Below are 72089 nucleotides of genomic sequence, written 5' to 3'. Positions count from 1 at the left end.
GAAAGGAAAAACACAAACCTTGTCATGTAGCCCATCTATATGAAGGGTTATAGTCTTAAACCTGCCCGCGTTCAGAAAGGGTTTGTTGAAAGACTTGGTGCTCTTCAAACTGCTCGTAGTGCTGCAAGAGAAAACTAATGAAGAGATTACGGTTGAAGTGTAAATGACCTTGACATTGCCTAGAGGTGCCCGATTGGTGGGTGTGTAGGTTAGTCCTTTTAAAACAGTCATGTAAACTGTCCTTTTTGTTAATTATACAGTTTACACAATTTTTTAACATTTTATTACGAAGCTTGGTTAGAAATTGTTCTCCAACCGAGGTATTCATATTTTAGCTATTTATAACCAGTTTTTATCAGTCAGCATGCTGTCACTGACACTGCCGAGAGCTGTAATTGATGGGGTTAAATCTTTACTTGCAGCAATCTTTGCTGCAAGTAAAGATTCTTTGCTTGCAGCAAAGCATCTTTGCTAATGAAAAGGATGAATTATTAGCTAAAACATCACTCTGTATGAATCTTTCCTGTCAAATGTCTAACCTTTTACTTGCTAGTAGTACTAGAATGAGCCGCTCATAAACTTACTGGTAACATAGCAAGTTACCTGAACCGGGGGAAGGGCAGCAGGTTTCCCCCAAATATAAAGATAACATATAAGATAAAACCTGATAATATTGGCAAGTGAAACACAGTTACTGAGGCTTGAACTTGAAAGAAAAGAAACAAAACTAAGAATTTAGCTTATAAATAACATACAATTAACACATTTACTTACATCATAGCTGTGCGATTTATCGGCATGTAGATGTTAATGATGATGATGAACTCTTTATTGATAAAATGCCATATCAACATGGCCATGTAAATAAATGCTAGGTTTATATCGATGTGGTGTAGTACAAGTTCATTTAAAATATGCCGCTTTTCCTGGCACCTCCCATACGGCGACCTTTCATTCAACTCGAACATTAAAGCTAATTGATAGGTCAGCATTACAACAAACCCACAAACACGCATCTGCTGCCTGGCAAGTCTGCTGCCTGGCAAGTCTGCTGCCTGGCAAGTCTGCTGCCTGGCAAGTCTGCTGCCTGGCAAGTCTGCTGATTTGCATGTCTCAACTGCTTGGTTTGCAACAACCAACCACACAAAAATAGACATAATGTGATAGAAAACAAGACTACTTCCTTTGTAAAAAACCTAAAACTTAAATTAAAATCCGAACGAACCATAAGCTATCGAGAGACATCTTTCCTCAATATCATCACACTGTGATGCATTGAACAACACAAACAGAATGTACCAAGAAACAGAAGATATAACCAATACAACTAACGACTAGCGTTTCCTGATATGCCAGCTAACCCGAGCAAATGGTTATGAATGGTCATGAACTCCATAAGATTTTCAAGAGAAATATCATTAAAATAGGAATGGTAACATATCTCCTGGGAGAAAAAATGACGTACGTATAGCGTTGTACCTATTATAAATACAACTTCCATGACATATTAGTTCGCCGTGATATATTGTCAGATGTGCCAACTAAACAGAGAATAGGTTGCTGAGCATTTGTTCATAAATAGTTAAAACCGATCAAATGGCGCGGGTGCTATAGCGTCGGTCTACCAATCTGAATGTCACGAGCTGGAGTATCATCGAAAGTTATCTTTCAAATCCTAACCTTGACCCCTGTGTACAGATAGACGATGAACAGGTAGAGACAGCTCTTTTTAAAGTAAAAATATATTTTTGTTTTGCTTTATTGTAGAATAGTTTTACTTTGCAGAATAGACTTTGCTGTCTAAAAAACATACAAATTATTGTACATGGACGTCAAAGATGTTTACTCCCATCAACTTGTTGTAAAATTACTGCAATCATGGTCTATAAAACCGGTGAGATTGATCAGCAAAAAGGAGAGAAGTTGTTGATGCAAGCTATAATTCTGCAGTTACGGTACAGCCCACAAATTAAAAAGGTTATGTCAAGTTAATCCTTTTTGTATGCCAAAGTGGCGAGTTTGGAAAGATCTTGGAACGGAATAGGCAATTTACTTGTATTTTACAGTTCTTATAATATACAACGTTCTTGGAACGGATTATTTATGTTGTAGAAGCGCCTACTGTATACATACAAAAGTCAACTCTCATTGGCAATGGGATTTATCTCTCTTGCCGGCTCTGAGCTGCACTGATCAGGCTTCATTAGCCGAAACAGTCTTGTCTGTAGCATATATATATATATATATTTGAAAAAATATTAAGAAGAAAGTGAACTTTTAGTAATTGCGCTATAAATTTGTTTCGTGCGATGCACTCATCAGACGCGGTTGTACTAAAATCTTTTAGTACAACAGATTTTAGTAGTACGGATTTTAGTACAACCGCGTCTGATGAGTGCATCACACGAAACAAATTCCACTGTGACGTTCCACTTATACATATTTTATAATTTAGCTCTGATTTATCATTGAGCACTCTGTAACGAATTGTGCAGCATTTACTTCATGTATGTATATATATGTATATATATACAGTAATACTTCAACTTACGAGTGCTCCAACGTACGAGAAACTTGAGATATGAGCCAGCTTTTAAGCAAGTTTTAGCACTAACATACGAGCCATGTTTGAGATACGAGCACTTGAGTCAGTTGCCAAGTATGCCGGAGGTTTTATGAGAACAGCATCACTCTGTATTTTTTAACTGCTCAGGTTATATTTTTGTACCGTGTTTTTTTTGTGCGCGATTTTCAGTGCAGAATTATGTGAATTAAAAGTACTGTGCGTAGACCGAAAGTTTGCCAGTAAAATGAAAGATAATGCAAAGAAAAGGCAAATGATAACAATTGATATTAAACGGAAAATTATTGAAAAATATGCGAAATGTGTGTGCGTGATTGAGCTAGCTCAGTAATATGACCGAAATACATCCACAATTATCAAACAAGGATTATATTCAGGGCAATGAGTTCGCAAAAGGACTAACCATAGTTTCTAAATGGCGCAGCGATCTTCATGACCGCTGATGGAGAGACAGCTCAGGCATTGGATAAAAGATAAACAATTGGCCGGTAACAGCGTAACTGAAACGATGCTATGCGAAAAGGCCGGTGCTATCTATCAAAACTATAAAAATAGACATTCGGACAAGTTGGCTAGTGGTCGTGCATTAACCCTTTGTGACGACACCTGTGTTCGTCCTAATCGCAACATGTTGAAAGGGCGACAGAGGCAAACGTCCTTAGAAAGGTTTATCTTAAAACGGCCGGCTAGTCGTGAAAGCGAAACAAAGGAAAAATTAGCTAACCGACGAGAAACTTCAAACTATGAACGCCGAAGAAATTTTAATTACGAAAAAAATGAAAATGAAAATAAAAATGAAAGTTTGCTTTTAGGTTTGCTTCTAAGTTTGTCTTTTAAGACTTTGATAAAATCCCAATTTATCAAAGTCAACTGTTGTAATGAAGGATAACTTATATCTCCCTCTCTGGCAAATGCTAGCGTTAGCTGCTATTGTATGTATTTAATTTTACATTTAAATTAATCACATTTCCTTGCATTATTTTTTATTTGTTGCTTTTTGAAAGCATGTGGTAAGTTAGGACAATAACCAACATGTTCTTTCTATTCCAATATCTTGTTTTGAGTGTTTTATTTGCATTTTTAGAGTATGGAAACCAATCAATATATATTTAATTGTTCTATATATAAATAAATTGCACCAACATGCGAGTAAATTGACATACGAGCTCAGTCTCGGAACGCATTAAGCTCGTAAGTCGAAGTATGACTGTATATGTATATATATATATATATGTATGTATATATATGTATATATATACATTATGTATATATATATATATATGTACAGGATTTGTATATATATACAGCACTTATATATATATACAGTATAAATATACAGTGTATATACAGTCAAACATGGATAACTCGCCCACGGATAGCTCGAACACATGGTTAATTCGAACGGTTTCTTTGGTCCGTTCCCACGTAATGATAAATTGCTATATATAACTCGAACTCAACACTGTTAATTCGAACTGTTTTTTGCCCAACGGCTACCGAAACGGTTGTTATCGCTTTAGAAAATCACTTTATTCAAAGCCATAGAGCTAAACCTCATCTTTTCGTAATTCATAATCGTCGTTATTACCACCATCGGCAAAATATTTTTGTCAACGACTTTTCTAAAGGTTTGGTGAAATTTGGTTTATACTGCTATACGATGAATAGCACGGGCTAGCGGGGTCACGCGTGCAAGGATTTTCGCCACGCACATACAAAACAATAATCGCATGTTGTTTTTGTTTTGTATGTGCGTGGCGAAAATCCTTGAGTGCGTGGCGTAACCCAGCTAGCCCGTGATGAATAGTTTTCCGACGTTGATTCCATGTTGAATCAACGTTGGAATATTGAATGTTTAAAACGTCTTAAAAATTGTTGTAATTAAACGTATACGTTGTCTTAGCTACAAAACACTATTCATCGTTTGACCTAAACACAGAATACGTGTGTACATTCAATAAGTATCTATTAAAAAAGCGTGAGTGATATAGAATGAACGTAAAACCTCGTAAAACTTCTAATTGAACTGCCTCGGAGTGTTGCTCTTAACGAATCCCAGGTAAAGTAAGGTAATCTTTGCATAAACTTCAAGAAAAAACGGCAAAATTGATCGTGGGTAAACCCCCAAAAGAAAAAAATGTCTTTTCTTTTGAGCATTTCAACAACGATCAAGTTTTGCCAATGTCAATCTGAAAAACGTCCTGGCAATAACATCACCTCAAACAATGAACCAATCTCAAGTGATAGAAAAATCTCTATAATTTTTGATAAAAACGTTTTAAACTTTACATTAGAAGCATTTAATTCGAAACAAGCCATTTGTGCTTTTGATTTATATTATAGTTTGTATATGTACATGTATCTACTAATAAATAAGTAAATACATGGACTTGTGACAGTGCTCTGATAACTTGAACGCTCTGATAATTCGAACACTTTTGCTCGGTCCCATGAAGTTCGAGTTATCCATGTTTGACTGTATATACATAGTCAACAGAAACTTTCAAGTTATTGACACTTTTCAATTATCAGTCAATCTTACTTGGAGTTGTAGTTCCTTGTCTTCAACTGCTGCGCATGTTGTACAGGTTCCTCAGAATGGAGGCGAGAGATGAGCTGAGAAGACAACTCCCTAATGTGATCTAGTGGGTTGGAACTACAACAGCAAACAAATAAGCCAACACATCACGCTTGTTAGAGACGAATGACCGCAGTTCATCCCTGTATGGCTCTGATCATACACAATATCATTTACAATAACATATATTGTACCAGAGATGGATTGCTAGGTAGAAATGGGCATAAAGACATTTCCATCTAACTATTTCTCATTCATGCCGTCATCATAGATAGGATCATGAATACAGAAGTGGTACTCATATGTCAAGAACCAACCTTCCTAGAGGCAATCTAAACAATTTATAGAAGCCACAATTTTGTATGCTGTGTGATAAAAGAGAATGCCTGCAGAAGACAAACACCATGATACAAATATGGCAAAAACTGATTAATCTGAAAGAGTAGTAACCAAAAATGTTTGAAATAGTATTTTTATTATACTAGTATTAACATAGTAATATTCACAATAATAATAGCCATTTTAACATATCAGTTATTCAACTAGGTTTTAGCATGGTTTAATATAACCAAGTTGAACCTACGTAAATAAATACATTCAATTTCGAAATATTCATTTTGCTTAAAATGAAATGATCTATTTTTGAAGTATTTGATTAAAAACAGCGATGAAGCTTGATTATAGATAAAATAAAGAAATGAGAAGAAAAACAATAATTTTGAATTACAATTATGTTTGTTTGCTTTCGCTATAAATTTGAGACAAACCATATTACATAAAACTTTACCCACAAAAATATATATGAAAGCCAACCATACTTTATAATAAATATGAACTCATGCAATATGTGAGAAGTTGAATAGTAAAAAACAATATTATTTTTATTCAGCTGAAAAAAAGGGATTTTAGTATTAAAAAGCTGAAAAGAAACCAGGTGACACTCTTATTTGACATTCATTAATACTTGATGTTTATTCAGAGTTAATCAACTGTCGACAACTCCTAATTTAACACACTGACAGAATAATCAAACTTCAACAATAGGAAGTAGCTCATCAAAAATTTGACGGAATTTGGGAAGTTATAAACTAGAATTAAAAAAACCACCAACAGGACTGATTTTACACCTGCTGCACCAGGACATAATGAGAGTCGCTACAAATTCATGCAACTATATAATAGAACTAAGAGGAATAAGTAACACAAGTTCATGTCTGAAGAAACTCTATAAGGTAGACACGTCTACAATGTACAAGTAGTCTGCTCCGTGAATACTCTGTTCACATTATAGGGATTTTACGTTATAAAGTATTACATGTAAATTAACTAATTCATTTTAAAGTCTATGACCTTATAATGAATCAAGTAATTTACCATACTCACCTCTTTGGCCTTTTAAAATAGGAAAAAACTAATCATGCCAATTTACATCAATTTTTCTAAACAGGAAAAAATTTTTTTTTTTTCTGCAAAGTAAAAAGAATAAAAAATATTTTTTTTCTAATATAAAAACAAAAAAATATCTTGTGAGAATAAAAGCGATGTCTTTATATCCGCCATCTATCCGCCAGCTAGGTTAGAGGTTATGATAAAAGATAGCTCTCAACGAGACTCCAACTCATGACATTCAGCTTGGTATATCGACACTCTAACACCTGCACCAATAGATAGCCTTCAAGTATTTCTGGATAACTGCGCAGTCACTTATTTTTTGTGCTTTGTCGACACAGCTGACCATCTCTCAGACTACTCAGAACTAGACAGCCATGGCACTAGTTTATATATACTCCTATATGTCATTTACTCTCCCAAGTTCGGCAAGAAATGCTATTTTTAAGGCTACCTACAAGATGCTCGTTATTCAAATAATATTTGAGAACTTGCACCGACTTGACACTATGTTATATGAGACTTCTTACATAGTTCAAAGTGTATATTTTATATAAATTATTTACGTTATGTGGAATTCTTTTATGAAGTACGAAGCGGAAACATTGCATAAATTCTCTATGCAATGCAGAAATTACGTTATAGGAGTGTCTACTGTATACCTAAACTACTACATGTGTGATAGTTTACAGGAAGTGATGTCATGACTCTTTTAAAATAGTGTAAATAACTTACTCTTTGGCAAGAATATGAAGCTGGTCAAGCATACCTAGCGATTCCCTCAAGAATTGTCTGTTCTCTACGGGAGCTGACAATGACATGAGTAGTTGGAGGGCCTCAATAACAACCTTCATGTCAGTGTTGGATAAGATGAGTACGAGGCCTCCTATTATTGTCTCATCCTGTCCAAGAATCCAAGGAAGGTGTTACAGGGCAAGAAAAACTTTACGCATTTAAAAAACGGTTCGTTGAACAAAATTTAGTTGATGTACTCACAGTATTTATTGAGGTTTTTCGCCAGCTTGTAGACCAAGAAATATACACAGATTTGGCTAGATATACATTTTACAGGATTAATGCTGTACACGTACGATTAACGCTGTACACATACTTTTAACGCTGTACACGTACTATTAACGCTGTACACGTACTATTAACACTATGCACGTACGATTAACGCTGTATACGTACTTTTAACGCCGTTAACGTACTATTAACGCTGTACGCGTACTATTAACGCCGTACACGTACTATTAACGCTGTATACGTACTATTAACGCCGTACGTGTACTATTAACGCTGTACATGTACTATTAACCCCTGTGTGGGTCTGTATATTATTGATTTCACTAACACGAATTGCTATACAAAATAAATGAAACTAAGTCCTTCATATATGGAGACAAATATTCTCTCAAGTTTACATCAAATGTCAAAAGATTTGCATGCTATAGTGATTGAAAGTTAAGGTCTAACTGTGCTACCCCCTTCCCCATTCCATAAAATGCCATATCAATACTTCAGCCAACCTTAGCTATGAGCTTCTTTTTCACTGGATCCTTGATAGCTCTGCGCAGCTGGTCCAGTCCATCGGCTGAGAGCATATTTCCTCACTCAGGCATATAAACTGCACAACTAAAATTGATAAACCGCACAGAAATGGCTGCAAGGCTTAAAACATGTCTAATTGTATCGCTTGTGCTCCCAGCTTTACTATAATAAGAGTCGCGTTCATCCGTCTATTGACTCTATTCAAAGCCAAAGTTGGATGTCGGGTCAAAACGATTACATCATACAATATTCAAACTCGTGACATTGAGCGTAGCTACTGGACCAACACTGAACCAATAGGCTGCCTTAACGGATTTTGGAATAATTGTGCAAACAATTATTACACCTGATCATCTCTCGTGGCCAAAAAAGAATAGTAGAAAATGCACCGCTTTCAGTTTTTCTCAATATTTAACAAATTGCAAATCTATCTATCTATCTATCTCTGTAAAATATTTCAAGTGGCCGCTAGGCCTGTAGAAATAAAATGGTGCATTAGGCATAAAAATAAGATCACAAATAAGCATAGACTTATTTATCTAAGTCTGAAGGATAAAAGTATAAGATCGCTTGGTCTAGATATAAGAGAATCAGATGTTAAAATTTCATCGCACGGTTAAAAAAAGAGTGTTTCATTGCACTTGTATTGATTGTGTGTCTGATATTGGAGCCTCGAGTAAAATAGGATGAGTTCTTAATTACAAATCTATTAAAATCGACCATTAGGTCCTGGCTTAAAATTTTTTGCAGTGTGCTTTCGTCCTTGATGCGTCTTCTCTCTGCAAGTGTTTGCCATCCCATTTTCACCATTTCTGATGATATACTATCAAATTTTCTTAAATTGTTGGCCCACCTAAAAGCTTTTCGGTTAATGGATTCTAAATCTTGTATACTATAATCAAAATGTGGACTCCAGATTTCCGAAGCGTACTCTAGCAGTGGACGACACACACTATAGTATGCTGTCCTTTTGACATTAGGAGATGTTTTCTTAAGGGTCCGCATAAGCATAAAAAGAGTGCCGTTAGCCTTACGTATGATGCGATTTATGTGTTCATTAAAATTGAGGGTGCTAGAAACAAGTATACCCAAGTATAAAAAGGATTGCGAGGATATAAGAGATGTACCGCAATAGTTGTATATATGTGAAAATCTAACTGGTTCCACAGATGTAGATGTGCATTTATTAGCATTAAATCTCAACTGCCACGACTCAGCCCATGCAGCCACTCTGCACAGTTGGTCCTGTAGCAGAAGGCTGTCGGACGCACATTCTATTGGTCTAAAAAGTATGGCATCATCCGCAAATAAACGTATGGATGTCTTTGGACAGTTCAGAGACTCTGGAAGGTCATTGATATATAAAAGAAAAAGCAAGGGTCCAAGCACCGACCCCTGGGGCACACCTGATGTTACCTGGGTAGGTGGAGATGTTTTACCGTTAACTATGACACAGAATGTGCGGTCCAGGAGCCAGTGCTGGATCCAAGTCACTACATTTGCATTTAGGCCATAACTTCCAAGTTTGTGGATCAATTTGTCATGCGAAACTGTATCAAACGCTTTACTAAAATCCAAAACAAGTACATCCACTTGAGTGTTAAGATTATTAAAATTTGCCAAGTCTGATATGGTGTGTATAAGTTGAGATTCACAGCTGTGCTTTTTTCTAAAACCATGCTGTGTTTCACTTAGGATGTTATTCTGATCGAGATAATCTCTTATGTTATGAGCAATAATATGTTCTATTACCTTAGATGATACGCTAGTGAGTGATATTGGCCTATAGTTAAGTGGGGCCTTCTTGTCACCTTTCTTGAATACAGGGACTACATTGGCATGTTTCCAATCAAGTGGCACACACCCTGTGTTGAGGGAGTGTTTAAAAATCAGCGTTAAAATGGGAGCAATGTCAACAGCCAAAAACTTGAGCAAGGCAGGACTAAGGTTGTCTGGGCCCATACCCTTACGATGGTTAAGATTATTAAGAAGGGCCAAAACTCCCTCTTCACTGACAGCAATGTCCATTTGGGGTACATGTTCTGCACTAGATTGAGTGAATGATACTTGTGGGACGTGTCCATCGTCTACAGTAAATACGGACTTAAAATTGTTAGCAAAACTTATGGCCATATCGTTGTCATTCACACAGTTATGTAATTGCATAATGTTTGAACAGTTTCCCCCTTTTGAAGATTTAGATATAAGCTGGAAAAGAGGTTTGGAATCGCCATTCTTAAGGCTTTCAGTAATATGGGACTCTAAAAATTTATTATAATCTCTTTTAATAAGGCGTTTAGATAGATTACCAATGGACTTTAGTTGTTCTAAATTGTGGCTAGTAGGGTAAGCTTTATAGGTATGAAAAAACCTTCTCTTTTTTCGGCAAACTGTTTTGGCTTCCCTTGACAACCAGAATTTTTTACCTTTGGGTTTACGTACTGGGATGCATGAGTTAGCTATGTTTAAAATAGTGTACTTGAATGTGTTCCATAAAAAATCTGTCGTATTTGAAGCTTCAATAAACTGGAGATGTTTGTAAAGGTGGGCTGTCTGTTCGCTTATGTCAGACATCCGAGCCTTACCAAAGTCAAAAAGAGTTTTAGTAGTGCGAGAAACTGGGGGATCAACCTGTGGAAAAAAACTAAAAAATTCAAAGCACAGTGCTGTGTGATCCGACATTCCAACATCAGCGTTTTTAAAAATAGGGCAGGGATCAAAATTTGTAAAAATAAGATCAAGTGTGTTGCCTTTAGAGTGGGTAGGGAAGTTTACACGCTGCGAAAAGTTATTTTTCAAAACAAAAGATAAAAAGCTCTTAGCAAGTCCACGACCCCCTGGAGAGACGGCCGGCGTGTCAAGGGTCCACTGGATTTCAGGAAAGTTAAAATCTCCAAGTAAGACAAAATTGCTGACCAGGCTGTCCTCAAAAAAATCAAAAAGTGCACTCATCTTAGCTGAGCTCGGAGGACGGTAGTAAGTTACTACACAAACGCAAATGTTACTCTTTCTTTTGAAAACAGATGTGATTTAGATAGTTTGTTACAAGAAATGTCTCTATATAACAGAGCTGCTTGTTATACTGTCTGTCTGCTTTCTCAAAGATCCTGACTAGGTTTACTGGCTCACTAGATATACTAGTGTTGTTTGTAGAAGAAAACTTCACAGCAATTTTATGTTCTAGGAATTTGAGGGTTTCTCTTACATTAACCTAAAGGTATCTGAACCTAAAACAAATGATAGTCTATGCTACCACCTGAAGTTTTATGATCGTAATTAAACTACGTATTTCTACTAAACATTTATATGCTTTTGACACTTTGCTAACACTGAAAGCTTTTTACACCGTATGGAGACTCTGCACCTACTGCGATGTAAAAATTGAATGAATAAAAAATGTCTTATTTACGATAACTGTTTTTAAAAACCTGATAATAAAAATGCATCTCATTTATTTTTTGAACACGAATGCAATGATTTTTATTCTATTTTACGGTATTATATAATAAAAGTAGCCAAAAACGTCTAAGACAGTGGTTGGAGAGGTAGTTTGACTAGGCCGCCATTGTATTTTAATATATGCCTTTTCATTGGTTGAAAACATCTTACAAATGCTGTAATTGGATCGATTTTCATATTTTGTGTAGCGAGATTTAAATTACGCTACAGTTGGAAAACACATTTTATACGTGTATATTTATTTAATGGGCGACTTCACATGATTGTGTTATGTTTTTTAATACGACATAGGAACAATTTACGTCGCGCCTAAATTGCAATTATAGGCTAGTGTTAAAATTATCTGTGAAAAAAGGTTTTCCGATACCAAGCTAGCTTTTCACTGGCTACCCTCCCAACTGGAAGTATGCTCAAGCAGTATATTTTGAGTGCTTTCTTAAGCTGACATCATTGGTTCATTTTAATTATTACAGCTGTAGACCTAGTGACGACCCACTGAGTGTAATAACCCTATTTGCGAGTTCAATCTCTATATATAAAAATTGAAGATGATTGATTTCTGTTTTACTGCTTATTAAGAAAACTGATTCATACAAAGGCAATCATGAGTTGATATGTGATAGCAGTAAGTAAAATGCTACAAACTCTGTGACAGTGCAAGCGAAATGCTGCAAACTGTCTATAGCATTTCAAAGCCACGACATCGATTACTTCTTACGTAATTGGCGTAGGCTACCCCTTGCCACAAGCTAAAAAACAAGAAAAGTATTTCCATTATATAGTACTGTTTAAAAGAGCTCAGTTGCTTAAGACGATTAAGCTGAAGTTCATTTAGTCCAATGCGATTCCCTGTGTCAACAATTACCACATCATTTGCCGTTTTGAGCTGTAGTCAAAAATCAATCTAAACTGACTTCTTTTAGGAAGCCTGCATGTGATTTCAAAAAAGTTGGAGTTTTACACTTGCATCATGTGTACAGTAACTTTCAGATATTGTTCAACAGTCTTTTAAGCTGCCCTAAGGGGCTGAATCAACTCTTTAATCCTATCGCTAACACAGCTTTTGTCAAGTAAGGTAACTTGTTAGTTACGTGTATTGTAGTCATCAGGATTAGGAGATACTAATGGTGCCTTGGGGCTATGCTGCTTTACTGTGGACGCTAATTTTTTGGTTTGGATTACCTTTCTGATGTTCACTTATGCAGTCAGTACCAGGGCAGTATCCACCTGTTTGAAAATGGTACTGCAGGGAAAGTCCAAGAGGGGTACCGAGCGCCCTATTAGGGGGGGAGGGGGGAAGGGGGTTCTCTCCCGGGAAAATTTTTAGTATAACTAGTCAACATGGTGGAAATCTAGCACACTTGGCTTCTGATGGGGCACATGTTCTAACAGCAAATTTGACATAATCCAGTTTTCTAAATATAAAACTGTTTATTGAGATTGTCTTTAACAACGCTTATTAAAAATATAATGTGAATGAGAGCTGCTAAAGGGGTTGGCCACAGCTAGCATTAGGTAGAATTATCACTGGGTACAATGCTGAATGGTGTAGGAGACAAGTAGTCATACCTGCCAACTCTCACGCATTGGGCGTGAGACTCACGCAATCACCCCAAAGAAAAAATCGAAATGCGTGAGATTTTTGCCCCACTTTCCACAATTTTATATATACTATCATTGATACATCAATTGCCCCAAAACCAAATCTCACGCATTGCCCCACTCTTGGGTTGGCAGGTCTGCGAGTAGTCTCCTTAGAAATAATTTAATTAAATAATATTATGGAGTTAAAAAGGAAAAATTAATTGAGCACCATGTTAAAAATAATGCACTTATACTATAGTCTATAATACTGAGCAAGTAGTAGTAGATTTAAGTTTGAGCTATGCATGTTACATGCATAGCTCAAACTTAAATTTATTTCTATGAACAAAATCTTTTGTGCATAAGCATTCATTTACATATCTACTACTACACAAAAATACAACCATGTACAATTGTCTCTGTATGAAATGCTTAGAAGCATTCCTTTCGGTAGAGACCAACGCAATAATGTTGCCGTGCGAGCTAGCATAACGATCGTTTTTCTCTGTATATCCCAAGTATAATAAAAGTCTAAAGAGTTCACATCACTTCTATCATTTGAATTACTGTTATTCTAATCACACCAAAAATTACTTACGATCGGAGGATCAAATAATATTTTATTTTACCGCTTTGAAAGTCGAGTCGCTGTTGACTGGTATTTCCAGCTTTTATTCTTTCCAAGGAGGTGTGAATTCTTTAGCACAAAGCAACGCCTTTCGGATAATCGTTTCATATCTTAATTTATCGACTAATATCTTGTTGATGATATTTAAAACTTACTAGCATTCATATCTTTTGTTTAACGTTACTAGACGGCAGCTTTATAAACGTCTACCGAAAGTGACATAAATGCTGTTTCCCCACGCAACCGATAAACGACATTTTGGTCATTTCCCCAGCCAAATCAAGCAAAAATGATGTGAATTCCGGGATTTTGAGCCTCAAAAAATGGTACTGCCATGGCAGTAGCTTCAGTATGGGAGGATACGGCCCTGGTCACTACACAAGTTGTTGCTTGCTATATATATTGTATATATATATTTATGATGCAATAATAGGCCTTTTAACAGAAATATTGATACACAAATTGCTTTGCGCCAATGAGTAGATTTTTTATGGTTTCTTTCTTCTCCTTAATGCTCAGAAAGTAGAGCAATTTGATTTCAACAAACTGTTCTATTTAATATACATTTTTAAGCTAATAATTCAACCAAACTTATTTGTCTCAGTTATAGTTTTTGGTTTTTATAGTTTATATTGTTTTGGGTGAAGAACTTTTCTCCGCTTCAGCTAGATGAAGTATTCATGGTTGCAGGTTGTCTAGAATTCCCCAAGCACTAAAAAGGAGGCGATGGACTGGCGACAGTTAATTAGAGCCTTACAGAATCTTCTAGACTATCTTGGCTTTGATCTTTTTCAGCTAGTAAGTTTTCACCGCTGATTTGTCTCTGATGCTGACTTTATGTACTATTTTGCATGTCTGTTGTAACTGCAATTACACAGTCTATGCTCACTGACCTAGTATTTATATGTTACTAGGTCAAGTCTTATTATTGAATTTTCAAACTGCAGCAAAGATAAGCAATGACTTAAATATGAACTTACACAAAATTTTAGTACATTTCATCAGAAAGTATCAGTATTTAGATATCATTTGAGATTGTTTATGATGTTTGAGGGCATCTGACTACCAGGATGTTTTAAGATTAAAGCAACAAAACTGAATCACCGTTGAAATGCTTAGATCAAGCAAAAGCGTGATTATGACGGCTATAGTTGCAAAGAGACTGACAGAATAGAGACACGTAAGGTTAAACTTAATGCAGTAGCCGGTATCAACTATGGCAATGATAACAACTGTTGACATTATTTCGCTTGTATGTCTTTCTTATAGTTCTAAACTGTGATCAAGTTTTATCAAATTGAATCTTGAAACATCCTGGCAATCAGATCACCTCAATTATCAGAAAAAATCGCAAATGATAGAAAAATACTGACACTTTCTGATGCAATTTACGAAAATTTTGGTCAAGTGCATCTTTAATCACAAAATAATGTCTGCATTGATCTTTCGATACAAGTACTATGAAAACTGTTGCAGACTTCATCATGGCTTCACTTTGCCTTGTTCAATTATGTGGCAGTAGCCGCTAGCCAGTAGGGCTTCCTGTTTAGTAATCCTCATTTTTTACTTGAATGCAACTCATGTTTTTACTGCTTTCATCTGTCCTGCACATTGATCAATACCTTTCAGTTTTATAAATTATCAGATCTGATAGCTATTGCACCTTTGAAAACTGAATCCTGCAGATTTCTTGCTGGTTTATGTTGTATTGTAGTTGTTGTATTGTATTATCACAATAAGTCTTGTATCACAGAAAACACAGCTAACAGGTAAGAAGCACATAAAGGAACTGACTTAGTTAGCAAGCCCATAGCTATGGGTTATTAGACAATTATGCGATTATAGCACAGCTAAAAGAAAGCTGACTGCACAGCTAATATGTAACACATCTCCCTCACTATTCTGAGTTTATGGTTAGTCATGACCTTGTTAGAACTTAGAACTGTCATAGTAATCAGGTCGTCTTCTATTACGAGTAGGATATCTGGGACTTTGTACTGGCCTCTCATCAGGTACAGATTGGGCAGGTTGGATGTTAAGATCATTTGAAGCTGTGATGATATTGTCATTGGTCGATGTATCATTAACTTGAAGTCTAGCTTGTAGCTGATTGGCATGTCGTCTCCATACACCACGGTCTGTTCGCACAGCATACAGTATGTTACCCAGCTTGTTAATTATCGTTCCAGGTATCCACTTAGGTCCAGAGCTATAGTTCCTTGCATAAACCAAAGAGTCTACTTCATACCGTGATGATGTAGAAGATGCTTGACCTGGTGAAAGAGTTTTCTTGTTCTGAATTGGTTTCAGCAAGGTCAGAGTATTTCTCGGCTGTCGTCCATGTAGAACTTCAGCAGGTGATTTCCAGTTCAAAGAGGGATGAGGTAAACATCTGTAAGTGGTTAAAAACAGTTGTAGGGCAGTCTTGATTTTCTCCCCTCCTGCACAATTCTTCTCTACAGATTGCTTAAGAGTCTGGACTAATCTCTCCGCTTCTCCATTCGATGCAGGATGGAATGCGGGAGATGTTATATGTTTAATGCCATGCATGGTGCAGAACTGGTCAAATTCATTTGACACGAATTGTGGGCCGTTGTCTGTAACAATAGTCCGAGGAAGACCTTCATGTACAAAGATCTGTCGTAGCACGCCAATTGTGTCCTTAGAAGTAGTTTTTCCTACATCTAGCATAGCAACGTACGGATACCGGGAATGTGCATCTACACAAACCAACCACATCTGACCTTTAAAAGGTCCTGCATAATCCAAATGAATTCGTTCCCATGGTAGTTGGGTGGACGGCCAACTTTGGTAAGTCTTGGCTGGGTCATTAGCACAGATTCGGCAAGGTTCACAAGCTTTGATTAGCTGTTCTATGTCTGCATTGATGCTAGGCCACCATGCGTATCGACGAGCAAGCTGTTTTACTCTTTCTACACCCCAGTGTGATGTATGCAGCAAGTCTAACACTTTACTCTTCAGAGCCTGTGGAATGACAACTCTAGTAGTGCCATCACGTTGCAAAAGCACAGCCTCCCCATGAACAAAAAGAGACTCCCTCATATTCCAATATGGCCGCAAATGTTCATAGCTAGCTGTAAGCTTACTGGGCCAAAGGCCATTCAGTATCCACTCTTTCACTATCTGTAGTGATGTGTCTTTCATGGTTTCTTGTTTAACAGCCTCATCGTCAAGGGGACCATGATCGAGCTCCTCTTGTATAGTGTGTGAGACCTCAATGCTCTCCTTCTCTTCATCATGGTCAAACTTCGGGTCTGCCCCTATAGGTAACCTGGACAAGCCATCTGCATTGCCGTGCTGTGCTGTAGGTTTGTACCTGATGTCATACTGATAAGCCATCAGTGTGAGGGCCCATCTCTGCAGTCGCTGAGCTGTTAAAACGGGGATATTCTTTTCTGGTGAAAACATGGCAACCAGGGGTTTATGATCAGTAATGAGCGTGAAACGTCTCCCATATAGATACTGTCTAAACTTAGTCACTCCATAGATGATAGAAAGCGCTTCTTTCTCTATCTGTGAGTAATTCTTTTGGTGCACGCTCAATGTCTTTGATGCATGTGCTAGTGGTCTTTCAGCTCCATTTTCCTCTTGTAGGAGTACTGCCCCAATTCCATAGTTAGATGCGTCTGTTGCTAGAACCAGCGGTTTACTCTGGTCAAAATGGGTAAGTTTGGTAGCCTTGATGACACTTTCTTTAAGAACCTGGAAGGCCTTGTCACACTCGTCAGTCCAGTCAAACTCGACATTTTCACGAAGAAACTTGTAGAGGGGGGCTGCTTTGCTAGACAGGTCAGCAATGTATGAGCCATAATAGTTGATCTTGCCCAAAAACGCCTGTAGCTGTTGTAAGTTCTGTGGTCGTGGAAGCTGTTCAATAGCCTCTATTGCAGAATTCGAGGGAGTCTTGCCGTTCTTGTCTATTATGTGACCTAGGTATTCAACAGCATTCTTAAAGAACTCGCATTTCTCTCTTTGTATGCGGAGCCCATACTCCTGTAGTCTAGCTAAGAGTTTGTCGAGGTTAGACCAGTGCTCACTCTCACTGCTACCAGTGACAATCAGATCATCCAAGTATGCTGCAACTCCAGGTAAGTCAGCAATCATTGAGTCCATGCATCGCTGAAACTGTGCAGGGCTTGATGCCAATCCAAAACACATCCTGTTGTAGCGAAACAAACCACATTGAGTGTTGATGACACACAACTTCTTTGCATTATCATCTAACTCTAGTTGCAAGTAGGCATCTGCCAGGTCTATCTTGGAAAAGTGTACCCCGCCTCTCAACTTCTCTAGCAACTCTTCAAGGCTTGGTAATGGGTGTTGATCAATTGATATTTGTTGGTTCAACATCTTGAAATCACCACATATACGCACTCTTCCATTTGGTTTGGAAACTGCTACTATTGGAGCAGCATAATCACTAAAGTCCACATGTTCCAAAACACCAGCTTTAACTAATCGATCTAGCTCTTCTTTTACAGCTTGGCGTCTAGAGAATGGCACTACACGAGGTTTAGAAAAGCTTGGTGTGCTTCCTGGTTTCAAGCGTACTGGTACTTTTACCTTTTTACATCGGCCAAGACCTGTCTTGAAGACATCAGAGTACTTAGAGGAGAGTGCAGCGATTTTGTCCCTAAATCCAATAGGGTTACTTCCTGTGACAGTACAGGTAACATCACAACTACCCTGTGTCAATATAGCTAGCCCCTGCTGAGAGAGACCGAATTTGTCACTCCAATCTAGACCAAAAAGGTTTGAGCCTTGTGTTGTGTTTACAACAAGAAGTTTGAGATTTTGTTTTTCCACATCTCCTACCTTCACACTAACTGAACATTGTCCTTTAATCTGTAACTCACTCTGCCCATATGCTTTAAGATGGGTACTGACAGGTAAGAGGGGGGGTGATCCAAGACTTTGGTAGCCTTGCAAATCAACTATAGAGCAAGTAGCCCCTGTGTCCCATTGAAACATTGCATCATGACCATTGACAACAGTTTTGATCCAAACCTTTCTATTGACTCGTTGGAAAAGATTATCTGAAACTGCATGTACTGAATGATAAGGTTCACTTGCATCAGTGAGCACACTTAACACAGAGTTTTCAACTGTCCTAGCAGACTGTTCTGTCTGACTTTGTGCTGCTGTCTTAGCCATACAGACAGCCTCAATGTGACCTTTGACCTCACATTTCCTGCAGACAAATGCTCTGCAGGGACAATTTTTTCTGCCATGTTTAATGTAACAGCTAGGGCAAGACTTCAACATACCTGTGTTCTGTGCATTAGCTTGTTGCTTTCCAATGGTTTGTTGACCTCGGCGTGATCTTTGCTTGTACTGACCTGACATTTTGTTTACTGTGTCTTCGATAGCTGGAGAAGTTGTCTCCCCCTTGAGAATTTTATCGGTCTCCGTTGTCTTGATGAATGCTGTAGCCTTCTTCTGCATAGCATCGATCAAAGCTTTTATGTTAGGATCCATAGCAAGACAATAGAAAAATGCTGGCTGTGAGTCCACAATGTTCGTTCCTGACACCAGTTGTTGTATTGTAGTTGTTGTATTGTATTATCACAATAAGTCTTGTATCACAGAAAACACAGCTAACAGGTAAGAAGCACATAAAGGAACTGACTTAGTTAGCAAGCCCATAGCTATGGGTTATTAGACAATTATGCGATTATAGCACAGCTAAAAGAAAGCTGACTGCACAGCTAATATGTAACAGTTTACACAAGGCAGATGCATGTAGTTCTTGATACATAGATAAAGATAATTTATATAATATCAAGAAAAGCACTAGCTTTGTTTATCTCATGTGTTGCATTGCAAAGAACAGAAAACTTTCGATGCTTTGTTAGATGGATGACTACTAACTCTAGACATACAGTTTTTTCATCAGAAAATTTAGCTTGCGTAAAAGAAGTATCGTGCTGTGCTGTGAGCGGTGCACATACTGGTTATACTGGGTGTAATCAGTATGTGCACAATCATTCCATGATGCTGCAAGGTGCTCCAGTGAGGCAGTTGCAACTTTGATTGTACGGAATTATGAGATGCTTTTTGTGTAAACATATTTCTAGGTGCTTCCATGCTCATTCCGTTTCAAAGATTGTTTTAAACTTTTCAAAAAAACTAGTTGAAACCTTAAACACTATGCATTAGACTCTCAGAATTTCTGCCATTTGCTGTGAAAGCATTATTTTTTATTAGTAGAGGTTGTTGTGAACTCGATGGGGGCTTGGATATGAGCTGGTGTCAGCAGTCTTTCTTCCTTTTTATTCTGTTCTAATGTTACCTGTAAATGTTTATAGTTGCTTAAAAAACTTAGCTGAAGGCTTAGAGGTGTGTTTTTTATTTTATAATATACTTCCCGAGTGTTGGAATTCCAGGCAGTTATAATTTCCTCTTGTTCCTTTTATTTATGTGCACCCTATAGTGTTTTACGCTCTTATAATATTTGATGCAGCTCTCAATAATCGTCGAAACTAAAGGTTGATCAATTATTGCAAATAAGCAAATATGTTTAGATGTGTAACAGTACCACTATTCAGTAATAGATTGCACAAAAGTTTTAGACTCTAAAAAACGTAGTTCAATTGTATTGGTACAAAATAATTCGGATATCTTTTGAGCGTTTTCAAATAATTGCCTCGTGCATTATGTCAGATCTCATATATTACCTAATATACTCTCTCTTCTGATACAGCCTGTACCGGCCAGTCAAGGGATGTTGCTCTGCCCCCGAAGCAGATACACTCACAGAAAAAGTATACTTAGAAAGATCGGCTCAGTTTGCAAGTTCATTGAAGTCAGGCAAATGCATCTACAGGTATTTCGTTAGAGGTTGACTTGCAACAAAATTCACATTACAGTTATTTGATATCAAAAGATTCATAATGTCTTACTCTGCTGTGTTGTAGGTGCAAAATATGTGGGAATGTGATTACAAGCTCTTAAAAGCTCAAAAACGAACAGTTAATCGCAGCCACACGAGACCGCCGTAGTTTGGATTCTCTTTCCAAAACGGCTCAAATGTGACGTAGTTGTGGAAAATGGTTTCTGTTTACACTTTCATGCAACCTTATTCGTCGAAATATTTTCACAAATATACTTCGCGCATTCAATAAACTATGTCTATTGTTCTTACGCGTCAGTTTTATCGTCATCGTAATGCTGTCACTTATAGCAGTGATATCTTATAACTTACCGTAAAAATTCATTAAACATTTTAACCTTATCTCGAAGGAGTACATATCATTGTCTGATAATCATGACGAGCCTGTTGGTCACCTGTGATAATCGAAAAGTGCTGCAGAAATTATTGCGAAGTATTGGGTCACATGATCAGATTACGACTTGCCAATTAGACCAAGCCGAAACAAAACTGTAAAGTAGCGAGCATATATATTTGACTAGCTGCATTACCCGTCTACAGGAGCAGATTCACGGGCAGCATAAGGTTTATTGAGAGTTGGCTTTCATACCGTAAAACAACTCCAAATATGCAGTTACATCTCCCTCTCTCCATCTCTCCCTCTTTCCTCTCTCTCCCTCTTTCTCTCTCTCCCTCCCTCTTCTCCCTCTTTTTCTCCCTCTCTCTCCCTCTCTCCTCCTCGCTCTCCCTCTCTCTCTCCTTCTCTCCCTCTTTCCCCTCTCTCCGTCTCTCCCCTCTCTCTCCTCTCCCTCTCTCTCTCTCCCTTTTTCTCTCCCTCTCTCTCCCCCCCCCTCTCCCTCTCTCTCTCCCTCTTTCCCCTCTCTCCCTCTCTCCGTCTCTCCCCTCTCTCTCCCTCCCTCTTCCCCCTCTCTCTCCCTCCCTCTTTCTCTCCCTCTCTCTCTCCTTCTCCCCTTCTCTCCCTCTTTCCCTTTTCTCCGTCTCTCCCCTCTCTCTCCCTCCCTCTTCCCCCTCTCCCTCTATCTCCCCTTCTCTCCCCCTCTCTCTCCCTCCCTCTTCCCCCTTTCTCTCTCTCCCTCTTTCTCTCCCTCTCTCTCTCTCCCCTCTCCTCCTCGCTCTCCCTCTCTCTCCCCTTCTCTCCCTCTCTCTCTCCCTTTCTCCCCTCTCTCTCCCTTTCTCCCCTCTCTCTTCTCCCTCTTTCTCTCCCTTTCTATCCCTCTCTCTCTCCCCCCTCTCCTCCTAGCTCCCTCTTTCCCCTCTCTCCCTCCCTCTTCCCCCTCTCTCTCCCTCTCTCTCCCCCCCCCTCTCGCTCTCCCTCTCTCTCCCCCTTCTCTCCCTCTCTCTCCCCCCCTCTCCTCCTCGCTCTCTCTCTCTCCCTTTCTCTCTCTCTCTCCCTCTCTCTCTCCCTTAGTTCAATGCAACACATGCGGATAGACAACATTTTTGGTTTTTCTGTCGGGCGTATGAAGAAACAGTTTTCGGCGTGTGCCTACTTTTGAGCAGGCGACGTATAGCTGGTCATGGCTGATGCAGGGTGACAGTAAGTCGATAGCAGCTGCTCTCTTTCTTTTCACAATTGCGTATCGCAACCCTCGGAGTACTCGTGAAAGTTCTGTAATAGTAAGTTACAGTAGGCCTACTCGTAACTGGAAAAAAATTAGTAACTCTGCTGCTGAAGGAAATGAACATGACCCACTATCACGAACAGCGGCAAATCCAACGTTATTAAGTAGTGGAGATATCAATCAATTTATCTTTGTATAAGCTATCCTGCATTACTTATTAGAAGTCATCCTCTCATGTAAATTTTCTTTTAACTTTTACACAAATAATCTCAAACTAAATATGAATTGTTCACTACTATCTTGCATTCAGGATTCTTCTACAGTTTCCGTTTTATTGGATAATATGCCTGCAAATAGAGGCTTTTTGTTATTTTGTTATCAGCAAAATAAAAGATTACTAACTAACGATCGAATCGAAAAAAAAGACCGCCATATAATTTATTTATACTGCTCATATTTGGGAGTTATCGGTGACTCAATATATCGAGAAGACAACTCATACTATTAGCATATCAGTATTTATCGTCCATCCCTACGATGAATAGCGGGTTACGTATTATAATAGAGGCGTGTACTAACCGGAGATTCCCGTTAATGCGCCCTAGCGGTGAAAAAAACACAGAATAGACACGCCCTTATATAAAAGTAGCGGCTAATAGTCGGAAAAGTACGGTACTCTATAAAGCGGACAGATACACAGATAGACAGACAACGATTGCCGTTTATATAGTAGATACTGGGTCTTCAGTAAAACCCGTAATGTTTGTCATAAACTAGTACAACGATAAGTTTTATATTGAGCTTTGTATTGGCCTTTCAATTCACGTGAGAACATACGTGACAAGATGATAACCAAATTTCGTGGTTACGTCATCGAAATAAAGAGATTCTAATCTACGGTGGCTTTTCGTTTTTGATCTTTTAAGAGCTTGTAATCACTTTTCCACATATTTTGCACTTACAACACAACAGAGTAAGACATGGTGAATCTTTTGATACCAAATAACTGTAATGTGAATTTTGTTGCAAGTCAACCTTTAAACTCTAAAAATAATTCATTCACCAATAAGACGCTAGGAATAATTCAGTTCTCGTAGTCACGTAATAAGGTCACTAGTCGGGGTCACTAGTCGGGGTCACTGTCATGCGACATCGCGAGCGCTTGATTTCATTCGTCGGGTTGATTTATGTTGATGCCAAAACTGCAGCAATATTTTGGTTGGTAGTTTCCAAGGCTACATTCACAACATCAATTTAAATTCGTCGTCATGTTTTGGCCTTCTCGATGTTTGGCCTTGTTGATGACGCGGGTTGCAAAATGCGCTTGCTTGATGGTCTGGTACTTGTTCACTGTGGTTTGCTGAAGGCGTAACACTTTCTCCCCAAATGTGGGAGCACTCATTGATTGATTGCCGCCACCTCACCAACTAACCCGTGCGTGTGATGACAGACAGAGATGGTAAACTTGGTGAATGACTCATGCGGATAAATGGTTAAATTAATCGTGTTAAATGAATGAAAAAATGGTAGGTGCAGCACTGTATACACTCATACACACTGTATACCTGTAACTCAATAAAACAACCTTCAAAGTTTGGGGTATGGCCTATACATGGTGGTTGCTTATACGAGGTCTGATCCAAAAGTTTCCAGAATGGAGTTGTATACTCGTGCATATTTGCATGATGGAAAAACCCATTGCAGGGTTGGCTGGAAAACACCTCTGGAGTGTTGTCACAAAATTTCAAGCTGCTATGACAACGCGTTCTCACGTGAGCCAATGATATGTCAAGGTCTGTCAGGTTCCTCTGTCGCTTTTAAATTTTTTTTTTTATCGTCATGTCTAATAAACCAGAACAGCGCATTTGCATTAAATTTTGTGTGAAATTAGGAAAAACAAGGATATTACAACCTTCAAAATAAAGTTTTGATCATTCCTGAAAGCTTCCTTAAAATCGTTGCAAGCGTGCATCCTGAGCTCGTTTTGATCATCAGTTAGCAAGCTTGATATGAACTTTGCTGCGACTCGTTTAAATTGTTAAAAAATCGTTTAAATTGTCAGTTAAAACTTTTTGAACAGTTCCAAAACTAAGTCCAGTCTCTCCAGATATCTCTAATGGCTAAATGTCGATCTGGCATGACTAGTGACCTCATACTGTCAATTTACGAGCAGGTTCTTGCCGACGCTGGTCTGCCAGACCTCGCGTCATCTTCAGTGCTGTCTCTACCTTCATAAAAACGTTTGTATCACTCAAAAATTTGTGTTTTCTTTAGACCAGCATCTTCAAAAGCAATAGTTAACATTTCAACTGTCTGAGTACTTGTTTTCCCTAATTTCGCACAAAATTTAATGCAAATACGCTGTTCCGATTGATTAGACATGACGATAAATTTGTTAAAAAAAACGATGGAAGATCCGGACAGACCTTGACATATCGTTAGCTCACATGAGAACGCACTGTCATAGCAACCTGAAATTTTGTGACAACACTCCAGAGGTGTTTCCCAGCCAACCCTGCAATGGGTTTGTCCATCATGCAAATATGCATGAGTATACAACTCCATTTCGGGAACTTTTGGATCAGACCTCGTACATGAGGATTATGGTAGTTTGTATTGTAGTACTGGATTTTAATGCTTGTAAATTTTAATCATAAAATTCTTACTATAAGAAATAATGCTGTTTTAATATTAAGTTGTTAGCCAGTGCAAAAGAAGTAATACCATCTAGTGATATATTTAAATGTACATGTATCTACAATGTGTTGTCTTCTGGTCATTGTTTGAAGAGTAGAGACAATCTGGTCAGTATCGACTCATGGGTTTCAATAAGTACGGGGAAGTAACTTCTTCATCATTTTCACACCAATCTTCATCTCTCTTCAATTTCATCATTGTTACTACTCTTGCCTTTACTATTAGCATGGTTTTAGTGAATAATTCGGTTGTTTGTCTTTTTCAGCCGCATTTGATCGGAGGTTATGATAGCTTCAACTGCACCCGCAACTACGCTAACAACTGTCCAAATATGGGCGATATTCGTTGGGTCATGGAGGATCAACAACTGAGCTTCATCAGACTGAGGTAAACCTATTCATATAGAGTAAACCTGCACTTAGGTGACCTTTCTATACATATCTGAGCGAGTATCTTGCTCTACACCCAAAGTAATTTCCTGTAAATTTATAATATGTTATTGTAGGTTTTTGGATGTGGAAAAAATTAATGAGTTATACTGTATTATTTTGGAATATTTGATCCAACCCATGATGGTTTTAACATCTGTCTTGTGACCAGTACAAAAAAGTCATAACTTCGCATTGAAAAGTACTCTCTGCCACCCAGGTGGAAACTCTATTGCACTTGCAGTTAGCTTTTGTGTTTTAGTTGCAGTAAGTTGACTTTTTCACAACCGCTACACAGTGAGATGTGGATGCTGCTCGACCTTGAGTATGAGTAGGCAAACAAATTGATCACAATTAGCTGAATAACCAAATAACTGTAATGTGCAAGTTTTGTTGCAAGTCAAACTTCAATAAAAATACAATACAAAACCTCAAAAGGTTTACTTGCAACAAAATTCACATTACAGTTATTTGCTATCAAATTGGTCACCATGTTTTACTCTGCTGTGTTGTAGGTGCAAAACATGTGGAAATGTGATTAAAAGCTCTTAAAAGCTAAAAAACGAGCAGTTTTTGCAGCCATCACGAAAACGCCGTAGTTTGGAATATCGTTATTTCGATGACGTTATCAAACATTGTGGTTATTGTTTTGGCACGTGGTGTTATTGAATTGAAAGTTCAATTAAAGGCTCAATATAAAACGTCTCGTAGCACTAGTTTATGACAAACACTTTAGGTTCTACCGAAAAGTCTGTATCAAATATGTAGATGCTCGCTACTTTACAGTTTTGTTTCGGCTTGGTCCAATCATCTAGTCGTAATCTGATCATGTGACCCATACTTCCTGCCAAACAGCGCGAATATTTTTGCAGCTTTTTTCGACTATCACAGGTGACCAACAGGCTGGTCATGTTTATCAGAGGGTGATATGCACTCCGAGCTAAGGTTAAAAAACTAAATATATTTTTATGGTAGGTTTTGAGATAAAAGTGCTCAAAGTGACAGCATTACAATGATGATGAAATTAACTGTTCGTTTTTTAGCTTTTAAGAGCTTGTAATCACATTTCCACATGTTTTGCACCTACAACACAGCAGAGTAAGACATGGTGAATCTTTTGATACCAAATAACTGTAATGTGAATTTTGTTGCTAGTCAACCTTTAATTTCCTCGGTCGGAATATTTATAATGCGAGACTCTCTTTTCTCAAATGGTATGTGAAATTGAGCACAAGTAAATTAGCTTGCTAAACATTGCATCTGACAAGTTTTTCCAATGCAGTACCGATGTTTGAGAAGTCAACAGCGTCAGTTGATTCACAGCATCAACTTTATACTAATTTGTAGTGGCAGTACACATACAGTGTAAAGTTTTGAAGAATGCACACTCCCAGTATGCGTGAATTGCTCGGTTTTAGGTAATGCGACATGGAAGTAAATGTGTTGTAGTTCACTGTAGGCAATCTGCAGTAGGAGCTCAGTTGCAGTAACAGTAAATGTCTACAGCACACTAGAAATCAGTAATGCACTACAGATTTACTGTGTACTGCACTGTAATGATGCAGAGCAGTTTTAATTCATCGCAACCCAAGTTAACATACCAATCAGGCCCTGGAACAGATCAGGCTTTAGCTGGCGCTTTTGAGAGATATTTGATATGGTGTACTGATTTGCATTAGTGAAGTGAACATTTCTTTGGAAAGGCGCTACTACTCTCCCTCTATATTAATTAGTTAGTCTTTAAATCTTAGTTCCTATGCTTGTAAAGATAGGAATTCATTAAAGAAATTCATCTATTTTTTCAGTTTTTTTTAGTTGCCAACATTGCATCAAGATAAAACCTAGATGCTTTTAAAAGGCTACTAATCAATATTGTCTTACGCCTAGGGTTACATATTATATTAGTAGTTATCTCTTCACGGATCATGTGCATACAATTCCCAATGTAAGCGTAATAGTGTTTTACGATGTTGCACGCAGGTCAGATTTTCTGAGGTTGAAGGAAGCGAAGCCCTTGGATAGCACATTCAGCAGACACTGTACGAGGGACAATATTTTTGCAGACCTTGAAGACTTTTCTTGCAGTACCCCTGACCTCACCACAAACAGGTGAAGATTTCTATATATTTTACATGCACAGAGAACAAGAAGTATTATATGAACGTTAGATGGCTTATAATAGCTGCTACGAGAAACAGTACTAGCATACTATCTCTAACAAATGTCAGTGACACTTGAGAAATGCTTAACCTCTGTTACGTATATGTGTGGAGTTGTCATCTCCCAAAAAAAATGCTATCATTTTTCTGCTTGTTTTTATTACTAAAAAACTTTCTTGTTGTACTTTTACGCAGCTATAATTTTATGAATCCGAGGCATAGCAAAATCAGCTAGCAGAATAAACACAGTATCTGGCATATCTAGCTATATGATACAGTATCTGGCCATATGACACAGTATCTGGCTTGTCTACCATATGACACCGTTTTTGGTGTATGTGGCATATGACACAGTATCTGGCTTGTCTGACCATATAACACAGCATCTGGCTTTCTTACCATATGACACAGTATCTGGCGTTTCTGACCATATGACACAGTATCCGGTGTGTCTGGCCATATAACACAGCATCTGGCTTGTCTTACCATATGACACAGTATCTGGCGTTTCTGACCATATGACGCAGTATCCGGTGTGTCTGGCCATATAACACAGCATCTGGCTTGTCTTACCATATGACACAGTATCTGGCGTTTCTGACCATATGACACAGTATCTGGTGTGTCTGACCATATGACACAGTATCTGGTGTGTCTGGCCATATGTGACTTGTACTATTGCAGTTTTCTTTTATTTAGCAAAAGATTTCAGCTAATCAACTGTGTTCGAACCGGAGTAATAAGGGCAGATCAATTTAATCTTTGGTTGCTATTTGATAAAATTCTCCATGAGGCAAAAAGTTTGAAGGTTTATGCACTTGTGCTCATTAAAGTTCACCAGATCAAAGTTGTGAACCCAAACAGTAGTAATCTATACTGGTTGCCCAAATAGTCCTCTAGTGATTGATATATCTCCTCGCATATATCCATACCTCCCTCGATTTTGTGGCTATGCCTTTTATCAACTCCTAGCCCACATCAAGCAGCTCTTCGGGTATTTTAAGGTCCGATCTGAACTCAGTAAAGATATCTTATCTCTTACATCAAACGCTTCTTCATTACGTAATTGATTTAGTTTCTTCTTAGAGGGTTTGGCCGAGTTCAGCAGTTCAGCAGGGTGATGAATGCTTTCATAAATGGGTTGCGCAAGTCATCTCTGAAAATTTGGAGGTCAAGTTATCTCCCATGATGGAATTAGAAAGTTGTATAATGACCCACTGACCTCATCAGATCTCTTCACATTTCGGAACATTATCACTTTTGAAGCGTGAAAAGTAATTTATGGGATCAAAACTGGAGGTTATATGATGCAATTGAAAATTCTTTGAATGATTAATAGTTTTTATTAATTAAAAAGGGCCGAAATTTTTGCATTGTAAATTTTAAAACTGCACACCAGGGTAGAATTTCTTTGTTCCTTGGTTGCCATTCCGGATTATAAAATCCTTCAAAACTTGATATTACTTTCAAGGCAAATGACTATTAGCTTATAGCAAAAAGGAGGCCTCACCTTGACCTCTCTTGCGCTAGTGAAACTGCTAGACAATGCAAATACTTGTAGAATATTTTTTCAAGAGCGTTATCATGTTTGTTAAGGTAAATAGGTATAAACAGTTTGATGACATTTATTTGATGCGAAACACACTCCCTTGAAATTACATTTCAATCCCAAAACCCCCTGAGCATCTTGGTAAATCCATCATGCAACGTTTACAATACTTGAGATGAAATGGCTTTCAATATCTGGTTAAGTCATGGAGAGTTGAACCTACAGGTCACTGGGTGCACCTGGAAACGTGTCAGCGATGGACAAGATCAGCGCCTTGGAGGAAGAACTAGGGAAACTGCGGGAGATGTTGGCAAACATAGCTAGTAAGCCGTTTATTTAGTTCATTAGATGTTTTATTTTTTGATTGTGGTTTTTCATGTGTCAAAATAACGGACTCACTGATGTAGAGCAAAATAATCAAATAGCTTACTTTCTTATAATTATGATGGCTTGAAGCTATTTGGACGATTGCCAGGTCACTGAATGACCATCGGTGTTGTTTGACCGCTGCATACTCGTCGATTGATGGATTAGAGGAATAATCCTGAGCTATTACTTTTTTATATCGGATTCGGAGATAACGCGAGCATTCTTTGATGATCCGCCCTTTCTTATTTACATATTATCAAAGTTCACTAGGAGTTTGTTCCGGCGATTTTTGATAGACTAGTTTACAAATAAAAATTATATCACGCAATCGTGTTTATCAGTGTCATTGTTGTTTAATAGGGATGACGATTAGGGATGCATTCGCATCGATATTTGCTGCTAGTTTATAAAATGCTGAACAAATATTCAGCATAATTTTTGTTGCTGTGCAAATCTGTTCAAATGGGAAGACAAGTTATACAAAATTCTGAATCTCATGAGCTATTATCAATGTTCCAAGCCCGTATCTACTTGCAGACTTTTCACTGCAACTTTTTTATGTAATAAATTTACTGTTTCAAGTACATGTCCAAATATATTCGTTCATGTTCAGCTGTTGGAAGACCGCCAGATGTGATACCTCATATACCAACCGTGGCACCATCAGCACCTCCAGGATTAGCACCCCTGCCTCCTCCACCACCGCCGCCTCCACCACCTCCACCACCACCACCACAAACTAAGGCCTCTTCAAGTTCTGTAGCCGACATCATTAGTGAGGTAAAGTCAAGTCGTAAATTTACGATTAGACTCTGCAGCAGGCATTAGTCTTCCTTTAATCTTGAATAAAGATGCTGAGTTTTTCTTTCTTGGCAGTTGAATCCCTAGTCATAGGTTTAATGGCAGTTTAGTAACCTTGACTGGTTAGAGAGTTGATGTCTTGGTTTGGTTCGTGAGATATTCCTGTTATCTATAACAGAAGGCTTCAAAGGTAGACCACGGCCCGTGTGTGTCCCTATACTGTGAATCCTGGCTAATGCAAGTTTGTTTCGACTTGGATCGGATATGCCAATATACATTGTAAACTTGTGGCCCGATGTATGCATCAAAATTACGATATTAACTGAATTTATCCATTTTCTAAAAGAATAAGGGCTGTTCTCTGGTATGACTGCTAAAACCATTACTTGGGATTGCTTTTACTTAGCTTCATATAAGATAGTAAGCAGAGGCTAGGACAAGGTAAAATACAAGCTTTCCGTCACACTTAACTACAGTGAGTATCAAATGAACGTCTGCTGGCATTTGGCAGGAGTCGACATGTTGTTGTACAGTTTACACATACACGTGTAAATTTTATTTTTACCAACCGTACTGATACGAAGGCTTTCCCAAAAGGTTAAAGCAGTATCTGTCGATGTAATCTAGTAGTCATAAAACTTTTTCAACGCTGAATTTAATTGCATTTTTTTAAATTTATGTTCTAAGCACTCCCGCTGAAGTTGTCGTAGTCTTGCAAACAACATCCGGCACAGTTACGATAGTATTTTCAAATAGACTGCAAAATCGTCAAAAGTTATTAAGCTTTCAGGAAACGCTTAACGGTGCAAACCATAAAGTTGCCTAACAATACTGCTTTTGTGACGTTACAACTCATTTTATTAGAAAGTTGAGTGGGACTTGACTGGCCAGAGGATCATGTCATTCAACTTTAATGTCCATCTCCATATTTATTTCCATGTCTATTTCCGGTTTACAGTAGACACCCATATAACGTAAACCTTTTATGTAAATTCCACTGAACATTGCGAATTTATGTAGTTTTTTATCATTTTGCGTAAGTGCAAGTCAGTGCAAGTTCTCAAATTTAATTTGAATAACGAAAGTCCATTGGTTAGCCTTGAAAGTATCATTTTCTCTCTCGCTGCGCTTGGGAGAGAAAACCAATATTTTATTTAAACCTTTAACCCTGGTCTCAGACGGAGAGACTGACACCGTGCTTATTATTGTCTCTTGTCTTTTACCTTTATACATATGAGTGTCTGTCGTTCGTATCTCCAGTTATAGTGACACAGCTTTAGGTACAAAAAATCTGCTTAGCAGTGGATTTGAACCCAGAACTTCCAGGTCTATAGGCAGACTTTCTATGCACTACACTACATTACCCTTCCACACCATGGAATAATTGTGCACATACTAATGCAGTGCATGAGAAAATACTAGGATAACTGATGTGTAATGACAGGACGCGTTGTAACGTCGAGCTGGTTCACGGCTCTTACTATAGTAAATACTCAGACTAGCTTAAGTTACTAGCTTAAGTTACTCAAATTCATTGGGTAATTATATTACTACTTGCGCTTACGCGGTGCATTCAGAAAGTAAAGATATATTTTTCGTTTACTTTATTTTAGACATAGACAATATTATTTCTTTCTTTGCAGCATAGACCTTGCTGTGGCAAGAAAAAGTAAATAAGACTCCTTTTAAATGGAAATTGAAGTAGTATGCTTCCCTCAACTTAACATAAAATTATTGTAGTCCTGAATCCTATACCGAGCGGAAGTAGAGAGAAGTTAGAGAGAAGCAGCAAGATAAAAGTTGTCGATACAAACCAATATTATCACAGTCATTAAATTAATAAGTTGAGTTTAGTTTTTCCATTTTGAAGGGTGAGTTTGGGAAGATCTTGAAATGGATTAGGCTATGTATTTTCCTTAACTTGAAATCTCTATAACATAAGTTTTCTCAAAGCGGATTATTTAAGTCGCGTGTGTGTCTACAGTATTACGTGTTCCCCTCTTGCCTCTAGCTCTTGCCTCTAGCTGCCTCTCAAGTTAGAGGCAGCTAGTACGCAAGTTGATTGCATAAGTACTGATCACATGATCTCTCCTCATGAGTGGCTTTTCAAACTATTTGCCTCCATGTAAATAGTTTGACACTACGAAATTATTAGTATAAACCTTTGAAAAGTTTGCTCTCTGCGCCGAGGTATGAGCTTCAGATGTGGGGTGCATCCGGCTGCCGTTGTCGCTACCAATGCTGAGTTGTTGGATTTTAAAATTAATCAGTGGTCTCCATCGGTCAGCATATTTGGTTTTTACATGTTAACATCAAAATATGTGTCAGTGTTTAACCTGGTCTTGTGCAACATTTTTCCTGACTATGATGAAATAGGATATTTTTTGCTAATCCCACTCCGCTATATTGGATAATCCACATAGGTAGCAGATAATCCATGTTGGAAAGACTAATTAATTATCATGTACTAAGGGTGGGTCCTAGTCAAAAATTGTCATATATCTCACTAACATCTATATATAAATATACACTTATTTCTATGCTTTTGGCGCAATATTTATTTGTGGAAAACAAATAGGTATGCCTGGGAATTAATACTGCCATACCTTACTCAGTATAACCATATATGGAATCGCAGACAAAGTTTACACAGGAATAATGCGTTGCTTAGAGTCCCTGCATATAGTCATCTAGGTTAAGCTTCAACATTTGCTCATAGCCTAACCCCTGGCCAGCAGTATTCCTGCTCTCGCATACCTTGAAGATGGTTGGAAAGCAACCTTTCGGTGACGATTTTCTACTACCTTTATGTTGAAATCTCAAGGTGTGTCTGATTGACCTTTTGTAAAACCCTGTGTCCAGTTTTAGCAATGAAAATCTAGCGATGAAAAATCTGTAAGGCACTGTATTTGATCTGGGGACCTCTAGATCTAGAGGCAGCAAGCTTAAACATTAAACTAGTTAGATTAGCTTAATGATTAAGCTAATGGTTAAGCATGCACTGGATTCATTGGGCAGATAGTCATTACATTGGTTAAGATACTGGAGCTTCAAGCTTGCTCGGGTTAATAACTAGCACTATTGACCATTACTGTGTAATAATTGTTAAAGGTTGACTTGCAACAAAATTCACATTACCGTTATTTGATCTGAAAAGATTCACCATGTTTTACTCTGTTGTGTTGTAGCTGCAAAATATGTGGAAAGGTGATTACAAGCTCTTAAAAGCTCAAAAACGAACAGAAAATCGCAGCCACACGAGACCGCCATAGTTTAGATTCCCTTTCCAAAACGGCTCAAATGTGATGTAGTTGTGAGAGATGGTTTCTGTTTACACTTTCATGCAACTTTATTCGTCGAAATATTTTCACAAATATACTTCACCCATTCAATAAAACCATGTCTATTGTTCTTACGCGTCTGTTTTATCGTCATTGTAATGCTGTCACTTTTAGCACTGATATCTTATAACTTACCGTAAAAAACCGTTAAACTTTTTAAGCTTAGCTCGAAGGAGTACATTTCATTGTCTGATAATCATGACGAGCTTGTTGGTCACCTGTGATAATCGAAAAGTGCTGCAAAAATTATTTGCGAAGTGTTGGGTCACATGATCAGAGAACAACTTGACGATTGAATCATGCCGAAACAAAACTGTAAAGTAGCGAGCATCTATATTTGATACGGGGTCTTCGGTGAAACCCAAAGTGTTTGTCATAAACTAGTACTACGATAAGTTTTATATTGAGCTTTGTATTGGCCTTTCAATTCAGAGAGAACATACGTGACAAGACGATAACCAATTTTCGTGGTTACGTCATCGAAATGAAGAGATTCCAATCTACGGCAGCTTTTCGTTTTTGAGCTTTTAAGAGCTTGTAATCACATTTTCACATATTTGGCACCTACAACACAACAGAGTAAGACATGGTGAATATTTTGATACCAAATAACTGTAATGTGAATTTTGTTTCAAGTCAACCTTTAAGGCTGCCCAAAATGCAGGTATTGTTTGAGTAAAGATTTTAGTAAAGGTCCAGCTTTCTATGTAAGTTGTACTCAAATTCATCGGGTAATTATTATATTTCCAGTGCGACGCCGGGCATTCACTAGTTATTAATTAAAAGAATTTCCTTTAGTTTCTGTCTGCTTGCCTTGGATTATTTTAAAAGTGACATCTAAATGCACCCTTTAAAGCGTTTCAGATAGTACCTCAAAGTATACGCAACATTTTAAATGTATGTGTTAGATCTGGATATATACGATGGTGGCTACTTGCGCCCAAGTTTGGCACTCAAACTCTTGAAGACTGGCAAACCTCTACTCACGATCACAACTTACAATTTTTCTGTGACACGATGTAAAAGTTGATCAAATAGGCTACTTGACTTCACAATCAGATCAATTTTTAGCATGTGATCTATGAAATTGTTCGTAAAATTGCAGCTTTGTAAGTCAGTACATATGTGAAGCATTGTCATTTTTTGGTTGGTTATATCTATTAACTATACTTAATAGATAATAGGCCTCTGGGTTATACGCTGTTTGAATTGTATAAACGATCATACATGTAGATCCTCAGAAGCCTTGTGCGAGTGCTTGTAGTGGTGATAAGATAATGAAGGTAACACACTCTGAACAATTAAAACTCGCATAGTAGATAAACGTGAGCCACCTTATTTGGGTCAATTCTTTGAAAATCTCCAAAGCTATCGAGCGGTTATCGGGGAGAAAGAGTGGATGTGATGCGACAAAAGACCTGAAGTGAATGATTTTGGAGAGGCTGGAGGTATAATTAGAGATAAATGTCACAAAACAAAACAGTACAAAAAGTGAATTTGCTTTAAAAATCATGTAATATAACTTAGATTAGCTTAGTATCTCTATGGCCTTTCCTACCTACACATCATCCATTGCCGGTGTCACCGAGGCTACGCCTCTGTTCACCTGCCTCTAAGTTGAAGGCAGAGTAGCAATAAAGTTATCTTGGTCCTAGTTATTACCCTATCAGTTTAGTATCTTGCATATAACATAGTCTTGTTATTTTGCTACATAGCTTTACATAATATACTTTAATGTTGCTTAATTCTCTAAAGTATTCCATTCGCTAAATAAACGTGATATAATGTATTCTTATTGGGATATTCGCTCCATCATATTACAGTTTTGATATATGAAATAAATTTAGGGAAAATTGCTTGCCGTATGTACAGGTATTTGTGCTCATGGGTGGCTATTCGTGTTTTTGTCGGAGTAATGCCATCTTGCATGTTTATGCACAGTATGACTAGCTGTATGCTAGTGCCGAGACCCTAATAACCTGTCAATCTAATTCCCACGTGGTGCGTATGCACTATAGTTGTTCACAGGATGCTTAGCTGTTTCTATCAAGTTGCCATCTCATCCTCATCGTTTGTTTCCCAGCAAAAATGGTTCGATGAGGTTCACACCTGTTGTTTTTCTCTTTGCATCCTTTGCACGCTTGTGTTCATGTCCATCAATTTCCAGCGGAGAAAAAGAAATGATGAGTCAAGACCTGGCAGAAACCCAAACAGTGCAACGGTTGGCAAAGCTCCAAGTATGACAGATGTCTTGAAAGGGCTCGGCTCAATAAAGCTGAAATCGATAAGCAGGTGAGTTAAGCCACTATCATAACAAAACATTGGGAGGGGCTGTTGGTCTGGTAATTTCTCTTCAAGTTGGCTAGTATTTTCAGCTGTTGCAGCTCAGAAAGACATCATGAATTATTTTTCCGTAACCTAATGGCTAGGTTAGATATTTTATGCTTGGTAAAGATACAACTTGAAGATTTTAGTTAAAATGGTGCATTAGAGAAAACCTAAAGCACGTCAGCAAAAAAGGACAATTTCTCGTTAATAAGATTGTTGAAAAACAAGGTAAGCTTCGTATGCGCTAGTCAATAATCAGGCAGATTTTGCCAACATCTTCGTTGGCCGATAAATTTTGAAGAAGTTTAGTTTCGACAGACTAAAAATGTTTTGAATGACCTGCAGTTTTAACTTGCTCAATTTGCAAAGGATCGTTCAATGTCCACAAACAATAACAGCGGACATAGAGTGTAGTTTCATATTTCACAAGAAACAAGCTTGGGTACGACGACAATCACCAATAAAAATAATGATCCAATGAGAATAATAAAAAATAAAAATGAATATATATGCATACGTAATACCAATCAGCAGTGTAGAAACAGTTTCGCTGTAAGGCACTCTATGATTATACATTAGGAGCCTTACAATTATAGTTGTACGTATACAATTATAAGCAGCAGCTGATGATGATGTTAGAGTCTGTTCAAGGCAACACTACTAATATGATATACCATCATACTAGTATTATCGGTTCATGAACAAAAACACCATTGCCCTCTTATTAATGCGTAAAGAATCTGTGACCTAGCAGCGGGATGGGCTTGCTCTATGGACCTTAGTGAGTACTGTGAATAAACTCTGCTGTGCTGTTGGCCACTCTCGCTCTTGAGCTGGCTTCATGCCTTTCTCTCTAATCCATAGGAAATGATCTTTACCTAAAGTTAAATATGTTTAACGGAATTGCTGCAGTTCTAGCGCAAGACTGAATATTAAAAATGTGATCTTATCGATTGCTAAGAACCTGGAAATCTGTTTGGCTCTCTCACCTTATAAATTAGCATTCAAAATGCGACTGACATGTTCGCTCACACCTCATTACAGGTCACCCGGCGGTACTCCATTACCTAAACAATCACAGCGGCCTTTGCCTGTCAAGTCTATGGTTGACCCACAGGCTATTATAGCCGCTGCTCTAAAGAAAAAGTTTGCCCACCTCGATCAATGCTCCAGCCCTGATGCGAAAAATGATCTGAACAGGTGCAGTCTAGTGCTAATAGAGTAGAAGGTTGGGAGGCGGAAGCAGGTGGTGTGGTCTCTCAACAATATTTTTAAAAGGGATTATGCTTTATGTTTGTCTGAGTAGTGTGGATAGTTTCTCTTCCGAATGGTATCGACGATAAATGGTGTTTGATGAGTAGGACTGTGCCGGTCACCGCTTGGTAGTCAACGAACAGGATGGGGGACAATGCAGGGAAAAGGTTTGCTAATAACATGAATTGAAATCAGGTTTTAAAGTCCTACTAAAAGCTGGGTTATTGTTGTGATACAATACTATGAGATAAGCTAGCAATATACAGTATGATGTGACGAGACTAAACATCACGTAGGCTTACATATTTGTTTGTGTTTGTGATTCAGCCTGTCATCTTCTAGTACATCAGAAACCACAGGTTTTCTGGGAAAGAGAAATGGTGCGAGAATACCATTTGGAGATTACGAGCTAGTCTGCTGCGTTATTCACGGCTCGTTTGCTATCGTCTTCTTAGTAAACAATTTTTTTCATTGGTTTCTATCGGTTTACGAAATTTATAATCGTATTATTTATCGATTGTGTCGGCCATGTTTTCCTCTCTGCGGCTTAAAACACCCAATTTAGAGTAATTAGTGAGTCCATTAATAAGCTTGGCTGAAGAGTGAAGTGCCTTGTCAACAGTCTAAGCTGCCAGCGGTCACATGTACCACATGTACGTAAATTAGAATAAGGAAGGCATTGGCTTTTATTTCAAAATTTGTATCTTGGATAATATTGCATTTTGTGGTTTGAGTGTGTTTAGCTCACCAACCACACGCATAGTTTTAACTCTTCTTGCTTTTGATTTACGGGGCACGTTGCCAAATCGTTCCTACTTTCCACAGGACTTCGCAGATGTTAGCAATTTTGAGTTATGGGCTCATTGGCATTTCTTGTATTATATATTTGATTTTTTTGCTGATGCTATGTGATAGCAGCGTTATCTATGACGTTGATATTCCCACTGCTATACATAGCTGTGAGTCACTGTTTTTTAATATTTTATCTCTATTTTATAATAATCACTTACCAAACTTCCCTTTTTCGCTTAAACATTATGCGAAATCAACAATTCTGTCTTTGGATTGTTAGTCGTTAAATTAAGACTTGTTTTTCCCTATATTTCCATGACACGGTTAATCGACAAGTTGTTATCATCCTCAAAATGGAAATGGTGGAAACCGCAAGTAAGCAAAATATGGAAATGGTACTTCTGACTGCACCGCTATGTGATCTGGTGTAAAAATCCTTATCGTTTTTTGCAAATCGCCCTCGTTAATCTGGAACATGCGAATTCCTATTGAAACTCTTCTTGCAAGGTAACTCAATGCGTACAAATCCGTAACATTTATGTGATGGAAGCATGGTGTTTGAGTGACAACACAGAGTATAATGTCAGGGTGTAGACGCAAGTTTGCTCACTTGGATTAAATATGCGTAATGGTTTCGATCCTGGATTGGTTACACCCCTTTTCTAGAATTCACTTTGTATTCACTGATTTCTGCAGGTGTAACACAGATGATAAGGAAAACAGCTTTCAGAGCTCATGTGAGAACTCGCCAGCTGTAGCCGAGGTATCTATTTTCATTTTACCTTTTTAAGATTTTGTTATATGGAACGAACGACTTTATATTAATGTAATAAAAACAATAGGCATAGAATTTACCAAGTGTAACTGAAAAAACCTCATAGTCTCAGATTTTGATGATTTTTTAATATGTTGTTGCTCATGTTGAAAGACGCTCAAATCCCAAATTTTGATCAAGGGTCATCGGTTTAGGTGCTATGAGGATTTGAACTTTGACCATTTGTCACCCGAGTTTGAGGGCATAGCACATCTAGCTGACTTTAAACTCATATAAATTCAAGAATATACAAGTTAGATGTCTACATTTTTTTGTGTCCACACATAATTTTCATATTTACACAAACAAATAGGTTTGAAATTTTTCGGATGAATAATGTGGGAGATAACTCCAACTAAAAATGACCGAACATGCTATTTTAGCGATTATTCAAAAGCAATTATCACCCCTAACATATAATTTGCCGTTGTTTCTGTTGATATTTCTGAATTCCTCCAGGCCTCAGCTATCCAAAACTAATCTCATCTTCTTTGTAGATGCATCGGGTCAGCGTCTAAAAGCCATACAAGATTAACGTCTTTGCCGAAATACTGCAAAAGTAGTGATCAAAGTCAACCTGCGGTTTCAACAATTTCACACATTTTCCTCATGTTTTACACCAATTAACATATGCAGATTTCATTAAAACCATCAAAGGTTTGTGTTTCAGAATGTAAAATGCTTAAAATTGAGTTCCAAATGCCCTCCAAACACCTTTGTAAATCGCCTTAATTAAATGAGATTATCCCCTTTGTCAAGCTTTAACTTGGCTGATTATTAACTTATCAAGTTCAAATTTGCTGTGTGCTTGTGGTTTGTGATTGTGATAGTAATGAGCCTTAAAATATTTTCTTAACTTACATTCCTCAATGTTATCCATTGTTGTAGCTTCAAATGCATATGTTTTGCTTGAGTTGGTGGTAGATGGCAGCGCCATAGCTAATAAAACATGCTCTTGTGGTACCCAGCGGATGTCATCTCGCTTTGGCCATGGAAAGTGTTTGTTGAACCTTTGTGCATGAATCTCACATTAACATCCTTGTTCTCTTGATCATAGCCAACTGCCCTCCCAAATATAACAACGACCATCATATATACAAGCCAGATATTGTCCAGGTTGAGGTGTTAAGGTATTGCGGGTAACATGTGAGTCATCAGTCTTCCCAACTTCGTATCCTTGTAGCATAAATTTTTCATCAACCAGTGGTGAAAGTTTGCAAGCTTCAATGGCTGTTCTACCGAGTGGCTTGAACCAGTGCTGGTCCCGACAACCAATGACTCGTTGTGCTGCTTTGAACCTTGGTTACAAAATCGCTGCTTGTTCTGCGACTTCTTCAGTAGGTACAGAAAACACCTCCACTCCAGCAATGTTTTCTCTAGCATACTTGTACAGTTGCTCAGCACTGAGCAGTCTTTCTTTCCCTGACTTAACTAACTGCTTGGAGTCACGGGTGGCCAGTCTCTTGACTACCCCGCCAATCCCATCGCACGGACCTTTTCCATGTGAGGTGGCAAAGAAACTCCAAGATGCTGTAAGATTGAAATCAAGCTCATGGTGACATAAGTTGACAAATTTCTTGTATTGAGCACCAGATCCATCACTGAAATAATTCACATGAGTCACTTGAGGTAGGTTTTCTTTGATGAATCTGATGAGTGTTCTCTAGAATGTATACATACATTCCAGAGAACGCTCATCAGAGTCATCAAAGAAAACCTACCTCAAGTGTCTCATGTGAATTATTTCAGTGATGGATCTGGTGCCCAATACAAGAATTACAAGAACTTTGTGTACTTATGTCACCATGAGCTTGATTTCAATCTTACAGCGTCTTGGAGCTTCTTTTCCACCTCTTATGGAAAAAGTCTGTGCGATGGTATTGGCGGGGTAGTCAAGAGACTGGCCACCCGTGACTCCAAGCAGTTAGTTAAGTCAGGGAAAGAAAGACTGCTCAGTGCTGAGCAACTGTACAAGTATGCTAGGGAAAACATTGCTGGAGTGGAGGTGTTTTCTGTACCTACTGAAAAAGTCGCAGAACAAGCAGCGATTTTGTAACCAAGGTTCAAAGCAGCACAACGAGTCATTGGTTGTCGGGACCAGCACTGGTTCAAGCCACTCGGTAGAACAGCCATTGAAGCTTGCAAAATTTCACCACTGGTTGATACAAAATGTATGCTACAAGAATACGAAGTTGGGAAGACTGATGACTCACATGTTACCCGCAATACCTTAACACCTCAACCTGGACAATATCTGGCTTGTATATATGATGGTCGTTGTTATATTTGGGAGGGCAATTGGCCATGATCAAGAGAACAAGGATGTTAATGTGAGATTCATGCACAAAGGTTCAACAAACAGTTTCACATGGCCAAAGCGAGATGACATCCGCTGGGTGCCACAAGAGCATGTTTTATTAGCTGTGGCGCTGCCATCTACCACCAACTCAAGCAAAACATGCATTTTAAGCTACAACAATGGATAACATTGAGGAATGTAAGTTAAGAAAATATTTTAAGGCTCATTACTATCACAATCACAAACCACAAGCACACAGCAAATTTGAACTTGATAAGTTAATAATCAGCCAAGTTAAAGCTTGACAAAGAGGATAATCTCATTTAATTAAGGCGATTTATAAAGGTGTTTGGAGGGCATTTGGAACTCAATTTTAAGCATTTTACAGTATGAAACACAAACTTTTGATGGTTTTAATGAAATCTGCATATGTTAATTGGTGTAAAACATGAGAAAAATGTGTGAATTTGTTGAAACCACAGGTTGACCTTGACCTCTACTTTTGCAGTATTTCGACAAAAACGTTAATCTTGTATGGCTTTTAGACGCTGATCCAATGCATCTACAGAGAATATCAGACTAGTTTTGGACGGCTGAGGTCCGGAAGGATTCAGAAATATCAACAGAAACAATGGCAAATTATATGTTAGGGGTGATAATTGCTTTTGAATAGTCGCTAAAATAGCATGTTCGGTCATTTTTAGTTGGAGTTATCTCCCACATTATTCATCCGACAAATTTCAAACCTATTTGTTTGTATGAATATGGAAATTATGTGTGGACAAAAAAAATCTAGACCTCTAACCTGTATATTCTTGAATTTATATGAGTCTAAAGTCAGCTAGATGTGCTATGCTCTCAAACTCGGGCGACAAATGGTCAAAGTTCAAATCCTCATAGCACCTGAACCGATGACCCTAGAAGATCAAAATTTTGGATTTAAGCGTTTTTCAACATGGGCAACAACATATTAAAAAATCATCAAAATGTGAGATTATGAGGTTTTTTTCAGTTACACTTGGTAAATTCTATGCCAATACTGTAAGCATTGCTGTGTGCCATTTTATTGTCACTAGTATACTTGCCAGTCCCGTGCACTGTGAGAGATCGTCATGAGTAATCACTATATGGAGGATTATCCCATGAAGTGGTAAGGAGACTGAGTAGTGTAGTGGTAGTCCGCTTGCCTTTGAGCTTGACACCCTGGGTTTGATTACCATGTGAGGTAAACTTTTTTCTTATTTCTCTCAAGCGTGCCGGACAGATGGGCGAACAGGGCTCTTATTATAGTAAAAACTAGGCTGAATGCGCGGTGCTGCACGGGTTTTAAAAAACAGCTTAAACGGTGGCCAGTAATGTAGTTGCCTGCCATTAGCCGAGCACATTGCGGGTGACTAATTTGAGTAAGTTAGTATTCTTATTGCTAAACTTACTAATAAGAGCATAATTGTGTAATGCAGAGTGCTATGCTTATTTTATTCCTGATAATGACTCATATCGCCATTTGATCATTACATCTCGTGTAGCTTAATTGGTTAAGTTATTGCCTGGTGAATGGGAAGTCCCGAGATCAAATCCAGTATGAAGAACATCTTTTATTCCTAGATTTCAATAGCTATAGCTAGACACACCGAATGACAGACTTTAAACCATAACTGTCACGAACAACTTTTATTGTATTTACTAGGTAAATCAGACACGCTGATTCCGACTTTGTACTCAAAATAAAGATTAGTCCACTAACCTTCAAAGTCATTTAGGCTTTTTTAAAGCGTTTCAATATCCGTTTCAAAAACAACACAATCGGCATTACAAGCTCCGCCCATAAATATGTGACGAAACCTAGCTTTTTCAGAAACGGAAGTTAGGAAAGTTTAGTCCGATTTAGAATAATAGAGATGGGTGTCTTAAAACCCATTATTATCTAAATCCAGCCTGTAAAATAATTTCAGTTTTTTATGAAAGGGATATAAACTATTTAAAATTGCTCGCAGCTTGTTACGTGACGTTTAAATGGGCTGGACACCGAGAAAAATGAGCTCAAAAATCGCGGTTTTATCACGAGCTAGCGTTGTTATCGCGCTTTTTAAATATGCAATGCTAAATAGCTTATCTACCTTTCAGAAAAGACTGATATTATTGTGCTGGATTAAAGCTGGATTTAGATATTAATAGATTTTAAAACACCCATCTCTATTATTCTAAATCGGTCTAAACATCTCTACGTAACTTCTGTTCCTAAAAAGCTAGGTTACGTCAAGTATTTATGGGCGGAGCTTGTTATGCCGATCGTGTTGTTTTCGAGACCGATATTAAAACGCTATAAAAAATCCTTTATTACTCTGAAAGTTAGTGGCCTAATCTTTATTTTGATTACAAAATCGGAATCAGCATGTCTGATTTACCTAGTAAATACGATAAAAGTTGTTCGTGGCAGTTATGGTTTAAGATTTATATATAGAGATTTGTTGTAACTTAAGTAAATTTAAGAAGTAAGATTTTTTATTCATGGCTTGGACAGAGAGCGTCTGGTGACTGTGTCTGAGTGCGCCATGTAACAAGGTTATATTTAAACCAGACGAGATCTCTTATTAAATCTAACAGATTATTAACTGCGCTAAGACATGCACCCTATTGAGTATTTCCAAGATGTAGTGTGGGTTTCCTTCAGTCACCACGCCAAGCCTTACTGTTTAGTTACTTCTGCACACTGTATGGTTAGGTTTAAATTCCATTCTGACCAAATGGAACACTTGTTAATAAACTCTCCTCTTTTAGAATGTTAATGTACTGGGATGGAGAATACTCCCAGGGGGTGAAACCATTTTATCTGAGTACAACACTGATTTAAGAGTACGATTGCACTAGTGTTTATAGGATGATAAACTAACTTAACTGATAGGAAACAGGATTGTTTGTATTTCTCAGAGATACTCAGCTAGAGCTGCATGTTTCTCTTTTGGATCCGTTGCTCGAATAGTTTCTGTGTATGTTGTCGCACTGTAAAGGCTAGTTCGTACTGAATCACCCCATCATCATCAACAATGTTGACCTCTCCATGATTATTCGTCGGCTATGTGCATCGTAAACCGAAGAGATCGTTGAAGCAACATGAATACTTCGGAAAGGATTGCAGCTGTCAAATTTTCCCAAAACAGTTCGCTGAGCATCCATGACATCCTGTGCATTGTGCTCTGCTTCGGCAATTTTGATTGGTCTTCGCGGATTGCTTGATCTAAAAAAATTTCACGACGGTTGCTGCGGGACTACTATTCCGCGACCACATTGTATAATGAGAATGATATGCCGCGGACTATTCGCCAAAAGTTGGTAATAGTCTGAATTAGTGCTGGGCACGGGTAATATAACTTGTCGGACTTGCGGGTTTATCTTCTCTCAAGTATCGTGTAATAGAAATTTTGGGCATTTCGGTCTTGCGGGTTCAGGTTTTGACTTGCGAGTTCGGGTATTTTTACACGGATCCGTCGAGTTGAGTGGACAAAAACTCGGTCTATTGCGCCCTACGCTCTAAACACTGTTTAATAATCCGCCTGTTAACCCTTTGAACGCTGGCCTTTTTGTCATTGTGTGTCGGTAACCCTGGGAAACCTGTCCAACGATCTGAAGTTTTTAAACTTTTATTAATCATATCTGAACGTGCGAATAATACAATGATATTTGGTAAAACACTAGTAAAAAAAGGTTGGGCAACCCACAGCAAATGTTATCAAACAGAAAAAAAACAGTGCTTTATCAGGCGAAACTAATCATTTATAGTTTTCGCCCGAATACTATGTGGGCGAAAACTATAAATGTTTGTACGATTTTAAAAAACTCGTAAAAACATTTACAATAGCATCATATCCATTGAGCACATGTTCATCATTATTTTATGACTCACATATACTGGAAATTGTAATTAGTATTATAAAGTTCTTTATTTGCATCACAATCATTCATGACCTACCAACAAACGAGTCATGTCAATTTTCTCGCGATATCGTTCAAATAAAGTTTATTATTAAAATGGAAGAAGTAGGTGAAGATATTTGAAAACTGTAACAAATAGGAGTAAAATTTCTGGGTTAATATCTTGTGAAAAATTAATTTGATCGATTTACGCTGTTACTTAAAAATGGCTTTTGTAAACAAAGCCGTGTGAATGCCGTAATTCCGGCTGATAGAGATTCTGACGCACTCTACGCCATGCCTGAAAACTGACAGTTGGGGTTCAAACTTCAAAAGGTTAAAGGTTGACTTGCAACAAAATTCACATTACTGTTATTTGATATAAAAAGATTCACCATGTCTTACTATGATGTGTTGTAGCTGCAAAATATGTGGAAAGGTGATTACAAGCTCTTAAAAGCTCAAAAACGAAAAGCGGCCGTATATTGGAATCTCTTTATTTCGATGACGTAACCACGAAATTTGGTTATCGTCTTGTCACGTATGTTCTCATGTGAATTGAAAGGCCAATACAAAGCTCAAAATAAAACTTATCGTAGTACAACACAACAGAGTAAGACATGGTGAATCTTTTGATACCAAATAACTGTAATGTGTATTTTGTTGTAAGTCAACCTTTAAGGCTGCGAGCACGAATATCGGTCGTTAAAAATAGTAAAAAACAATAAATGAATTGAATAGATAATTGCATTGTAAATTTTAAAATATCTCTGATTGGAAATTTTAGACAAAACCCGTATCAACAAACCCGATACCCAAAACCGTATCAACAAACCCGATACTCGAAAAACCCGTTGTCCAAGAAATACTTGTGTCAAGCACTACCATCTACACGATACTCGAAAAACTCGAACAGAAGGGGACGGAGTTTAAACTCATTGGACAAAAAGTATTCGTGCCCAGCACGAGTCCGAATAATGCTATCATAGATGCTCCCTGATGTATTGTGTGATATATTGTAACACGGCCTCAAGTCTTTTTCTATATATTTGGCAGTCCACTCGAGGCATCAGCAGAGTTTCTTTCATATCCCTTGAAGCGCTTTACAAAGCTCATCGATGCGTATGACTGACAAGTCAACTGACAGTTTATCACGTAACACGTCATGCCTCTACTGTAGATTGCACGTCACTCTAGGCAATTGAGATTCCTGAATATATAAGCATTTTGATTATGTTGTAGTCAGTTGTAATCATATGGTTTTCACCTAGCAGGGTCTTCATGAAGTATCTTATTTTGTCTAAGCAATATTTAAGACGTTACTAACAATTTGGCAATGCTGTGGCCGTCTCGCGCCAAGGCTTAATAATGTGTCGCTAGGTTTCTGCAGTTTGTTTTGTTCCGTGACGGCAGGCGATACGCAATGACTGGCAAAGAAAAAGGAAATTGTCAGCGAACCGGTCATTACAATAACATTTCATTGCAACAGTCCGAATGGGATTCACGAATATCACTATGTTTCCATGATGTGTATTTAGAGTTGTGCACGCGTTGAGTTATATGTTCATCCATATGTTCATCAATATATCTGATTAGTCTCTTTAATCACGTTTACAGTCCATTTTGGTCTCGGTCGATAATCTTGTTAGTCGAGTAATCTAAAAGTTATAGAATATTAATAGATTTTTCTTGCGGGTGTTACAAGCAATCCTAAGAAACCATTTCAGAGTTTTTTCAAACTACCATTAACTTATAACTATTGCTGTTGTGTGCCTTTTCATCGTTGTCTTAATGTTAACTTGAGCTGTGTTCATACCGTGTGAACGAAGCAAACTACTCCGGGACCGATTTTCTCCAGAGAGAAATTTTATCGGGCAGTGTACGCTCATTGACCGATTCTAGCCTAATTTTCACTATGAGTAGCTAATGAAATCACTTTCACAGCGAGTCAGACATTGTAATTTAAAGTGAACATCATATTTGTCTACCCATTCATGCAGGTTTTTATCATAGCTTCACTCTTGAGTAATAATTCCGTTGATAGCACCACTAAAGGGTGCTATCAACATAATTATTGCTCAGGCTCAATTATTATAGCAACGGCATAATATTTATCCATTAGTTGTGATGAGTTGAGATGATGTTAGCAAAATATCAATATGCCTATAGTTATCCGTTATTATTGATGAGCAGGGCAGTGCAAAATATCAATATGCCTATAGTTATCCGTTATTATTGATGAGCAGGGCAGTGCAAAATATCAATATGCCTATAGTTATCCGTTATTATTGATGAGCAGGGCAGTGCAAAATATCAATATGCCTATAGTTATCCGTTATTATTGATGAGCAGGGCAGTGCAAAATATCAATATGCCTATAGTTATCCGTTATTATTGATGAGCTGGGGAGTGCAAAATATCAATATGCCTATAGTTATCCGTTATTATTGATGAGCTGGGGAGTGCAAAATATCAATATGCCTATAGTTATCCGTTATTATTGATGAGCTGGGGAGTGCAAAATATCAATATGCCTATAGTTATCCGTTATTATTGATGAGCTGGGGAGTGCAAAATATCAATATGCCTATAGTTATCCGTTATTATTGATGAGCTGGGGAGTGCAAAATATCAATATGCCTATAGTTATCCGTTATTATTGATGAGCAGGGCAGTGCAAAATATCAATATGCCTATAGTTATCCGTTAATATTGATGAGCTGGGCAGTGCAAAATATCAATATCCCTATAGTTATCCGTTATTATTGATGAGCTGGGCAGTGCAAAATATCAATATCCCTATAGTTATCCGTTATTATTGATGAGCAGGGCAGTGCAAAATATCAATATCCCTATAGTTATCCGTTATTATTGATGAGCTGGGCAGTGCAAAATATCAATATCCCTATAGTTATCCGTTATTATTGATGAGCTGGGCAGTGCAAAATATCAATATCCCTATAGTTATCCGTTATTATTGATGAGCAGGGGAGTGCAAAATAATCAGTAAACTTGTTAAAAACGTAAAAATGCAAAGCATGACTCACTGGAAATATATTAAGCTTAAACCATAACTGCCACGAACAACTTTTATCGTATTTACTAGGTAAATCAGACATGCTGATTCCGATTTTGTAATCAAAATAAAGATTAGGCCACTAACTTTCAGAGTAATAAAGGATTTTTTATAGCGTTTTAATATCGGTCTCGAAAACAACACGATCGGCATAACAAGCTCCGCCCATAAATACTTGACGTAACCTAGCTTTTTAGGAACAGAAGTTACGTAAAGATGTTTAGACCGATTTAGAATAATAGAGATGGGTGTTTTAAAATCTATTAATATCTAAATCCAGCTTTAAAAACAATATCAGTCTTTTCTGAAAGGTAGATAAGCTATTTAGCATTGCATATTTAAAAAGCGCGATAACAACGCTAGCTCGTGATAAAACCGCGCTTTTTGAGCTCATTTTTCTCGGCGTCCAGCCCATTTAAACGTCATGTAACAAGCTGCGAGCAATTTTAAATAGTTTATATCCCTTTCATAAAAAACTGAAATTATTTTACAGGCTGGATTTAGATAATAATGGGTTTTAAGACACCCATCTCTATTATTTTAAATCGGACTAAACTTTCCTAACTTCCGTTTCTGAAAAAGCTAGGTTTCGTCACATATTTATGGGCGGAGCTTGTAATGCCGATTGTGTTGTTTTTGAAACGGATATTGAAACGCTTTAAAAAAGCCTAAATGACTTTGAAGGTTAGTGGACTAATCTTTATTTTGAGTACAAAATCGGAATCAGCGTGCCTGATTTACCTAGTAAATACAATAAAAGTTGTTCGTGACAGTTATGGTTTAAGTTATCAGACCTTGCAAATGCAAACTGGCAAAATCGCCCAATTTGGCTGATAGCTCCCATAAAAACTGCCCGCCACAAAAATTCGGTTTGCAATTCAGCTGGTGTGAACTCTAGTTTAGACTGATTCCAGTGGACTTTGTGATAAATTTGGTTTTGTACATATAGGCCTATGGCTACAAGTTTTTGCTATGTTTTAACCCCTTGCACTTGAGTGAATTAATAAATGTCAATTATATTCTTGTTTAGCCATACTTGTGCTATCTTTGCCATACACCACAAATACAATGTTTTATTATAGAACTGCAAGCTGCTTAGCAAAAGATATGCACAGTATAAAAATTTTTACCGAGTCTTTCTTAGATAAGTTTGAAAGATAAATAGCTGTTGAAATTTTTAAAATCATGACACTCTAGGAAATAGGAAGCAAGGTTTAAAATTCTAAAAACTCAAGTTATGGTACATGAGATAAAGTTTAGAATTCTTGAAACTCAAGCTATGGTACATGAGGTAAAGTTTAGAATTCTTGAAACTCAAGCTATGGTACATGAGGTAAAATTTAGAATTCTTGACACTCAAGCTATGGTACATGAGGTAAAGTTTAGAATTTTTGAAACTCAAGCTATGGTACATGAGGTAAAGTTTAGAATTCTTGAAACTCAAGCTATGGTACATGAGGTAAAATTTAGAATTCTTGACACTCAAGCTATGGTACATGAGGTAAAGTTTAGAATTCTTGAAACTCAAGCTATGGTACATGAGGTAAAATTTAGAATTCTTGACACTCAAGCTATGGTACATGAGGTAAAGTTTAAAATTCTTGAAACTCAAGCTATGGTACATGAGGTAAAGTTTAAATTTCTACAAACTTAAATCTATGGTACATAAGAAAAGGATACAAACTTTAAGAAAATAAATCATAAAATAAGATCTGCGGATGTCAACTGGAAAAGATATGGCCATTGTGCAGCCAATTTAACTAGAAACCTTGTAGATTTTGGTTGGTGTAACTTTATGCCTGGTTATAGAAAGCATTGAATTGGAATGTAATCCCACACATGATCTTACACGTAGCTACTTTTGATAGCTTGATACTTTGATACTGGATTGCATACTTTTGGGATATGTCAAAGTCTAAAATATTTTAAATTTTAGTTTTTTAAAGCGAAAATTTGAATTTTCATGGTTTATCTATTTTTATTCTAGTCTCACTCTTTTCGAGTATAATCGTACTGAATTTATAACTGATCATATATATGACTACTGAAATGTGTGGATGAAGGCTTGCCCGTAGCATGGTGCTGTTGGCTAAAGCAGGAGACCTGTTGATAACCATTACTATGGCTTGTCAACAAAAAAGTTATTAGCAGCTTTATTGGTATATTGGGAAGAGAACAGTTTGCACGCAGAATGCCACCTGAAAACTCAGAATATTTGGTCACATTCCCACGCTCCAGCTTAGTTAAGTTCTCTCATTGGACTATTTTTAATGTGTTTCAGCCAATCAGATGCCGAGTCAGACTTGCATAAGGATTGCGGTTTACTAAACATTTTATTTATATAAATTAAAGTACATGTAGATGACAGTAAGTGTAGATTATAAATACATAGGCCACTCAGATATTCTCGATCGCCCTATTCCCCCTTTTAAAATATTGTTTTTTTTATTGTTTTTCTGGCTGCTCAGATGGTGCGGATGCGGTTGTTTAAATAAGTAATAATGGTCTGTCATAGCCAGATCTTGGTTTAAAATGACTGCTTTGTCTGTTGTAAATATCTTAACTAACCCTCGACTTTATCGACTGGCCCAGGCTGGTGCTAAAGTGTTTAATAGCCTTCTCCAGTCAAATAAAATAAATATGTTATACTGTGTTTGAGTTATACTGTGTTTGAGTTATACTGTGTTTGAGTTATACTGTGTTTGAGTTATACTGTGTTTGAGTTATACTGTGTTTGAGTTATACTGTGTTTGAGTTATACTGTGTTTGAGTTATACTGTGTTTGAGTTATACTGTGTTTGAGTTATACTGTGTTTGAGTTATACTGTGTTTGAGTTATACTGTGTTTGAGTTATACTGTGTTTGAGTTATACTGTGTTTGAGTTATACTGTGTTTGAGTTATACTGTGTTTGAGTTATACTGTGTTTGAGTTATACTGTGTTTGAGTTATACTGTGTTTGAGTTATACTGTGTTTGAGTTATACTGTGTTTGAGTTATACTGTGTTTGAGTTATACTGTGTTTGAGTTATACTGTGTTTGAGTTATACTGTGTTTGAGTTATACTGTGTTTGAGTTATACTGTGTTTGAGTTATACTGTGTTTGAGTTATACTGTGTTTGGGTTATACTGTGTTTGAGTTATACTGTGTTTGAGTTATACTGTGTTTGAGTTATACTGTGTTTGAGTTATACTGTGTTTGAGTTATACTGTGTTTGAGTTATACTGTGTTTGAGTTATACTGTGTTTGAGTTATACTGTGTTTGAGTTATACTGTGTTTGAGTTATACTGTGTTTGAGTTATGCTGTGTTTGAGTTATACTGTGTTTATTATGCACGCTATGAAGTCTAATGTGACTACAAATGTAGCTTTATGTAGAATAACATGTTTGGCTACCGCAATTGATCTTGGCTCCAATTAATTCCCTATGGTAGGATGAGTTATAATAGGCGCAGTCTGCAAACACCACACATTTTTTTATGATATTACCATAAGAAAAGAGTCGATTTAGAGAAGTGTATGAGAATAGCTAATAAATGCAGTTCTCATGTGTGACTTTCCTTGAATTAGCAATTGTAAGCTGTCCGTGTACTATATAAAGCCTGGTTCCCATATCGATTGCGAGACTCCGGCGGTAACTTGCGCAGCAAAATGCTTCACATAAAAGCTGCATCACTAAACATAATCGCGTAATCAAATAAAATGTTCCCTCTCCATGCCGTGTCTATAATGGTGACCTTCACCCATACAGTTCATTTCGGGAAGGTTTTGCATGCGGCCTTTTGCGAAATTTGAACAGCGCTAAGCTATTGCGTTGCCGCCGGCGGTACCCGGCATGTAGGTTCACATTTCACCGCTAATAGCCTGCGGCGCTGTCGCCGGTGCTTTGCGACGTATATGGGACCCAGGCTTTAGGCATGTATAGGCTACCTAAATGTGAGACTAGTTCATCTCATTCACCAGTCTCTTCCTCTCTCTAGCAATCAGTCGGTTTAACAATGACTGTCTTTTGGCTTGATCCTCAGTTAGTTGTGTTCTAAATAAAAAATATATGTTTGGTGAAAATTGGTACATCGAAGCCTTATAGGAGTGGTCACACGCTTTAAAACATAAATGATCTGATGAGAAAATAAAATATGTTTAGCCGTATGCCACATTCAGAGATGCAGTAAGAATTGTTTGGGATATAGTCTCTTTAATACTTGGGGATGTTGGGATGGTTATTCTGTACCTCAGATATAATTTAAAAATACCGAACAAGGCTATGTTGACTAGCTGCCAACCAGTTGTACAGTATTACAGGTCAATAGTTTGTAGTCAACGATTTTACAAAGCGTCTTTACATTATTAATGATCAGTGAACTACCCTGCAAAGCAACCCGTATCAATAATCAAATATTTATACATTGACTAAAATAATTGATACAATTGCTGATCAGCAGAATTAAGTGCAAAAGAATACTTTTCTTATCAAAGATTCAAACGCATTTCATTTATGTATGTGAGATACTCAGAGAAAACTAATCCTTTCTAACATAGAATAAAAATTAGGAATTATTCATTATAGCTATAAAGAATAATAACAATTTATAATTGTTTCGGTTTTTTGAGTTGAATTAATTAATATTTTGTTTAAGCTTAAAGATTCAAAAAGCGTCTCTTTGAGTACTATGCTGAAAGTATTTTAGTATAACATTAATTGTAAATCGTTCTTTAAATTTGTAAAACAGTCAACTATAATCAATCTGCTAATTCAAAACTCAAAGGCAATTATGTAACGGCTGGTGCCGTATTTACAACAACTGGGTCTTTTTCAGAAAGCGAGTAGTCTTGGGATCTACCACTGACAACCCTAACCCATTCGGCGAGGCCATTAGCCATCTGAGAATAGAACAAACATTGGATGCGAAACAATTCAATCGAATAGTTTATTGTCAGCACATTAGAGTAGTCAAGTTTGTTTATGAAAGTAGTACTACTAGATGTTACTCTGCACCGCAAGTATTCAATACGTGTGTCACGTGAGGGAAAGGTACTTTGTTGAAGTATCTTCAATTTCGACTTGACGAATCTCAGTCGCTGAAAGTTTTTTTATTGAACGCATGAGAAACTAGCGTAAGAGGATCATTTTTTTGTAAGTTGATTTGTTGTCACAAGATACACTCTGCAAAACATATCACTTTTTTAAGCCAGGAAGCACATTTCCTCAATCAAAATGCTATTAAGTAATTATTCGTTTTTGATTGGTACATAGGAATCCTGTCGTTGCATCATAGTTTAATTCGATGGCTAAGACTCAAATCAATCACAAGCAACTGGTCATTTATTTTAGAGTTGACATTTCCCTGATTTGACTAAGACCAATGATTGTTACTTGTCACTTTCTAGACACGGATATTAAATTGCGCTTTAAGATGTTATCATGCCTTAAAATTGACACCTTCAAACAGACTTGTGATTCTGCTGTGTTTTACATTCGGAGTTGAAATAACAAGTGCTTAAACCTAGATTTTCTCTTGTATTGTCAAGATGAAGAGAAATAACGCTAATTCAGATCGATTGTATTGGTCGTTATAGAAAAGTATCTTTTGCTATAGAATGCAATACAAGTTTTTAAAAATTTACGAAGCCAAGTAGACGATTCAATTATATCACAAGGTAGATTTTGTTAATGACTGAGTCATCAACTAAATCTGGGCCGAAACATTGTAATGAAATTTGTTGGGCCAATACTAGGGACTTGTTAAGTCTTTGTTCCGACCTGGCAATGTTAGGTTTTGTAAAATGTTAGGGGATAGGATCAATATGATTGGGTAATTATACACTTTTTTCACCATTCTATTGGATCTGTGCTATTGGCCAATTGCTTGCATCAAGGTAATCCATTTGCCTCATGCAGTACATAGCCCACGTTATTTTAGGTTAAATTGGTGAGTGGAACGAAACTGCCAAATCATTTTTTGTGAGGTTTATCCAGCCAAATGCTACTAATGTCTCATTTTTTATCTTGTGAACTTGGTATGACTGGTTTTACAGCTTTTGCTGTGATTCGGATACAAAGTGAACATCGAACGTACATCCACTGTTGGTATATACTCAAAAGTACATACCAGCTAGTTACGCTTGCAGCTAATAGATGTAGGATTATTTAGCTATCAGAATATTTTCATTCACTTTTTTGCTTCATTTGTACTTACAATCTGGATTTGGCTCATCTGAGTGTCTTGCTAACCATATTAAATATGCAGTGAAAGTGTTGAAACCTTTTGTAATCGTGTTATGTCATCTAGAGGTCAGGTGCCTAAATTGTCTATGACGTTTCTCCGGAGTTTCTCAAATCATGTGTGTTTATTAGCAAAAAATTCTCACTGGAGATTTATACTGAGAAGAGAACCGCATCAACGTCACATTTCTATCTATCATGTATCGATGTATGATTAGGATGAAGTTAATTCCATATCAAGATACTCTTGGTCAGCATCATCTTAGGTCTTCTGCTTTTTATCAAATTGCAGATGGCCTTATTTCTGGACACTGCAAATTTCGAAAAGTGAGCTTGGTTCCAAAGAATGAACCACCAGAATGCAGACAGTAACATCACTTACCACCAACTTGATCTTCGTACCAACAGTATTTAATGTTAGACATACGTTCCAAACGTAGTGTGTCATGCATTCAGCTTCTCTAGACTTGTCTTTGAGCCTTCAAAGTTCTTTTTCATTTTTCTTTACACTTACAAATAGTTGAAGCTTAAAGAACTAAGTCAAATATGTTGCTCCTATAGTCACTTTAGTAGAGAGTTCAGTGTTCTAACCAAACATGACCGCTAACTTGATAGGAGAACCTGTTTAGCTGTCTGATATCCTTGTTGGTTGAGGGTAGCGTGCCGAGTTGTGGTCTGTACGGTTCTGTTTGATTTGTCATTAATTGTAATAATACATAGGAATCCTCTGAGCAGACATTTTTAGTGAATGGCTGTGTCAGAGGTGTGAGAATTCCATGCGAGAATCAGCGTTGTTTATTCCTTATTCATTTGATGAAGGAGCTCGTGTCATCTCCGTCAAGGTCAGATTTAAAAGGCTTTCCGGAGATTTTTAAAGTTTGGCGTTTCTATCGACATACTTTGTTCTTGTTGTGGTTTCCTGACACCAGTCGTCTCTGATTCATTTCCTTATCAATAATTCTCAGTTCCGATATAATGATGTCAGGTTAGAGCCGTATGTTAATAGCTTTCAAGCTCTGTTCGACCAGTGCCAAAGAGCCTCATCTTCCTTTAACGTTGAGCATATTTAATGCTTAGCATCAAATACAATATATAAGCATAATGTGAAAACACATAAAAATACTCTGGCAGCTGTAAAAATTGCATTTTTATTTTTGTGTTTTCCCTACTGTGATAAAGATGCATGATAGAATTAAATTCATATTTCATTGCTTCATATTATTATATATTTAAGGAGTTAGTTTTTCTAGAAGGCTCCATTAATAAGAATTAGTTGAAGAACAAAAGTTTAAAATATTTTACAGAATAGTACTTGTTATAACTACTCACAAACTTGTATTTTTCATCCAGGTAGACATTTACTATGTACAAAATTCAAAAGCAAGTTTGTCTGCAATGTCAAGGGGAGCCACACCTAAGTCCCTACTTGCAGCAGTAGCTGCTGTTCATGAATAAAAACAGGTTGATCCTCTAAAGAATTGGTCTCGCTTAAAAGTTGACTTGCAACAAAATTCACATTACAGTTATTTGGTATCAAAAGATTCACCATGTCTTACTCTGCTGTTTTGTAAGTGCAAAATATGTGAAAATGTGATTACAAGCTCTTAAAAGCTCAAAAACGAACAGTTGATCGCAGCCATCACGAAACCGCCGTAGATCGGAATCAGTTTATTTCTCTGACGTGGTCATTACATTTGGTTATTGTTTTGTCATGTGATGTTATCACGTAAATTGAAATGCCAATAAAAGGCTCAATATAAAACTTCTTGTAGCACTAGTTTATGACAAACACTTCGGGTTCTACCGAAGACCCCGTATCAAATATACATGTAGATGCTCGCTACTTTACAGTTTCATTTCGGCTTGGCCTAATCGTCTAGTCGTAATCTGATCATGTGACCCATACTTCGCGACTAATTTCTGCAGCATTTTTCGATTATCATAGGTGACCAACAGGCTCATCATGTTTATCGAGTAAGGTTAAAAATTAAACGAATTTTTATGGTAAGTTATACGATATCAGTGCTGAAAGTGACAGCATTACAATGACGATAAAATAGACGCGTAAGAACATTAGACATGGTTTTATTGAATGCGTGAAGTATATTTGTGAAAATATTTCAATGAATGAGGTTGCGTGAAAGTGTAAACGAAAACCATTTTGTGCAACTACGTCCCATTTGAGCAGTTTTGGAAAGAGTTATATACGGTTATATATAGTTATATATATATAAGTTATCCAATATACGGTGGTTTTGTGATGGCGGCGATTAATTGTTCGTTTGTGAGCTTTTAGGAGCTTGTAATCACATTTCCACATATTTTGCACCTACAACACGACAGAGTAAGACATAGTGAATCTTATGATACCAAATAACTGTAATGTGAATTTTGTTGCAAGTCAACCTTTAAGCTTACAATTGCAGTAATTGTCACTTATTTATATCAGATAGGCTATTACTTTATACTCACTTGAGATAATTGGTCTTTGGAATCACCTCCATGGCATATCACTCTTAGCGTTGATGGATATATATTACTTCATTAGCAATAATTTCATTTTAAACACAAATTCCAAGTTATGCCCTTCAACACTCCTAAAACAAAACAAAATGGATACTGGATTAAATAACCCTAGTGGCCATTGCAGAATTAGGTCAAGGTTGTATAGTTTGCAAAGTTCTGGGAAGGGGCAATTTTATTTTGTTCTTAGCTTTTTCAGTTTTACCATTAATGACAACGCTTTAGTACCTGGAAATGTTCAATTGCCATATCTTTTGCTTTATGACTTTTGTGCTCCTCTTGGCATCCTTTAGATCGATATTTCGTATCTGACTTCCGTGAACAATATCTCTATGCGATTAGTTTTTAAAGTTGTATCAGCAATTGTATCAACCAAAATTTTATTAGTCCATTCATGGAATAGACTGTCCTGTTTAATTGGGATGTCGGCCATTAATCTATTTTTGCAGATTTGCTAAGTTATAGACCCGTTGATACCAATTATTTACACATACCAATGATTGACACCATTTGTTGTCACCAATCAGTTTATCAGTTGATGTGATGAGCGGGGACTCAGAGAGCTAAGAAATCATAAATATTTTGTGTAACCGCGCTGTGCAACAGTCAATGACTTACTTACTCTCAGTGCCTAGGTAAGTTACTTAGGACTTCACTATATCTACTTTATGAGCAAACTATATTTGTAGGAAATTACAGCTTTAATTTGTAAATTATGCTTAGGAAAAGTTTAAAACCATTCCATGAGCTTCTAGCTTTTGTACCGAATGATCTGTCCCATCTTTATGGCAAGTTTTTGCTAGTGATACCCGATGCCCATATTTCCATTTTTTGTATGAGTAGGTATGTCTAATAGTACATATTTAAACATTGTACTATTTCTACTATTTTTCATTTGGGTCCTATACGATTCCCTCTGTATTACGAAACTGTAGATAGCATACTTGTATGACATACAGGTCCGTATGGTTTACTGCTCACATTTGTAGAATAATTGGTAGTTTTTTGTGGTTTTTGCGATAAATGATGATGGGTGATTATCAATGTTTATGGGATAGTTTGGCAAATGTATCAAAAGCATCTCTCAAAGCATCATTCAATTGTGGCTTGAGATCTTCATTAAAATTTGATGTTTATAATCCATAATAACCTACTGCATCCCGTCCTATATAGAAAATTTGTTTAGTAAATACTAAATATTTTCACCTTTGGATTTGTTGTGGTATCTTCACCCTACCCATAAAGTAGTTGCTTTGTTGAGCATGTTTCGTTAGAAATGTCATGTAATAGATTATTTCAAGTTTATGAATTCGCTTGCATAGGCTGCAACAATGGCTCATCTCGTGCCAGTCAAGGTGAAATATTTTTTCTTTGTACCCCAGTGGGATATGCTGAATGAATCCAAAAGCGCTGTTAAACATTCAGGAAACAGTACAGCAATGCTATCGTTTTAGGTAATCCTAGCTGACAAATGCGAACCTATTTTAGTCTTTTATTCTGTTATCAATAACTAGTTTTACATTCTTTGGAGCATTCATCTGTGACATTCGCACCAGTTCATGTCGGACACAAACAGCATTGCGCTCTTTCGACTTAAGCTGCTCGAATGTTGACCTGTTTTTTTTTCCACATTTATAATAATCAATTTATTGGTAAAACCCTTTGATGGTCTAGACCACCAGAGGTATGACGGTGACTAGAAGCTGGTTAAAAACAAATGTTTGTCTGGAGTCGGAACACGTGTTTAACTATGGATTTATGGAATAACATATGATCGGTTATCTTTATTGATTAGACGCTTATCAATGTAATATTATGCGCATTAATGACAGCTAGATTGCTAGTGAGATTATAAATGCATTTCGTGGTTTTCCAACATATGGTTGGATGATAGAGCTCAGCTGTTGACTTTTTTGTCTTACTTATTCGTAGTATTCACTTTCATCGGTTCACAGTACTGCACACCCCTCCTCTTGCTTGTACTTGCTGAGTCATTAGCTAGCTAGTCCTAGTGTTCACACTATATCACCGCAGGTCATTGTTTGTAAATAGCATTGTTCACACTATCGCAAAACCCATCCGTCTTTACTTCTGTGAATATTCCATGGTAATCTCATTACACAATGCGGTCACTGAAATGATGAAACACTAGTCCTGCAACTACTGTCATGGAAGAAAATATAGATGGAGCAATCCACGACGGCCAGTAATCATCGTCGAAGCGGTGCACATTGCATACGCTCTCGCGGATGTTCAGCCAACCATCGGTAAAGTGTGACACCTGCAAACTGACGTATCTGCATTGCTGTGACGATGCCATCATTACGGCGCACACAATTGACAAATAATCATCGATAAGACAACTCCAACATATGGTGATATAGTGTAAGCCAGCCTTTAGAGATATGCCTTTGATTTTCTTGTTAGAATTAGTCTTGGCTGGTAACGGTAGTTCAATTCATGTAAACATATCATGTTCATGTATTCATGTTAGATTTGATATTAGGAATCTGGTGTAAATGCTGTGGTTGCGAGAGCTGAATATTATTATCAAACGGTTATGTATGAAAATTCAAATTTTGGAATTGTGAGACTCAGATTGGTAGAAAAGTATTCAAATTTTGAAAAGATACGTTCGATTTCATAGAATCAAGAGTTATGTCTAATTTTATACAAACAGCTACTAGACATAAAGTTTGACAAAGACCTGTTATTCATCACATTTTATAGTTATTAGTTTTCATGTTTACGTAAAACGGTTTGTATGTAGTAACTTTGTATCACTTCTAACAAGTGATAGTAACGAGCTCAAAGGTTGGAAATTTTTAAGATTCTAATATAATAACATGAACCAACAAAACAAAAGATATTTTCTCATAAAAAATACTCAGGATGAAACTCTAGTGTTGCTGAGATGAACTGTGGATGTAGCGTCAGACGTTGCCTAATAATTTCAAACAATTGTCATATCCTATGATGGAAGATCAACAGTAGCCAGTGCGTAGTTGTATTCTAGGGTCTCTATTGTTCAATTGTGCCTAAAGAAGCATATCATCTACATGCTTAGAACAGTAAAGATAATAACGCAGCAATCCCTCTTTCATGCCAGCATTTTCCTTTAATGTTTATTCGTTGTAATTGTCTTAGCATTCCTTAGTATTTAGTTCAGATTATGTTTTCTCAATCTTTATGAATCATATCAGGGTTTACAACTCTAGCATCAAGCATTGTCTCTGTGTAACACCATTTTAATACTTGAGTAGCAGAGAGTTACGCCTGCTTTACCTTGCGCTCCTTTGAATACTGCAATCAGAATTTCTTCAAAGCCCTATTTTACTATCAATTTCACGCCCACGTTGTTTGGTCGAAATTCCTTACTAGTACTCGGCTTTGCATCAATTTCTGTATTGTTCTAATTGTGTAAAAAATCAGGTTTCGCGTTGAATTAATGCAAAAGAAACAAAAAAGAGTTGAGGAGGGCGGTGATGGTTTCCCTGTTTTGTGGCCGTCTGAGGATCTCAGCTGTTTTCTTGTTCTTTGCCACTCTAAATGCTCCAATTACAACTATCAACCATTTAATCACCAGATTTGGCTTTATCTCATCTCTACACTCTCCTTTGCCAAGTATTTTGCAAAAAATCTTTGAATTGATTCAGTTTCTCATTTCCTTTTCTGTTAAAAATTTCCTTTGTGCTAACTTTTGGTACTTTTTGCTACTTCTATGATTATATTCATGTGATCTAAACACACGTTTGCATTCCTGGCAGGGCTTGAGATACAGTGTGTTCCAACTGGGCTCCATCACCTTAATATTCTAAAATATGGTACTTTAGGCACTCCTACATCGTAAGTAGTCTGTTCCATGAGCGTTTATGTTATAGGATCTTACATTGTACGAACAGTAAAATACATGTAAATTACCTAATCTATTCCAAGATCTTTCCAAACTCACCCCTTTGGCCATACAAAAAGAAAAAAACTAGACTTAACTTTTTAATTTGTGGGTTGTACAATAACTGCAGTATTATTAGTTTGCATCGACAACTTTTCTCCTTTTTTTGATCAATCGCACTAATTTTATAGACCATGATTGCGGTAATTTTTCAATGAGTTGGTGGGGAGTGCACAGTTTCAACGTTCATTCACATTAGATTTTTTCTAAACAGCAAAGTCTATTCTGCAAAGTAAAACTAATATAACAATTATTTTACATGCCAACAATAAAGCAGAACAAAAATATTTTGTCTATAAAAATAGTAATAGTTTGTCGTCATATTGTATCCGGGGATTAAGATTAGGATAAAAGAAAAGATAACTTCCGACGATACTTTAACTCATGACATTCAGATTGGTGGACCAGCGCAGTAACACCTGCACTGATCGATCGGCTTCAAGTATTTATGAACAATTGCGCAGCTACCTATACTCGGTTTTTTCGACACGTCTGCCAATCTCTCAATGATCTACCAATCACATCTATCAATGAACATATCTATCGAACTCGAATGTCATGGAATTTTATATGTACAATAGATATAATGCCATACGCGTGTCCGTTTTTTTCTTTCGCAAATGCGGCAAGATAGATTACCATTCAAATCAAATTTGAGAAGTCACCCGAATTGACACTTAACTTTATCTCGAATTGACGCTATAGTAGGCATATATATGTTGTAAAAGCGTCTACTGTATTTGGTAGCTGAATTCGATTGTTTAAAAAATCATTTGTCTAATACTTCGTTAGCATCGCCAGCAGGTTTCCATAAATACTTGCAGTCCCAGTTGATGTTGGCAAAAGTGTCATTGAGGTTTTCAAAAGGCGGTGTTAGATATACATGTATTAAGGTGTCGATTTTTTAACTGCCAATTAGAATTTGGAGATAAACTTGGCAACTTTTTCTTGTGGAAAAGCTTATAGACTTTACTTTCATTTATATTCTTGTTAGTACACAGATCATATTCTAGTTCGTACACTGACCATACACTAGTTAGTATACTGATCATACTCTAGTTCGTACACTGACCATACACTAGTTAGTATACTGATCATACTCTAGTTCGTACACTGACCATACACTAGTTAGTATACTGATCATACTCTAGTTCGTACACTGACCATACACTGGTTAGTATACTGATCATACTCTAGTTAGTGCACTGATCATACTCTAGTTAGTACACTGACCATACACTGGTTAGTATACTGATCATACTCTAGTTAGTACACTGATCATACTCTAGTTAATACACTGACCATACACTGGTTAGTATACTGATCATACTCTGGTTAGTATACTGATCATACTCTAGTTAGTATACTGATCATACACTGGTTAGTACACTGATCATACTCTGGTTAGTATACTGATCATACTCTAGTTAGTATGCTAATCATACTCTGGTTAGTATACTGATCATACTCTGTTTAGTACACTGATCATACTCTAGATTGTCATTATGGAATCTGTAATGTTTAAGAACATAAAGGAGTAATAGAATTACTTTTATAATAAAATGCTTTTGTAGTGGTTGTCCCTGAATTTATATGAGTAATTATATTGTCTATGAAAGAGCTACTGTGAATGATTTTTGCGGCGATTAGCACATCATTAATATTATATATGGAAATGCATGTTTACATAGCTAGTTGATGTCTGGATCTATCTGTATAGTGTTTTATTCAGATTTTTTCAACCGTCAGTTATCCATACAATCTTCTTCCGAAAAGGATGTCACTTATTTTGAATAAGGCTTTGATGCAGTGAAAGTCTTTTGGAGAATTTGAAACAATTACCAATCTAGAATAATTTTGTTTTAAAGTGTATCAATCTATGACTTTGTCAAAAGATTTACTCATTAGGTGTAGCTGACAGTAGTGACTCGATAAGTTTCTCAAGATTCCTCTTTTTGCTAGATTGGCTTCTTTGATTTATTTTACTTTTATGATTTTATCAAACCGCAGTTGAACCGTTTAGAGCTAAATAATGCCGAACTTCACTTTCCATCACCTGTTAAATTACTAACTTTAACCCGGTTTCATGACACGACCATTGGTCAAACATCAAATGTCATTGCTCAAAAAGAAGCTTATATTGATATTAATTGCCGCCGCTGTGGTAAGTTCATGCTTTGTGACGTATTTATGGTTAAGTATAGTTCGTAAGAATAGGCTGAAGAATATGGTGAATCTATTTAGAAGTGAGGTTGAATATCAACCACATGCAGGTTGGCCGTTGAAAAGTCAGGCTATGCCCCCACCGCTCAGTGTTTCCAGACAATAATAGTTCTGGCATTTTTGAGGCTGTATTGTATTAGACATTGCAACAGCACATGAATCAGTTTACCAATGATTGCATGCCCAATTTTCTCTCTTGTATTTCTGTATACGTTTAAATGTCCCGATGTCCTTTTACGTTAAAGGTTGCTTTCCTGGGTTATTCCACTTTTAATAAACTTTTCGATTCGCTTCACGTAATGCTACATCATTGGGTGCACGCGACGCGCCGCACGAATCCCAATCCTGTATCCCATACATTGTTAATAGAGTTGTAGTAGATTTTGCCTTTATTGCAGTACAGGATAATTGAGTTATTTAAAGTTTATCAATTTCTTTTAATATTCTAGTGTTTTTGGCTGTGACTACGAAACGCTTTCTTTAAAACAGACGCTTTTGCTGTATGCAGAAAATTTTTCATAGATTTCTCTGGCAGATTGTTGATATTATTATTATGTGCTGATTATTGTGCTCATTATTGTGCTGATTGCATATTGTTCAAAGGGGCGTGTAAAAGACAACTCCAAGTTTATTAATACTGACATTACCGGATAAGATATCTTGCTTACCTACCTGGGTATGCCTAGAAAGTCTGGATGTGCCCTTATATAGTCTGGCAATACTTGTTATAGTTTTGTTCCTTTAATTATTAAAGTTAGCCAACAAACATTGTAGCGTTACACTGAACCATTACCCTCTGATGCTAGAATTATATTAGACAAGTACTCTAGCAGTCCTGTGCAGCATGAGAAATGATCATCATGTGTAATCAGTATGCGCACAAGTATTCCGTGATACTGCAAGGTGTTCCAGTAGTGCAGTCGGTAGTGTGCTTAGCTGCAGAACCCGCATACTCTAGTGTAATTTTTGGGCAAGACATTTGTTCCTTAACGCTCTTAGCATAGCTTCAGACAGAAGGACGGGCACAGTTCTTATTAAATTAAAGACTAGATGAATGTCCGGCGTTGAACGGGTATCAAAAACAGCTTATAAACAGTGGCAAGTAATGTAGTCGCCATTGATTAATTTGAGTAAGCTAGACTATGTATGGCTAAACTTACTAATAAGAGCCATGAGACTAAGCTTTAGTGACGTTGTGCGTAACACGGAGTCGCTATGCATACTAAACCCAGATAATGACTATCTGTCCAATAAACCCATTGTAGCTCGTGTAGGTTAATGGGTTAGCTTGTCGCTTTATGACTGGGAGGTTCCGAGATCAAATCCTCTGTGATGTGGATTTTTCCTTACTAGATTTTAATTGCTATAACTGAACAAAGGATGTACAAAAACACCTGAGATTCATATGGATAGATTATTATATCTCCACTCTTTAGTTCCTTTTCTCTGTTACTAAACAATGTCATCAAACAAAAATGAAAGATTAGGTATCATATAACTGATGAGAATAATTGGCCTTCTTAAATAACTCTGTAGTTTGGTAGAGCAACTGGCCTTGCAGACAAATTGTCTTGATTATCAGGGCAACTGGCCTTATAGGCGAATAGTCTTTATTGTTAGAGCAACTAGCCTTGTAGACGAATTATCTTTATCATTACGACAACAGGTCTTCTAGATAACTTGCCTTTTATCATTGGAACAATTTGTTTTCTAGGCGACCTTTTTTTATCATTCGAGCAACTGGCCGTGTAAACAAATTTACTTTATAATCTTTATTCAAGACTAACTCTTTGACAAATTATTCTCAAATCTTAGAATTGTTGAAGGAGGTTTCACTCATAACTTGTTTATAATTGCCTCAAACTGTACTCTTTCTCTGTTGTTGCTCGAAGCAATAATGCAAAAAGAGAAATAGGAGTCCAGTCATCTTCAAGGCTTGATGATTTTAGTCTAGACAAATATTTGTTCCCATGAAAAGGTTTTGTTTCAGTCATACAGATGCTAGTCATCTGAAAATATTTTATTTGCTTATTCACTAACACCATAGATATATAAGGTTTATATATCTATGACTAACACACATTCATTGATAACTTGTGGTTACACGCTGCCTCATCAATGGTAACATGCATTGATAAACGATCATTCACCAAATATCTATGTTAGTCATTTTTGCAAATTGCATTTTTTGCATGAGATAGCGAGACATTGAATGATCCAAGGAAGGAGTCAATGGACTAAAGAATATAGGATGATAGGGGGAATATGAGCATCATAGATATTTGTTGTCATCCGAGTAGCAACTCAATTCTAAATCATGAGATTTGACTACTTCTCCATGCACAACTTCCATGACTAGTTTTCAAATTGGTATCGCAAATTCTCCAAGCATTCTGATGTACTGGTTTATCGTTTGGAGGACATTTTGTCTCTTTAAACCTCATCTATAGAAGCTTAAGCAAAAATTTTTATTTCAAAAGTCTACTATTTTAAAATTAATAGTTTATTGAATAACATTCTTGTTTTATAGTTTCTATTTAGATTGTCATTAAAGTCCCAAGTTCTGTTTCATGCATCATTTTGGTAGCTTGATTTATAGAACTAGTAAGAGAAATTTGAAAACAATCAAATATACCGCACAACCTATATTTGAACGCCGCCTTCATTTGAAGCCAATCAAACATAGACATTTTAATCTTATCGTGAAGTCTTCCTACTGGCTACCCTATAACCAATGAGAACCATTTCCGTTGTTCTCTTCGCACGTCCGCCCTTCACACATAATCACTTCCTTGTAGTTTACTCAGCATTGAGTTCATCAATAGAGAAGAGAGTTTATCATTCCGTCATAGACTCTTTTTTCTAAAGGTGTTATCTACTATACAGCTGTGAAGATTGAACAAATAAATGTTGATGATATCCATGCTAGTCATTCTCAACGTTAATCGTGGATTATCTTTTTATATATTAAGATATTTTTATATACACAGCCAGGTTCTCAATATCCTTATTGTAACTCTACAAAAAACTGAAGCCATTATTAAAGTATAATCCTGTTTAACTGGCCTACTTATATCTGTCACTAAATGCAAAGCGGTTAAATCTTGACACAGGACGCTAATTCATTCCTATATTTTCTTTATATGCCAAAACTATCGCGTGTAGGAGCAAATATTCTCATAAGAGTACATTGCAGTTTGTTTAAACCATTCTACAGCTCCAATACTTCAGGTAGTTGCATATAGCATTGAAGCAAATGTGTTGTATAAATACCATGTAGAAAGTTTAGAAGTTTAAATTATATGTTAGAGATTGAATGAATATAGTAATAGGAGGTTTTTCATTGTTAAAAATGCAGGTTGAGGTAGAGGCTTGGCAATGCGCTAAACAGACACAAAAGCACTAAAATAAAGCTAATTTAACTTATGCTATATTAACTTTGAAAAGAAATTGTTTATATCATACTTTAATGCGTTAATACTTGTTTGTTTTTATATTTGATATTTTGAAACCTTTCGTAAAATATCTCAGCTACCCTCTCCACTTGTACACATTTCAGGCTTTGTTTTTCTTGCGTCACTTTGACTATCTTACTTACGATAACTACTAGATGGCTTCTGAGATATTTTTAAAGATTTGATCTAAATACTTTTGCTTATGTTTTCATATTATTTGTTGTTTTACTACTAAAAGTGTTGTTTTTAATGCTTTTGCTAGCAAAACTGATAAAAAGTTAAGCAAAAAGGAGAAGAAAGATTTAGCTGCACGAAGAGAGGATGATATTGAGTCCATTCTTGGTAACTGATGACTTATATATTCATTAGATGTACTGTTAGCAAAAAGCTGTATTGTAGAGTCGTATCTCGACATACGAGCTTTATGCATTCCGGGCCCGAGTTTTCATGTCAATTTTCTCGTATCTCAAAGCAATATTTTAATATAAAATAACTAAATACAAATTGATCCGTTCCCTCTGAAAAAAGCACCCAAGACTCTATGGAAAAATATGTTTTCGTTCATCTAATTTACTCCTACTCCTACTAGTCGCCTAACATTTGCAGCCCAGCTTGCAACTAGGGAATACCGGCCTGTCTGTACCCCAAGTTAGCCATTCAATAATGTTAAAAATTAACATCAAGCCTCGAAGTAGTTTGATTCTCACACATCTGCTGATTCATGACAAGGCTCACAGGTGCTTTGTGACGATATTGTCTGACGTTAATGTATCACTGTTCTTATTGATTGCACGAATAAGATTTTTTCCCAAGATGCATTAAATCTATTTTACCAGTTCTATTTGCGTACTACTATTTTGTCATTATCAATAATCGTAGATGATGGCATTGTCATGATGAACTATACGATGGTAAAACAGAACTTCAGTCATTCTAAATTAAATTAATGTTTTATCTAAATACCTAATGTTTGCCTAGAAGCTTAGAGCCGTAGATAAAGCTGGCTCTATTAAACTCTATGATACTGTTGTGCATGGAGCTGCGTTGAAAACCACTCATTCTCATAACTGAGTTCCACGTTTGCGATGGCTTTAAAGACCAGGCATCAAATAGAGTTTTTGCAATTTTCAGATGATTTTGCTAAAAATATCTCTACGATGTTTTGCTCGTAAATTTTGTTAATAGAAACGCTTGTCTTAAAATTCAAAGTTTTAGACATAGCATGTCTGATAATCCTAAAAACTATCATATACTTTAACATCTGTTTTTTGCTATTACACTGAAGATACAAGGGATTTCCAGGGTTCATCCGTTGGATAATAGGTCTTCTATGTAAGCAGTGATGGTGGTGCTTCCATAAATTTTCTTATCATACTTTTAACTATAAGCGTCTCTTTTGACGTAGAAGTGTATGTGTACCCTTGAAGTGATAGCTCGTGAAAAGTGCAGGATGATGTTTGTTGATAACACTGCTAGTGCTTCCAGAGCCATCACAGACTATCTTAAAACTTAGCCTTTCCAAAGTTCTAGAAATTCTATAGATTTTAATGCTTATTAATATCTATTCTTAGAAGTTTGGTGTCATGCAGTCCCAAAATGACGTACGATTGTCGTCAATATTAGTTTAAAACATTGGTGCATGAATGAATTCAAGTTCACAAGAAAACTAACTGATCAGTCGATGCAGTCACTTTTTAGAAATAGATTTTGGTTTGTTCTTACTACGATCTCGTCTGCTAACAGGTGGGATGCACAGCTTGTCATTATTGTTATATTCACTGCTGAGTTAGCGTGAAAATGTCTGGCAAACCGATAAAAAGCATTTTCTGTAAAAACTATGACATAGTTTCTTACTAAGTCACTCTGGTTTCAAGTACAACTATTTGCACGAATCCAAAGGATTTCCTCACCAATGAGGGCAGGCACTCCGTTACCCCATAATCCTTGATGTTGTCATGTTTGTCAGACCTTCTATCTGTGATCATGACTTCACTGTCACCTCTTTAGGCCCATTACGGTCTTTATTGCTTTGTAAGCCTCTATAAAAGGAGTTTAAAGGCTGAGCTTAGGTGGATGAGCATCCTCTATTACTAGATCTCATCTCGCAATCAGACCTCACATTTGTTCAACTCGCTCGAACATCTACCAACTAGTGCAGGGCACGAGTCAGTGAACTCATTGAAATCACGGTTTTAACTTCTCTCAAATCTCGGTTAACAGAAATTTCGAGTTTTGACTTGCGAGTTCAGGTTTTGACCGACGAATCCGTCGAGTAGGGTCAACAAAAATTCTGCCTTTCAAGTCTGTGCAATGTTTAACGACCACGCTTGCTAATGCCATGCATATGCATATCAATTGTTTAAAAATTTCAAATAATAAGTTAATAGAATCAAGTATAATAACATTATATATATATATCATGATGACTACGCTGGTGTAGGGTATTAGATCCACATTTACAAATAAAACATTAAAGGTCTACAATGTTTTAGTCAATATCAATTGTTCAACTAAATATGATATAGAGCAGTGTGTTGTTTTTATATTTGTAGACTTTGTTTTTCTGTTTCGAGCTGCCAGCGTGTGCCAGCATTATTTTTGTGCCTGCAAAGGAAAAAGAGATTTTCACCAGTAATTTCATATTAACTATATAGAACAAGACTAACCAAAAAGTAAAATACACAGCATATCATCATCTATCATAACACACGGCATACAATCAAGTCACGTGTATGTTGCATAGGTTTTGCTATATAAGTTTACTTTTATACTTAAAACAGTATTATGAATATGTTATTTATATAGAGGTGTTCCTTCTACTCGAATATGCATGAGCATGGTAGCCAGTATACTCAAAACCCGTGTTAACAGAAAATCACCAGCATTTTAGTACTCAGAAAACTCTATCAGGAGTGGACAAGTCTAAACTTCCTTATGACGAAGGACTTGTTTTCAGCACTATTACTAACCCCTTTCAATTTCACTCATTAGAGCTGTGTTTGATGCTATGATAGTAAGACTAACAATGGAGGCAACACTAGTCTGCGTCCAGCTTTCAAGTGTAGCTATGGCTAAAACACAAAGAAAATCCTAAAATGTATCTTTGCCAGACGGTTCCTGCTGTGGCAAGAGTCTGTTACCTGATAGATTTAGTTAGATATTTAGATAACTAGATCTACAATTGCTGTGTGTACATTTTATTATCCCTAGAATAGTCTAGGGACAATAAAATGTACTGCTCATTCAATTTGTAGTCTATCCTAAAACTTTGAGGAATGTGGTGGTCGTCTCGTCTGCTGTTAGTATTACTTTTATGTAGATCATAGTATCTGTTTTAAACTTGATTGATTATTTTGGCAGTGTCCAACAGCAGAGAGAAAGCATTTTGGCAAAAATAATTGTTTGAGTTTTTCAAATTGTTTCAACTGAGTAATTTCGTCTATGCTTTATATTTTTCACAATTCCAAGTAGCTTAAGTGCTTATGTCCTGGAGTTGTGTGTATGCCTAAATTGAAGTTGTCTTATCCATGCTTTTGGTAGTTTTTGCTTTGCATCACTCTTGTCTCACGGTTTTAATAGTGCCACAAAAGTTGTAGGTTTGGTGTAGCTACATTCAAGTTGGTTATCAAGTACAACTAAAGCCAAATCAGTCTCTAAAGAACCTTCTCAGAGCTTTATAATCCATAGTAAAGTGCATATGTACTCCATTTTGTTTTCATCAACTTTGTTTTCCATTCTCGGGTTCAAGGCTAGACTATGCATTTTGGGTACAGTCCAACAGAGTAATTTAGCTTAGATGTAATTCAATGGATGAACTTTTTCAGCCCTAATGCTCTTCATAAAACTCGGCATTCTGCCCATTCTCAAAACTTTCTCTTGGCATGATAGCTCGCTCCAAAAATGTAAACAAATGCGTAAAAAGGAGTAGATATAGGAATAGCGTATGTAGAGACCTTCTGTGTGTGCTGGTACAGGTTAATACCGGTAATGAACACTTGTGACCAATAGGCACTGGTTATTGCTGAAGTGCCATCCCATGTATTGCGGTGCTACTTGAAGTGGATGCTGCTATATTTACAGTTTGGTCAGCATCTTTTAAAGCCAATGAGACTGACTGGCAACCCTTTGGCAACGCTGAATACCTCCTGAGTGAGCACAGCTACAATATCATCCTTAGCGGTTACGAGGGAAGTCTAGGAAGCAGTTGGGTGCAGGTTCTCTCTCCAACCAGATGCATGCGCTCTCCTTGCATCAAATTCCATTGGTATCATTATGATTTGGGACATTCCGTGACTACGCAAAGTAGTAAATATTGGTGCCATCAAGTACAGCTATGCACCCTGCACTGCATAGCTCAATTTGTGTAAATCTGTTTTTATTCCTCATTGCTCTTGGCAAATAGACCTGTCAAACTGCTACAGATCAGTGTCACGTTAAAGTACCATTTCCTGTCTTTAGGTCGTTCTCTCTTTTATATGTTGGAAATATAAATATATATATTCGCTGGAGATCGGCACTCGATCAGGATCTTGTTGTTGATGCGATATGTTATGCAGACTGACAGTAATGATCTTTCGGTGCTCTCCCTGGCATATTGACTAAATCAAATTATGTTCAGGTTTCACGTCATACAAAATAGCCGAAGCACCTGCCCTGGGCGCACTCCTGTGCAGGTTTCACATATGCTCAGTCTCCATGACTACACACTTTTGAAACATACTCTAAAGGTGATATTAGGTTGCTATATTTATTCGTCTGTAGTGTGTATCAGAGTTATTAGTTATTAGGAATCGGATTTAACATCATTGCTCTCTTGTTTTGCATCTGGTAATCTTTCCTGGCTACTGCCTGACTAATAATTTCATATGCTCTTATTAGAAATCTCAATACTTCATTATCTGTACATAAACATTCCTTATTCTCGCCAACTGCACATATCCGAGTCACTACGATTTGGCAAGTCTGTTTGTAATCTCTACGCTGAAAACAGTTGTATGGCAAGCCTGTTTGTAATGTATACACTGAAGACAGTTGTATGGCAAGTCTGTTTGTAATCTCCACACTGAGGACAGTTGTATGGCAAGTCTGTTTGTCATCTCTACGCTGAAAACAGTTGTATGGCAAGCCTGTTTGTAATGTCTACACTGAAGACAGTTGTATGGCAAGTCTGTTTGTAATCTCCACACTGAGGACAGTTGTATGGCAAGTCTGTTTGTAATCTCTTCACTGAGGGCAGTTGTATGGCAAGTCGGTTTGTAATCTGTACACTGAAGACAGTTGTATGGCAAGTCTGTTTGTAATCTCTACACTGAGGACAGTTGAATGGCAAGTCTGTTTGTGATGTCTACACTGAAGACAGTTGAATGGCAAGTCTGTTTGTAATGTCTACACTGAAGACAGTTGTATGGCAAGTCTGTTTGTAATGTCTACACTGAAGACAGTTGTATGGCAAGTCTGTTTGTAATCTCTACACTGAGGACAGTTGAATGGCACGTCTGTTTGTAATGTCTACACTGAAGACAGTTGCATGGCAAGTCTGTTTGTAATGTCTACACTGAGGACAGTTGTATGGCAAGTCTGTTTGTAGTCTCTACACTGAGGACAGTTGAATGGCAAGTCTGTTTGTAATGTCTACACTGAAGACAGTTG

At 37.1% G+C, this 72089-nt stretch overlaps 2 protein-coding genes across 2 annotated transcripts in view; one reads left to right on the top strand and one right to left on the bottom strand.

The window, feature by feature from the left end:
• The window catches only part of LOC137387488 (armadillo repeat-containing protein 1-like), a 15814-nt gene extending 7413 nt beyond the window's left edge, over positions 1–8401 (bottom strand). Inside the window, exons 1-4 of the mRNA XM_068073925.1 lie at positions 8081–8401; positions 7287–7453; positions 5127–5240; positions 19–121 (exon numbers count right to left, since the gene is read on the bottom strand). Coding sequence (XP_067930026.1) covers positions 19–121; positions 5127–5240; positions 7287–7453; positions 8081–8155 — 459 coding nt within the window. The 5' untranslated portion in view covers positions 8156–8401. The remainder of the gene's footprint in view (positions 1–18; positions 122–5126; positions 5241–7286; positions 7454–8080) is intronic.
• Positions 8402–14456: 6055 nt separating this feature from the next.
• On the top strand, positions 14457–70946 carry LOC137387744 (mitochondrial fission regulator 1-like). Its single transcript, XM_068074246.1, has 10 exons — positions 14457–14571; positions 20498–20620; positions 25211–25332; positions 27354–27482; positions 29307–29404; positions 30064–30230; positions 35760–35884; positions 36965–37120; positions 38663–38729; positions 70521–70946. Exons 1-10 carry the CDS (start codon positions 14500–14502, stop codon positions 70587–70589), a joined length of 1128 nt encoding a protein of 375 aa, XP_067930347.1. The 5' UTR covers positions 14457–14499; the 3' UTR covers positions 70590–70946.
• The last annotated feature ends 1143 nt before the right edge of the window (positions 70947–72089 follow it).

Source organism: Watersipora subatra, chromosome 2, assembly GCF_963576615.1.
Source record: "Watersipora subatra chromosome 2, tzWatSuba1.1, whole genome shotgun sequence".
NCBI lineage: Eukaryota > Metazoa > Bryozoa > Gymnolaemata > Cheilostomatida > Watersiporidae > Watersipora > Watersipora subatra.
The sequence above is the reverse complement of the archived record's forward strand: the minus strand, read 5'-3'. Positions and strand labels throughout refer to the sequence as shown.

Bases quoted from the DNA above. Each gene is read 5' to 3' on its own strand.
- LOC137387744 (XM_068074246.1), top strand. From the start codon at position 14,500: ATGGACTGGCGACAGTTAATTAGAGCCTTACAGAATCTTCTAGACTAT. The intron at 29,405-30,063 runs GTAAGCCGTTTA...GTTCATGTTCAG, and splicing joins GATGTTGGCAAACATAGCTA to CTGTTGGAAGACCGCCAGAT. The intron at 37,121-38,662 runs GTGCAGTCTAGT...TGATTTCTGCAG, and splicing joins GCGAAAAATGATCTGAACAG to GTGTAACACAGATGATAAGG.